Source organism: Cervus elaphus, chromosome 5 (genome assembly GCF_910594005.1).
Source record: "Cervus elaphus chromosome 5, mCerEla1.1, whole genome shotgun sequence".
NCBI classification, from domain to species: domain Eukaryota; kingdom Metazoa; phylum Chordata; class Mammalia; order Artiodactyla; family Cervidae; genus Cervus; species Cervus elaphus.
The window spans coordinates 96,736,594-96,808,682 of NC_057819.1; the positions used below are offsets into that span (position 1 = coordinate 96,736,594).

At 42.0% G+C, this 72,089-nt stretch overlaps 6 protein-coding genes and 1 pseudogene across 6 annotated transcripts; 2 read left to right on the forward strand and 5 right to left on the reverse strand.

Annotated features, from left to right (window-relative positions):
- Window positions 1–5,395: 5,395 nt before the first annotated feature.
- On the forward strand, window positions 5,396–6,355 carry LOC122693415 (olfactory receptor 139). Its single transcript, XM_043900913.1, has one exon. The coding sequence runs from the start codon at window positions 5,408–5,410 to the stop codon at window positions 6,353–6,355; it is 948 nt and encodes a 315-aa protein (XP_043756848.1). The 5' UTR covers window positions 5,396–5,407.
- Window positions 6,356–21,040: 14,685 nt separating this feature from the next.
- LOC122693213 lies at window positions 21,041–22,069 on the reverse strand (annotated as a pseudogene).
- Window positions 22,070–32,751: 10,682 nt separating this feature from the next.
- Window positions 32,752–33,732, forward strand: LOC122693214 (olfactory receptor 1L6-like). Its single transcript, XM_043900771.1, has one exon. It carries the CDS (start codon window positions 32,752–32,754, stop codon window positions 33,730–33,732), a length of 981 nt encoding a protein of 326 aa, XP_043756706.1.
- A 2,836-nt stretch (window positions 33,733–36,568) lies between these two features.
- Window positions 36,569–37,531, reverse strand: LOC122693215 (olfactory receptor-like protein DTMT). The gene has a single exon (XM_043900773.1). The coding sequence runs from the start codon at window positions 37,529–37,531 to the stop codon at window positions 36,569–36,571; it is 963 nt and encodes a 320-aa protein (XP_043756708.1).
- Window positions 37,532–47,006: 9,475 nt separating this feature from the next.
- On the reverse strand, window positions 47,007–47,951 carry LOC122693416 (olfactory receptor-like protein DTMT). Its single transcript, XM_043900914.1, has one exon. It carries the CDS (start codon window positions 47,949–47,951, stop codon window positions 47,007–47,009), a length of 945 nt encoding a protein of 314 aa, XP_043756849.1.
- Window positions 47,952–54,402: 6,451 nt separating this feature from the next.
- On the reverse strand, window positions 54,403–55,347 carry LOC122693417 (olfactory receptor 1E2-like). The gene has a single exon (XM_043900915.1). The coding sequence runs from the start codon at window positions 55,345–55,347 to the stop codon at window positions 54,403–54,405; it is 945 nt and encodes a 314-aa protein (XP_043756850.1).
- A 9,355-nt stretch (window positions 55,348–64,702) lies between these two features.
- Window positions 64,703–65,647, reverse strand: LOC122693418 (olfactory receptor-like protein DTMT). The gene has a single exon (XM_043900916.1). It carries the CDS (start codon window positions 65,645–65,647, stop codon window positions 64,703–64,705), a length of 945 nt encoding a protein of 314 aa, XP_043756851.1.
- Between the last annotated feature and the right edge of the window lie 6,442 nt (window positions 65,648–72,089).

Here is a 72,089-nt window from a genome sequence, read left to right on the forward strand (position 1 = left end):
TTTAAAAAATCTGTTTGTAAATTTCTACTAACGGAGTGTCAATGTATAAATTTAGGAAGAACTGACACCTTTGTATTACTGATTTTCCCAACGTGGAATAAGGTATATCGCTTTAATTACTAAAGTCTTATTTTATAGCTTAAAAGTTTTGCTTTGTTTTTAAAAATAGAATTGTGTGAAACAGAAAGCTAAATTTCCCTTGCCAGGAGGCAGATTTATCCAGAGTGATTCAGGAGGCCAAGAAGGCATGTCCCACAGATAGGGGTTAGTGAGTATACGCTCAAATTGCTGCAGCTGGCTCTGGAGAATCTCTGATACTTAAACACACCACTTGGAACCTTGGGAAAAAGATTCTGTGTGAATTTATTATTCTGATAGTCAGGAATATTTACACTTAGAAAAGCAATGGAAAGGAAACATTTTTGTGTGCTTTATCGAGTTCACCGGTTTTTAGACCCCCAGGTGTACCTGGAGCTCAGACATGTAGTTTATGAGACTTAAAAGTAATCAGGAGGCTTCCCTGGTGGCTCAGCAGTAAAGAAGCTGCATGCAATAAGGGAGACCTGGATTCAATCCCTGGTTGGGAAGATCCCCTGGAGGAGGGCATAGCAACCCACTCCTGTATTCTTGCCTGGAGAATCCCAAGGACAGAGGAGCCTGGCGGGTACGGTCCATGGGGTCACAGAGAGTCGGACACGACTGAGCAACCAAGCACACGTGGTTTTCAGCTCTTATAGAATGAAATCTGTCAACAGTGGACCCACATCCTTGTCAGCAGTCATCTAGGACTAAATTTCTACAGACCTCATTAGAGAGGGCCACTACTCTCCAATTTGCCAGCTTCCAACTCCCCACACCATTTGCCTTGCCCTTGGAGGCACTGTAGTTTGTTATCCCTGATCCAGACCTTTGATGTTCTAGCTTTCGTCACTGTTGAAAAAGTTTTGATCTGTAATGTATGTGTGTTTCCTAGAATTTTCTGATTCTTTCTGAACCCTCAACTTATAGGAAATTCTACTAGCACATAAGGCACTCAAGTAATATCAATAGGATGAATTATTGTCTAATTTTGGGGGTTCCCAGGTGGCTCAGTGGTAAAGAATCTGCCTGACAATGCAGGAGACACAAAAGAAGTGGATTCGATCTCTGGGTTGGGAAGATCCCCTGAAGAAGGAAATGGCAACCCACTCCAGTACTCCTGCCTGAAAAATCCCATAGACAGAGGAGCCTGATGGGCTACACTACAGTCCACGGGGTCACAAAGAGCCAGACATGACTGAACAACTGAGTACACACACACACACACACACACACACACTGTCTTATTTTAAGGAAGATGGTCTCAACAGTTAGGCACTATCTAGGGAGAAGAAAAGAAGTACAGAGTTGTCACTAAATGGACCTGGCACTAAACAAAACCTGACCTCTGTCCATAAAAGTATAATTTTGTTAAAGTATTAATTGATTCCAAAAACTTTCATTGAGCACCTAAAATTTAGCAGGAAAAACATTACCTGCCAATCTGGAGTGGTCTGCCTCTGTCTCTCCTTGCCTTCTCTGTGTGGGGCCAGTTTGCAAACCAACCCAAAAATTCCTTAGATACAAGTCATGAATCATAAAAGAAAAAAATGGTGAATTGGATATCATCAAAAATGTAAACGTCAGTTATTCAAAGGACACGGTTTATGAAAATATAAGTCACAGACTGGGGAACTATTTGCAAAACATGGATTAAAGGCTAGTATCCTTTATATTTAATAACATATTTTTAAAAATAATTCAATAAGAAGTAGAAAAACAACTAATTTTTTATTGAGGGGGAGCAAATTATTTAAATAAATAATCAATGACATACAGATGGTAAATAAGCACATGAAAAGATGCTCAATATCATTAAGGAAATACAAAGTTAAACCACAATGAGTTACTATTGCATACCTAATCAAGAGGACTAATATTAAAAAAGACTGATGATATTAAGTGTTGATGAACAACTGGCAATCTCATTCATTGCTGGGAAGAATTCAAAGTGGTACAGCCACTTTGGAAAACAGTTTGACAGTTTCTTTTAAAATTAAACATCCACTTACATATGTTTCAGCAGTTATACTGCAAGGTATTTTCCAAGGAGAAATGAAAACATGTCTCCACACAAATAATTGTCTGAACATATTTATATCTTTATTTGTAATGGCTAAAATCTGGAAACAATCCAACTGTTCATTAACTGATAAATAGTGTAGCAAATTGCAGTACATGGAATATGACTTGGTGGAATGCACTACTACTGCTACCAACATGCAAGAATCTCCAAAGGATCATGCTAATAGAATGAATCCAGTCATTTAAAAAGTCTACATAATGTGTGATTCCATTTATGTGACAGTATGAAAAAAGCAAACCCAAAGGGAAAGAAATCAGATCAGAGGTTGCCATGGCTATGGTCTGAAGAGGGGACTGCCTGCAAAGGTGCAGAAGGGAAGTTTTTGGAGCAGTTGAAGTGTTCCATATATTGATGGAGGTGGTAGATACATGACTATATATTTGATCAAAGCTCATCAAACTTCACAATTAAAGTCATACCTTAGTTAACTTTTATTTTTTTCAGCTCTGTAATTTTGCAATTGCTTTTTTATGCTTGCGTTACTTTTTTAACTTTTGACTTTATGTTGGAATATAGCCGATTAAAAATGCTGTGATAGTTTAGGTGCACAGCAAAGTGACCCAGCCATGTATCCATCCTCTCTCAGACTCCCCTCCCATCTAGCCTGCCACAGGGCATTGACCAGAGTTCCTTGTGTTGTTACAGCAGGTCCTTGTTGGTTATCTATTTTAAATAAGCAGTGTGTACATGTTGATCCCAAACTTTTAAAAGCATGCCTTAAAAAACCCAGTGTAGAAAATAAACGAAAGAAACAGTACCAGAGTCAGTGAATCTGGAATCCAGCCTGAGCTCTACTAGGGACACCCTCTCTGGCTTTGCCAAGTCAACTAAGCCCTCTGGTTCTTCTTGTTTAATATGGAAACTGTATCCTTTCTCAGGAGCATTAGGAGCCTGGAATGAAGTTGTGACTCTAATATTCCTTTAATAAAATCCAAAAATACTAGGCAGATGAGAGAAACCCTTAAGGACTGAAGGACTGAGGTTATTTGTCTGCCTCTGGCCTCTTGTGCAATCCCTGGGGAGTGTATCATTTTTAGGGCCCCTAAGGCCTTGTTAGCTCCCAAATACAGAGACAGCACCAAGACACACTCTGTCAGCCCCTGCATCACTTCCTTTATAAGGCTTCTGGAGATGGGCCACTTTGGGTCAGCTTAGCACTCACTCCCCTCTCTACAAGAACTGCCATCTGGGAACTCGGAGTAGAAAGGTAAGTGCCTCTGCTCCAGGACTGCTAATTTCCTTCCTTCTTGAGTAAGTGTGGATGAAGATCCCACATGATCTTCAGGTAGCTTTACCCTTGGTGCTAGAGAATAAAGGACTGAGCGATCATCGGATTCAGGGAGTGGCAGTGAAATAACACAGTGATGTTCTCTACTCTTAGTGACAAGAAAAATAAAGGTCAGAACTGGCAAGTAGAGGAAGTCAGAAGGGTAGAGATTAGGGTCAAGAGTGGGGAAGTGAAAAGTCTGGGGAGAGCCAAGGGTGGGTATTTAGGTTGATCAGGGCAGAGAAATTAGTATTTATAGCATCTTACAGTGAATTAAAAAGCAGAAACATCACTTTGCCAGCAAAAGTCTGTCTAGTCAAAGCTATGGTTTTTCCAGTACTCATGTACGAATGTGAAAGCTGGACCATTAAGAAGGCTGAGCGCCAAAGAATTGATGGTTTCAAATTGTGATGCTGGAGAGGACTCTTAAGAATCCTTTGGACAGCAAGGAGATCAAACCAGTCAATCCTAACAGAAATCAATCCTGCATTGGAAGGACTGATGCTGAAGCTGAAGCTCCAATACTTTGGCCACCTGATGACAAGAGCCAACTCATTAAGAAAGACCTTGATCCTGGGAAAGATCAAAGGCAGGAGGAGAAGGGGGCAACAGAGGATGAGATGGTTGGATGGCATCACTGATTCAATGGACATGAGTTTGACCAAACTCTGGGAGATAGTGAAGGACAGAGAAGCCTGGCCTACTGCAGTTCATGAGGTCACAAAGAGTTGGACATGGCTTAGCAACTGAACAACAAATACCTCTAAGTAAACCTAGACATAATACAATACAGCCTTTCATATTGCAGAAGGGAAAAATGGATGGACGGACAGACAGACGATAGATACTGAGATATTGGCAAAGGGCTTGGCAAAAACAAAAGCACAAAATACAAGTTCTCCAGAACAAACTCTTACATATGTGAACTTAAAACAGGATATCATTTTTGAGCTTCCCTTTTCTCATTTTAAAATGATCACCTAAAAAAAAAAAAAAAAAAAAAGATCACCTATCTTCAAGAATTTCTGTGAAATTTAAATGGAGTAAAATATTTGACAAAAAGTTTATATTAATAAATGTTGGCTTCCTATTTTTTCCTCCCTTCTTTCTCTCCTTCCTCCCTTCCTTTTATCTTTTTTCCCCTTCTGTTATCCTTTCTCCAAAGTCCTGATGCGAGTTAGTAGTAGAAGCTTGTTTATAACACAAGCATTTGGACTCTTAACTCCACAGCTCTTTCCTCTGTGATGGGTTGTCCTTATATACCAGGAGAAATAAAGAGAGAGAGAGAGAGACAGAGGGACGGGGGACAGGAAGGGAGGGAGGGAGAAAGAGAGAGGGACTGTGAACGTCTTTGTGTAGAGAAAGAACTACTTACGGCAAACTGGACCACAGGACCCGAGGCACACCGAACCTTGCATGGACAGGCAGGGTGGGGATGACTGGAGAAGTGGGAGTAGACAGATGCATTCAGAAGAGAGATGAACCTCTGCTCAGAGCAAGGCTGAACTCTTGTCACTGTGTCATGAGACACTGTACTGTGTCACTGCTATTGATTCATACCCAGATTGGGCGTGCCTTAATGTTAACTTCGGAAAATCCTCCTGTGATGACATTTCCTAAGGTCAGGCACTCTACACTGATACAACCTTCATAGTTGTTAGAATAGTGAAACCCTTCCATCCCATTTTGATCATTAGCCACAGTCCTGGGTCCTCAGAGCAGTTTCCTCTGTCCCAGCCCCTTTCCTGGGATCCTCTGGATCTCAACCTGAGCTGGAAAGTCAAGAGTTAATGTCTAGCACTGTAAGGGCCATGGGGATCCTGCACAAGCTCTAATCCAGTATCCATTCCATTGATAAACGTACATGCCCCATTATCCCCAGCATCCAGCAGACACAGATTAGGTGCCTCTGTGTACCTCTCTCCCTCTTTCAGCAGGTCCACATTTTCTTGCTCTCCATCTCTCAGCAGTGGCCTATGGAGCCAGGTGCCTGGGGCAACAAGACTGTGGTCACTGAATTCATCCTTCTTGGCCTAACAGAGAACATAGAACTGGAACCCATCCTTTTTGCCATCTTCCTCTTTGCCTATGTGATCACAGTTGGGGGCAACTTGAGTATCCTGGCCGCCATCTTTGTGGAGCCCAAACTCCACACCCCCATGTACTACTTCCTGGGGAACCTTTCTCTGCTGGACATTGGGTGCATCACTGTCACCGTTCCTCGCATGCTGGCCTGTCTCCTGACCCGCCAATGCCGAGTTCCCTATGCAGCCTGTGTCTCACAGGTCTTCTTTTTCTACCTCCTGGCTGGTGTGGACTGTCACCTCCTGACAGCCATGGCATATGACCGCTACCTGGCCATTTGCCAGCCCCTCACCTACAGTGTCCGCATGAGCCGTGACGTCCAGGGAGCCCTGATGGCCGTCTGCTGTTCCATCTCCTTCATCAATGCTCTGACCCACACGGTGGCTGTGTCCGAGCTGGACTTCTGCGGCCCTAACGTGGTCAACCACTTCTATTGTGACCTCAAGCCCCTTTTCCAGCTCTCCTGCTCCAGCATCCACCTCAATGGGCAGCTTCTTTTTGTGGGGGCCACCTTCATGGGGGTGGTTCCCATGATCTTCATCTCGGCGTCCTACGCCCACGTGGCAGCCGCAGTCCTACGGATCCGCTCGGCGGAGGGCAGGAAGAAAGCCTTCTTCACATGTGGCTCCCACCTCACCGTGGTCTGCATCTTTTATGGAACCGGCTTCTTCAGCTACATGCGCCTGGGCTCCGTGTCCGCCTCGGACAAGGACAGGGGCATTGGCATCCTCATCACTATCGTCAGCCCCATGCTGAACCCACTCATCTACAGCCTCCGGAACCCCGATGTGCAGGGTGCACTGAAGAGGTTGCTGACGGGGAGGCGGCCCCCCGAGTGAGAAGGCAGGGCTGTCAAGATGCCCCTCCCTCCTTGAGCAACCCCCCGCTTTCTTGTGCTGAAGGCTTAGTTGTGGGCAGGAGGATATTCAAGGATGGACTAAGAAGGAAAGTAGATAACTCAGGCCAGGGTAGAATGTGGTTTGCCTTGGACTGGGGAGAAAGGCTAAAGCTTAGAGAAGAGAGTAAGTATCTAAATAACTGATGAAAGATGGATTAGAGACAGATAGGAGAAGGGACTTTCCTGGTGGTCCCAGTGGCTAAGACTCCATGTTCCCAGTGCAAGAGGCCTGAGTTCAATCCCTGGTCAGGGAACTAGATCCCACATGCCACAAATAAGAGTTCACAAGCCCCAACTAAAGATCCTGCCTGCCGCAATGAAGATCAAAGATCCTGCAGCTAAGAGCCAGCACACCCAAATAAACATATCAATATTTTTTTAAAGGACAAATGGGAGAAAATTATACTATGGGTCAGGAAGTGGGACACAAATAAATTATGTTGTATTTTTAAAATTCAATGACTTTTCAGTTGAAATACATTAAAAATATTAATTAAAATGTTTGCCCTCACCCTTTTAAGATAAGATATGTTTGTATCTTAGGGCTCCCCTAGTGTCTCAGATGGTAAAGAATCTGGCTGCAATGCAGGAGACCCAGGTTCAATTCCTGGGTTGGGAAGATCCCCTGGAGAAGGAAATGGCAACCCACTCCAGTATTCTTGTCTGGAAAATTCCATGGACAGAGGAACCTGGTGGGCTATAGTCTATGCGCTCTCAAAGAGTCAGACACAATTGAGCGACTAACATATTTGTATCAGAGTATTGGGTCTGGGGACTTCCCTGATGGCTCAGCAGTAAAGAATCCACCTGCAATGCAGGAGATGGAGGAGACTTGGGTTTGATCCCTGGGTTGGGAAGATCCTCTGGAGGAGGGGATGGCAGCCCACTCCAGTATTCTTGCCTGGAGAATCCCATGGACAGAGGAACCTGGCGGGCTACAGTCCATGGGGTCACAAAGAGTTGGACACGACTAAAGCAACTGAGTACACACTCATGCATGTAGTCTGTTTTTTTTAAAAGATTCTTCTTCAGGAAATAGAGTCATGATTGTGGAATTAAGGTTTGGCATAGCCTGGGAGCAGGATGTGGGGACCTGTCAGAGTACCTTCCAGCATCTTCTTCAGAGCAACACTATCAAATACCTCTTCCTAAAACCAGGGTCCCCATCCCGACTAACCGTGAGTGGGAACAACACATTTTCACGTCACTGCATGAACTTGCTCCCCCAACCTCTCCACTGAAAACTCGAGAGTGGGTCATCATTAATTTCCTGAGAAGAAGCATTCAGAAAAGTTAGTTTAGCTTTTATTTTTCATGGCAAAGTACCCCGATTTATAAAAGGGCATTCTATCTAATATGTATAGAGAATCAGTAAAGGTGAAAAATGAAGGGAAATAGAAGTTTGCAGTTTACCACTGAATGAGTACTGGAAACCAAGATTTTACCAAAAGAGCGAAACTAAGGGAACCCATGGAAGAACAGTGACTAGAATGAGAGTTGATTTCACATGCAGTTGTGACTGTTTCTAGAATTTTTTTCCGTGAACCTTTCAGACACTTCCCTGGTCCACAAGTTGGAAGTCTGAGAAGAGGGACCTTACCTAACATTCTTATTAATTGATGAGGAGGGCAGCTTGGCCCCCTCAAGGTGTCTGAGAATATTCCGAGTCAAATGAACGTTCCCACCATCTTTCTCTCTCTATTTTTCCTGAAGAACGCTGTCTCCCACTTCAGGTCCACTGCCCCTCTGGGGCGGGCCCTGCAACAGCCTCTGGGCCTGGGCCCCTCCGGCACTCCGGCCACCCACGATGCCTGGTTAAGCCCCTGGGGCAGTGTCTGTCCCACTTAACGCCACCTGATTTCTTTCTGATGACCACTGTATCACATCCAGACCTTCACCGGGGATGTCATGTCCCTCTGTCACTCATTTCTTCCCAGCCTCTCCCATCAGTCTTTCTCAGCCACAGCCTCTAGCTCAGCGAGGGCTTTTCTTTATCAGGAGACTCTTGCATCTCTTCACTTTTATTGCATGTTCGTAATCTCCTCCAAAAGAGTGTGCCCTGCTCAGCAAGAAAGACATCATCATCATTTCTGTATTCCTCTCAGCTTCTTTTTGGCTCTCCCTGACTAGACTGTAAGCTCCGTAACGACAAGGACCATGTTTTCTATTATTCATGTCTTCAAACTCACAGCACAGTGCTGAGTGCATAAAGCCATCTCATGGATCCATCAACTGCTACTAGGAACTGATAACCATCAACTGGTATTCCTGACCTGTGACAGGAAATGTGTGTTCTCCGTGGGAGGTCAGTGAACCAGCCAGATGTTTTCTAAATGCCCTAAATCCAAGATCTTAAGATATGAAGGGAAAAGAAAAGAAGAAAGAGAAGCTTTCTTCTGAGGACATAGTCAGTCACTGAGCTTGACATAACAGGAAGAAGCTTTCTGGATTTCATGTGTGAACTGCATGTCATTTCTCTCCCAGAACTAAGAGAAACTGCCTGAAGTTAGAGCCAGAAAAGTGTCTTCCTCTTGCAAAGGAATGTAAGAGAACATTTAATTAGCAAAAGCTAATTGGAGCTTGGAGCCCCAGGGTTCTGAAATCCTGCAACATCCAAGACTGGGCTCCATTCAACTTGGAGCACGTTAAGCAGGTGGGATGATAATAATAAATGAGTGCTAATCAGTATGACAAAGTGTTTGTCTTTCTTTAAATGATGTCCTTAAGTGAATAGTTTTTAACTCTGCTCTGAAAATATGAGCAATTCATATGTAGTATAAATAATTTTAATGAAAAGTATATTTTTGTTTAAAAAGAAGAATGAATATATTGACATGAAAAGATGTACAGCACATATTGCTGAATTTAGAAAGTGGTGATGATGTGACATGTAATGTGTATCGGGCAAAAAAGTGCTGTGGAACAACCCCCAAGTTTTAGGTGGTGATTTCCACTGCAGAGGAGAATTGGACTGGGCAGAGGGGTGGGAAATGCAGGACTTTCAGTTTCTACTCCATTTACTCTTTTTTTTCATATTGTTTATTATTTTACTTGCAATCCCATAGAATGACCTACTGGATGAATGAGGATTTTTTTTGGGGGGGGGGAGGCGAGTGTTCCAGGGATTGAACAACGCCCCCAGAAGTAGAAGCCTAGAGTCTTAACCACTGGACCACCAGGAACGTCCCTCCATTTACTCTTATTTGAAGTTTCTCACTGAATTCTGTGGCTTGCCAGGTGGCTCAGTGGTAAAAAATCCACTTGCCAATGGAATCGCTGCAGGAGACTTGGGTTTCATCCCTGGGTCGAGACTATCTGCTGGAGGACGAAATGGCAACCCACTCCAGTATCCTTGCCAGGAAAATTCCATGGACAGAGGAGTCTGGCTGGCCGCAGTCCACAGGGTCACAAAGAGCCAGACATTACTGAGAGACTGAACACACATTCACTGAATTCTGCAATATAAAAAACAATTTTTTAAGTAAATGCTATTGGTGGATATGGGGGTGGGAGGAGTAAAATAAATTGATTGCAGTATTTTCTCTCCAGCCTTCAAAGTGTCCTCTGTCATCCTCATCTTCGAGGAGAAAAAAAATAGTAAACTGTTTGTCCATCCAATATAAGGCCACTGGCTTCACTTTATCTAGACTCACAGGCTCCAGAGAGACATAAAGTAGTTATTGGTCATCTTATCCATGCTGCCTCTTCTGAGATGAGAGCCAAACCCAAGCATCTCTAGCCTAGGAAAATACTCCTGGGGGATCTTTCTCCTCGTCCCAACTCCTGGCCCTGAAAAGTCAAATTTCACCCTCCATTCCACACAAATGCCTACCTTACACCAACACCAGCACACCTCCTCCCCGAAAAACCCTTGCACTGCTGCCTAGTTTTGAATCTTTTTATGTAATTCCAGTCAAAGGTAGTGACTCATCTTGGTGGGGACTCATGTAGATTTTCGTGATTCCTTGTGCCACAGATATAGGGTCATGGCCTCTGGGAGCTTAAAGAAACCTCTAGAGATATTTTGGTCCAGCCACCCTGACTTCAGAAAACTCACATCCAGAGAAACTTGTTCCAAATGTTCTTGGCCTTCAACACAAATGTGAGCTTATTGAGGACAGCCAGGATCCATCTGCTAAGCTCAGCTAATGTCATTTTATAAACCATAAGCATCTATAACACATATGCCTACTTGGACAAGTTCTCAGAAACATTTTCACATTGCTTCTTTCTCCCACACCCATGTCACTATCTAGAGGCCCACCATATGTGTCACAAAGAGAAAGGCACTGTTAGAACCCAAGAAAACTATGAAAGTAGTATGATTCCTCATTAAACTACTGGCACATAACAATATTCACAGAGCACTTTGAAATCTGTGTTCTCATTTGAATTTTGCATCTGCACAGTTGAGTATCACTTTGAAATCTGTGTTCTCATTTGAATTTTGCATCTGCACAGTTGAGTATCATCCACAATGAGGATCAGGATTAGAAAATACAAATAAGAGGGCCAGTTTTTATTATCTTCACTTTGCAAATTAAAAAAAAAAACAAAAACAGAAGCTAAGTGATTTCCGAAGGCCATGGGGTTAGTAAGGCTTCCTAGATGGTCCAGTGGTAAAGAATCTTCCTGTCAATGCAGGAGACACAAGAGACACCAGTTCAATCCCTGGATGGGGATGATCCCCTGGAGAAGGAAATGGCAACCCACTCCAGTATTCTTGCCTGGGAAATCCCATGGACAGAGGAGCCTGGCTGGCTACAGTCCATGGGGGTCACAAAGAGTCAGATGGACTGAGTGACCAAACGCTCATGCATATAGGGTTAGTTCGTAGGGCAGCCTGCAAGTGCTGACTCACAGCCCAGTGTTTTTGCCTTCCTCCATGATTGCCTCCAATAAATCACCAAAGGCTTCTGAACTAAGCAGAGTGATGCTGACTCTCAGCATAACGAGTCTCGGAAATGGGAAAGGTACGACAGTTGAGAGAAGAGAGCCTTAGGACATCCAGAGACTTGCTTTCTAACCCAGCCTCTTCTACTTAAGGCCACATGAGCTTTTGAAGCCATTCCTTCCTTCCATATATCTTGCACCTTTTTTCATTCACTTATTCTGTGATAAATACTCAGACCCCCTCCTCCCACAGGACACCAAAAGCTACGGGGAAAAACGGGGCCTTAGGTAATTAAATTAAATGGACAAGTGATAAGATTGAGAGCAGGAGGATATGCCCAGGAATAATTCATGCACAGTGGAGCTCTGATGAATTAAGGCTGGTTCTTGGGCTGTGGCAACTGGAGAGATGCCCAGACTGGAGACGGTGGCAGTGGGCCAGGCAGAGATGTGACAGCCCGAGAGGCAGTGGTCACTGAAACTGAAAGAAGTGAACTTGGGGAGGAATCTTGGAACATCAGCCAGAAAATATCTAGCCTTGTTTTCAGAGTTTATGTTTGTAGGATCTGAAGAGATTAGGATATTAAGGCCCTAAAAGATTTCAGACCATTATTTGGTATTTACAAATAGTTGCCCAGGCCAGGATATATGGAGAAGCAAATATGAATCAAGTTTCCTTCATGTGCCGGGCAGCAAACTGAGCAACCCATGCTCCTTGTTGCATTAAACTAGCTGTGATAAAAAAAAAAAAAAAAAAAAAAAACTAGCTGTGATCAAGCGAAGTCAGCATTGGACCCAGAAGTTGGGAGACCTGGCTTCTGGGCAGACACTGCTATTTGTTAGCTATGTGGCACTGAACAGGTCAGTTACCCTCCGTGGGCCCCAGTTTCTCATTTATGAAACGGGAATCATAGCACACAATTCAAATGATTATTCTGAGAATTAAATGAATTGAAATACAGAATTAGTGTTGGTAAGTATAATGTTCCCTGGTGCCTCTTTCCTGGTGGCCCTCCCCTGGTGGCTTACTCGGTAAAGAATCTACTTGCAATGCAGGAGACCCAGGCTCAATCCTTGGGTTGGGAAGATTCCCTGGAGAAGGAAATGGCAACCCACTCCAGTTTTGTTGCCTGGAGAATCCCATGGACAGAGGAGCCTGGTGGGCTACAGTCCATGGGGTCACAAGAGTTGGACGTGACTCAGAGGCTAAACCAGCACCGCAAGTATAATGTAGAAGGTGTTAAAAATCCACTGAGTTTTTTTTTTTTTTCAAAATAGACTTTTTTTTTTTTTTTTTAATTTTTTATTAGTTGGAGGCTAATTACTTCACAACATTTCGGTGGGTTTTGTCATACATTGATATGAATCAGCCATAGATTTACACGTATTCCCCATCCCGATCCCCCCTCCCACCTCCCTCTCCACCAGATTCCTCTGGGTCTTCCCAGTGCACCAGGCTTGAGCACTTGTCTCATGTATCCCACCTGGGCTGGGGATCTGTTTCACCATAGATAGTATACATGCTGTTCTTTTGAAACATCCCACCCTCACACTCTCCCACATAGTTCAATAGTCTGTTCTGTATTTCTGTGTCTCTTTTTCTGTTTTGCATATAGGGTTATCATTACCATCTTTCTAAATTCCATATATATACATTAGTATGCTGTAATGTTCTTTATCTTTCTGGCTTACTTCACTCTGTATAAGGGGCTCCAGTTTCATCCATCTCATTAGGACTGGTTCAAATGAATTCTTTTTAATGGCTGAGTAATATTCCATGGTGTAAATGTACCACAGCTTCCTTATCCATTCATCTGCTGATGGGCATCTAGGTTGCTTCCATGTCCTGGCTATTATAAACAGTGCTGCAATGAACATTGGGGTGCATGTGTCTCTTTCAGATCTGGTTTCCTCAGTGTGTATGCCCAGAAGTGGGATTGCTGGGTCATATGGCAGTTCTATTTCCAGTTTTTTAAGAAATCTCCACACTGTTTTCCATAGCGGCTGTACTAGCTTGCATTCCCACCAACAGTGTAAGAGGGTTCCCTTTTCTCCACACCCTCTCCAGCATTTATTGCTTGTAGACTTTTGGATAGCAGCCATCCTGACTGGCGTGTAATGGTACCTCATTGTGGTTTTGATTTGCATTTCTCTAATAATGAGTGATGTTGAGCATCTTTTCATGTGTTTGTTAGCCATCTGTATGTCTTCTTTGGAGAAATGTCTGTTTAGTTCTTTGGCCCATTTTTGAATTGGGTCATTTATTTTTCTGGAATTGAGCTTCAGGAGTTGCTTGTATATTTTTGAGATTAATCCTTTGTCTGTTTCTTCATTTGCTATTATTTTCTCCCAATCTGAGGGCTGTCTTTTCACCTTACTTATAGTTTCCTTTGTAGTGCAAAAGCTTTTAAGTTTCATTAGGTCCCATTTGTTTAGTTTTGCTTTTATTTCCAATATTCTGGGAGGTGGGTCATAGAGGATCTTGCTGTGATTTATGTCGGAGAGTGTTTTGCCTATGTTCTCCTCTAGGAGTTTTATAGTTTCTGGTCTTACATTTAGATCTTTGATCCATTTTGAGTTTATTTTTGTGTATGGTGTTAGAAAGTGTTCTAGTTTCATTCTTTTACAAGTGGTTGACCAGTTTTCCCAGCACCACTTGTTAAAGAGGTTGTCTTTTTTCCATTGTATATCTGTATATCCTTGCCTCCTTTGTCAAAGATAAGGTGTCCATAGGTTCTTGGATTTATCTCTGGGCTTTCTATTCTGTTCCATTGATCTATATTTCTGTCTTTGTGCCAGTACCATACTGTCTTGATGACTGTGGCTTTGTAGTAGAGTCTGAAGTCAGGCAGGTTGATTCCTCCAGTTCCATTTTTCTTTCTCAGGATTACTTTGGCTATTCGAGGTTTTTTGTATTTCCATACAAATTGTGAAATTATTTGTTCTAGTTCTGTGAAAAATACCATTGGTAGCTTGATAGGGATTGCATTGAATCTATAGATTGCTTTGGGTAGAATAGCCATTTTGACAATATTGATTCTTCCAATCCATGAACACGGTATGTTTCTCCATCTGTTTGTGTCCTCTTTGATCAGTGTTTTATAGTTTTCTATGTATAGGTCTTTTGTTTCTTTAGGTAGATATACTCCTAAGTATTTTATTCTTTTTGTTGCAATGGTGAATGGTATTGTTTCCTTAATTTCTCTTTCTGTTTTTTTCATTGTTAGTATATAGGAATGCAAGGGATTTCTGTGTGTTAATTTTATATCCTGCAACTTTACTATATTCATTGATTAGCTCTAGTAATTTTCTGGTAGAGTCTTTAGGGTTTTCTATGTAGTAAAAATCCACTGAGTTTTGAGTTGCGTCTTTCTAGAGTTTGTGGCCTCACGCTGGAAAACATCAAAATGGGAACTTACTGCCCCAAACTCCAGCCTTGCCCGGTCAGTGTTAATGTCTTTTGTACCACCATGGCCCTCACTTCTCTTGAATGAACTAGTGAAAGACTCAGAACAATAGAAGCTTCTGCCCTGCCGTGGACACTTGGAAGGGGGCATGATTAATTCCCTGGGTCCCCAAACACTTTGCTGACTTCTCAAGCTCAGCAGAGCCTCAGGAGGTTCATCCATCCATCCATCTTTCTCACAAAGTTTCCCACTGCACAGAGTTTCCCATTGAGACAGTGGTGACGGGAATGGGAATGAAGTCCTCGAATGTTCCACAAACAGAATCCTCTAATTAGCTCCCAAATGAGAGTTCAGGATAACTTGGCTGAGAGCTGGCTGGGGATTTGCTGATTGTCTTCTGCATCTCTGCTAACAAGGCCAGAGGGAAGGGACACCCAGAAAAGATTTTGCTTTTATTTGTGTCCTTTAGAAAGAAATCAGACCTTAGAGAGGAGGGTGGAGGAGGCCAATTAGTGATGGATGGTTTCAGTAGTGTCCTTAATAAGATTCATTAGCAAAGTTGCTAATAGAGGTAAGATGTGTTCAAAACAAGGTTGCCTGGGTGTAAGTCTCAGCCTCTCTGCAAACACTTGCCTCCATTTCTTCACTTTTTTCTGACTTTTGGCATTATGTGCTTCTACCCTCATCACACCCCAAAACTCTCCTGTCCACCCACCCCTCCTCCATCACAGCCTGGTTTTCTTCAATCCCATATTAAATAAATGTGCTTACTCTGTTGTATCTATTGGTTGTATCATTTTATACCTGCATCAGAATTTCCTTAATCAACCCTATATTAACCCTTTAGATTGTTCCCCGTTTTCCATTATTAAATGCAATGTTTTATATGTCTCTGCAGAGCTGTTTCCTTGATCGGACCGTATGCATGTATATATCTTCAACATACTTAAGAATATTGACAAATTATCAACTAGATGCATTGTACCATTTGAATGTTCTGCCAATTCAATGCAAGAGGGCCCCTTTCCAGACCTTAAGCAACTTCAGGTATTATCATTTAAACCAGGGGTCCCCCAACCCCCAGGAACTGGGCCACAGAGCAGGAGGTGAGCAGTGGGCAGGTAAGTGAGTGAAGCTTCATCTAGCACTCCCCATCACTTCCATTGCCACTTGAACTATCCCCACAATTGCTTACATTACCACGTTAACCACTTAACAGTCCCCTTTTCTGTAGAAAAAAACTGTCTTCCATTAAATTGGTCCCTGGTGCCAGAAAGATTGGGGAGCTGAAATCTTTACAATGTGATAATCCCTGTTTCCCATTACTGTTCTACTTTGCATTTATTGTAAAGGTTCTTTTTCTTCTTCTTTGAGTGCAAGTATTAACTCTTAGCTGCAACTATTTTCCTTATTTATATTTGCCTCTCATTAATGCTAATTGTGTTTTTAACATACAAACTTTTGTCTTCTGTAGTCAAGCCTATAAATATTTTACTTTATGACATCTGTCTTTGCTGCCATACTTGAAATTATTTTCCCCATCTCAAGTTTATGTAAATACTCATCTATTTTTCTACTACGTATTTTATAATTTTATTTTTAACATTTTCCATTTTTCCATCCAAAATTTTAGTACATGATTTGACATAGAGATAAAATGCTATGTTTTTTTTAACTCTATAGCCTGTGTTCCCAAGACAGTTCCCAATAACTTGGAGAGTGCTTTTGTCAAATATTAAATGTCAATTAAATGCTTCTGAACAACTTTATATTCTGTTCCACCATTCTGTGCCGTGTTTCAACCACTGTAGCTGTGGAACGGATCCACAGTTCTGAAAATCTCATATTCACATCACATTCTCATTACTCTCTTTCCTCCCAAATATATTAATAGTTGGTTAGTATCACATGTTCTCTCTTCCAGTTTAGCTATAGAATCATTTTTCTCACTGGAATCTTCTACCATTGGGTTTTTACTTGGAATGTGTTGAATTTATAATTTGGGGATGGAAGCTTTACAGTATTGGATCTTTCCATGGTATGGTCTATCCATTTATTCAAGTGTTGTTTCTAAAGAAAAGTTTTGAAGGTTTTTAAAAAAAATGAGTCTCTGTGTTTTTATTAAATTTATTTTGAGATATGCAATATTTTTGCTTTCACAAAGTGGATTTTTAATATGAGATATGAATATTTTAAGACTCTTAATCTGTGTTTTTGAACTGTCTAATAACAGAAAGGTGATGCCTTAATCTCCATTTAGAAGTTGTCCATATCCATTTTACCATGTCATCACAAATATTAATTATTTTTAATCATTTCAAATTTGAGAGGCAAAAATATACTAAAAATTTACTTTGCTTTTTCTGTTTCCTAGTGAAGCTGAGTATTTTCTTCTGTTAAACATATCATTTTTCTCTTTTGTAAATTGCCTTTTATGTTCTTGGGTTATTTATTCAGTGAGATGTCAGCATTTTCACTTCAATATTTTTATTTTTTAGTTTGTTTCAGATTTCTATTAGATCTTTACAGGTTAAATATACTAACGTTTTCATATTTTCTGCAAATATTTCTCCAAATCTGTTGTTCGTCTTTTAATTTGGGTAATTTTTACCTACATTTAAAATATGGTTGTGTAGTCAGATCTATTGATCTTTTCCTTCATGCCTCCTTCCATTGCTTACATGCCTAGAATGCCTGCTATCATTGACAGTTACATAAACAGTCACTTATTTATTCTCTTGGGCTTTTAAAATTTGGAACTTTGTATTTAACTCTTAAATTCACCCTGCATTTGTTTTGGCACATCGTGTAATGTAATATATACATCTAAGAGGTCTTTATTTTTCAAATGAACAATCAATTGCCTCAACAAGAGGGAGTAATCCATTCCCTGCCCCACCCTCACTGATTTATAATGCTTAATTTATAATGGGAATGCAGGTTGTTGCAACATCTTCGAAGAGCAGCTTGTCAGTATCTAGTAAGGATGAAAATGTACAAGCCCTGTAACCCAGCAGCGTCACTCCTAGGTTTATACTCAGACAAGAGCACCAACCGGCACACACGTAAGAATGCCCACCAAAGCATTATTCGTAACGGTCCATTGAAAACCCAAATGTCCATCATCAATATAATAGAAAAATATTCTGTCGTGTATTAATACAATAGGGTGTAATACAGTCATGAACATGAACTTGTTAAAAACTTATAAGCAGAAAACTCATCTATTGATAGAGTTGGGAGACCAGAAGGGGGCGCTCTCGAGCCCTGTGTGGATAGCCGACCCCAACAGAAATAAGAGAACTCACGTTCTTTCACTCAGCCAACGAAAAGCAATGAATTCCTTGTTTGTTACAGCACTCCCGACTTCCTTTAGCCCCCAAGATATTATTCTCCTTCCCTTGCCGTATTGGGACTTGCACTTGGCTCTCCGTGGTTGCAGACTCTGAACTGCAATTCTCTGCTGATCCCAAATTAACCCATCTTTGCTGGAGAAATGTCTGGCAGTCTATTTGTTTAAGGTCAACAAATTAAATCCATATCTGAATACTTGGAAGAATCTTGGAAGCATATGAAGGAAAAGAGAATATGTATTATATGAATTGTATATATACATAGATAGATAGGCAGGCTTCCCAAGTGGTGCTAGTGGTAAAGAACCCGCCTGCCAATGCAGGAGACATAAGAGATGCAGGTTTGATCCCTGGTTCGGGAAGAGCACCTGGAGGGGGGCAGGGAAACCCACTCCAGTATTCTTGCCTGGAGAATCCCAGGGACAGAGGAGCCTGGTGGGCTACAGTCCATGGGGTCACAAAGAGTCAGATATGACTGAAGTGATTTAGCATGCATGCACATACATATATGTGTGTGTATGTGTATGTATATATATACACACACCCCAGAAAAGTGTGTTCGACTGGTCTGTCTTGGATCATAAACCCATTACTTAAGCCAGGGAAGAATCTTTAGTCAGGTTCTATCCACATGGAAGAAAGAAAAATGACACTACAGGAAACAGGGCAGATAATTAAGAGAGAATGAGTGCTATTAGAAAAATAAATATCTATTATAGCCTTTTCCTTATCTTTTAATTCATCATTTCTAATTTTTTTCTCTTCATTTTTCTGTATAACCCTTTCTGTAATTCCTCTAGACTTTTCTACTCAAAGTGTGGTCTGCTACCCAGCAGCATCTGTGTTATGTGAAAGTTTGTTGGAAATTCAGAATCACAGGCCTTCCTCAAACCTTCTACATCAAAATCTGCATTTAAACAAGACATCCATATAATATATATGCGTAGTGTGGAAGGAAAATCAAAATGGAGTTATATAGCTAAGAGAGCTCTCTCAAATGGAGCCAGGAGGCCATTGAAGAAGTGTGACGATGAATGTCGCAACCCAGATGGAGTCTGAACTTTGACCATTTATAGTAAGTCCCCTACATACACACCTTCACGCTTTGGACTTTCAAAGATGCAAACGTATGTTCCATCCTGTCGGGCGTGAGTGAAACTGTATCTTGCCTTCTGTTTCCTCCTGCCTGTCCACTCGATTCCAGCCCCTGAAGCCAGCTATTGTACTACCATACTTTTCAAGGTATTATATTGTAAGATTAAAAAGGTTTTCTTTATTTTTGTGTTTGTTTTTTATGTATTGTGTGAAAAGTATTATAAACCTATTACAGGACAGTCTATACAGCCTATTGTGTTAGTTGGGTCCCTAGGCTAACTTTGTTGGACTTATGAACAAATTGGACTTACAAACACACTCTCTGAATGGATCTCAGACAAAAAATTTGTCTTACTGCAGACAACCAGAAGATTTGCCCAATATTTCAGAAACTCACAGTACTTATTGGACCTGTGCCTAAATAACTCCTAACAAACTCTCTCTTACAGACAAATACTTTCTTGCATTGGTGCGTGCTTAGTCACTTCAGTCGTGTCCACCTCTTCTTGACCCCATGGCTGTAGCCTGCCAGGCTCCTCTGTCCATGGGATTATCCAGGCAAGAATACGGGAGTGGGTTGCCATTTCCTTCTCCAGGGGATCTTCCCTACCCAGGGATCGAACTTGGGTGTCCCGCATTGTGGGAAGATTCTTTATCGACTGAACTACATCCAAGTTAATCCTAATTCTTGCCAGACAACTTTAACAACATTGTGTCTTTTGCCTTTCTAATTCCCCTGCCCCTTTCTCTTCCCTGAAACACTCATTTTACCCAAATCTGTGTCTCCAGAATTTCAGCTCCTAAGACCTCAACTAAACTCTTTCTTATTTGCAGCCTTCTCTATTTCTTGGTCATCAGTGGTAAAGTTAAAAATGGTAAAGTTCTTGAAGTTGGTTCTAGAGTCTTAATTCAGTTTTCTGCTGTGATAACCCTAATTCTTTATTTTAAAAATCGAGGAGGATGGGACTTCCATGGTGGTCCAGTGGTTAAGAATCTGTTTTCCAATACAGGAGACATGGGTTCAATCCCTGGTCAGGGAACTAAGATCCCACATGCCATGGCGCAACTAAGCCCATGCTCAGCTAGAGAGCCTACCCGCCGTAAATACTGAGCCCGCATGCTCTGGAGTCCATGTTCTGCAAAAAGAGAAGCCACGGGTTGCCACTAAACAAAGCCCACACACTGTAACGAAGATCCAGCATGGCCCAAAAAAGTTTTCTTCGAGGAGATGATTTTCCCAAGAACTTTTCTACTGAACCCCTTTGCAGGCTTTTCTTGGTTTAACAAGATCTTTCAGGATCACTGAGACCATGCCTTAGAGCTTTTAAGCATTCTCTTGTGTCCTCCATTAAGTCTGCCCCAATAAGAACCAGGTATTCAGATTATTCAGCTTGGCTCTCCCTCCTAGCTGCCTACTAACCTTCCTTTGTTGATCCTTGCCTGCAGGAGTCCAGATTTAGAGCACTGGGAGCAAATATGAATTCCTTAAGCTTCTGTGCTGGTCCAGCTTCATAGAGTCCTGGGTGGAGTGGGGTGGTGGTGAGATGTCAACTAATGGACTGACAGTGCCTCCAAAGAGCAATGTGGGAAAGCCCTCTGTGTTCTCTGGGTTATCATCAGGTCCAAACCTCAACTCTGGGCTTCCCAGGTGGCGCTAGTGATGAAGAACCTGTCTGCCAATGCAGGAGACCAAAGAGATGAGGGTTCGGTCCCTGGGTCAGGAGGATCCTTTGGAGAAGGGCATGGCATCCCATGGAGAAGGGCATTCCAGTATTCTCGCCTGGAGAATCCCATGGACAGAGGAATCTGGCAGGCTACAGACCATGGGTCGCAAAGAGTCGGACACAACTGAAGTGACTCAGCACACACGGCACAAACCTAAACTCTGTCTGTGGGCTTTGCATAACCCTGGGGAGGGGAGCATGGCTCTTGGGAAAGCATGAGAATGGGAGGGCCTGCTCTATGGTAGCGTCTCTCTCTCTTTCTTTGTCTTTCAAGCTGTGCTTTAAGGGCACTGATCCACAATGGATTTTGGATCTTGTGGAACGCAGCCATGACCATAGACTGTGCATTTTCATCAAAAGCAGTGATCTTCTCCTCCAGTGTATCTGTTCCAACTTCATTGTCTTCAACTACACACTGTATCTGAAGTTTTTAAATTCCATACCCCACTGGAACTAGTTTAGAAAAGGCCCAGACTAAGCCTTCTGCGTGAGTACCTCTGATGCACTTCTCCAGTTTTGCCATACTTGTCTCATCATCCCAAAGGTTCGTGTCTGGTAAGACAGAGACTTGGCAACAAGTGATGGTTGTTTGGCTTTTTTTTGACTCATACTGTGCAAGGGGTTCTTCTCTTAGCCTCTTGGCTTCTTCACTTTCCTCCTCCTCATCAGATCCAAAGGGATCAATATCCTCATCATCTTTATTATCTGTAGCTCCGCTTTCTGTGGTGCCTTCCACATTAGCGGGGCCATACTTGCCCAGAGCCTTCTTCACCCCTGGCAGGCTGGTCTTTTTGTAAGATTGGATGTGATTATACCTTGGGCTTCGCTGGTGGCTCAGACAGTAAAGAACCCACCTGCCAATGCAGGAGACCCAGGTTCAGTCCCTGGATTGGGAAGATCCCTTGGAGAAGGGAATGGCAATCCACTCCAATATTCTTACCTGGAGAATTCCATGGACAGAGGAGCCTGGTGGGCTTCAGTCCATGGAGTTGCAACCGAGTGACTTTCACTTCATATACCAACATATGGCATGACACAAGTCAGGAGGTGGTGGGCCCGAGACGGCTTCAAATTCTGCCATGTTTACTTGTGACGACATAGACCCCTAGATGTAGCTCTTGTCTGCCAAGGAGTCATTCAGCACCCAGAGGTGGGCAGGGCTTTTCAGGTTTTCAAAACCCATGATGACAACTGATGGAGAACTGGGTGGCAGCGGAGGAAAAGAGAAGCACAGGCAGTTGCCGCCGAGCACTAAGAGGAAAAAAAAGGAGTGATAGTGTCTCTGTTTGACATTTCACATGCATTTACACCCACCTTACATCTCTTTTGTAAACCCTATGAGATAGAGTTATTCTTTCAGAGCCTTCTTATTTTCCCTGTCCCACGATTTTAAGCCTTTAACCTTGAATGTTCCCAAGACATCATAGAGGCAGGAACTTCTGGGTCTAGTACAAGTCTCTTGTGGGTGAGTCCATTTTGTGGATGGATATCACTGAGTTCTGCCAACCAGGTTTAAGTTCCCATTAGTGAATTTTGTCACACTAACTGTAAATCTTTTATTGGTCCTACTGGTATCAACCACTTGATAATAGGAACACATACAGTATTCCAAAGTTTCTGCCCTCATCTCATTACATGTCCATGTGAGTGAAAGTTGCTCAGTCATGTCCAACTCTTTGCGACCCTTGGAATAAACAGTGCATAGAATTCTCCAGGCCAGAATACTGGAGTGGGTAGCCTTTCCCTTCTCCAGGGGATCTTCCCAACTCAGGGATTGAACCCAGGTCTCCCACATTCCAGGAAGATTCCTTACCAGCTGAGCCACAAAGGAAGCCAAAGAATACTGGAGTGGGTACCCTATCCCCTCTCCAGCAGATCTTCCCAACCCAGGAATCGAACCAGGGTCTCCTGCATTGCAGGTGAATTTTTTACCAACTGAACTATCAGGGAAGCCCAAACGTCCACAGATTATTTTACCTATTTTTATATATAATAATTAAATATATAATAATGATATTATATATAATAATATATTGTCTATAATAATACATTGTATACAATAATATAAATATATTATTACTATATATCATTTATATATAAATATTAATATAATAAATAATAGATAATATTATATATTATAATAATATACGAATGTAAAATGTCCATAGATTATTTTAATTCTTTAGGTAAAAGCCACTGCAGGAAATAAGGGCTATTATTTTTCAGGAAATTGTTCCATCTGAAGCTGTAGGTTCAGTGTGTCTGTGGGAGGAAAGAGTTCAGGATCTTCCTTCATCACCATCTTGAACCGGAACCAGCTATTATTTTTAAAATACAAAGAAGAAAATACTTATAACACTACTATTGTCATTTTACTATACTACCTTCCATTCTTTTTCCCCAGTGTTATTGAGATATAATTGACCTATACATTTTTTTTATATAATAATTTTAAAAAGTTGCTTGACTCAGATGTCAACTGGAGCCCTCCTGATTTAGAGATCCAGGTACAACTGCCTTGGACTTTCAAAGATCACACCCGGGAAAATTTCAAGTCTGCCACAAGACTTCTGAGGCTTCCTGGAAAACTTGACAAAATCCTGACTTCCGCTGGGGTTCTGCTCACAGAGAGGCAGACTTCCTGCTGCATCCCCTCCACCCAGACCTGAAATAGACGCCTCCTTTGAATTCCACGTTCTCAACTCAGTCACTGCAAAAGTAACTCAAATTATTTCGATTCAGATCTGTTTCATCATTCCTGCAGTTGATGTTCTTATTTTTCCTTCTTCTTATTTTTCTTGTACTTTTTCCTGATCTCCTATTCTTTCCTCTCTCTTCTCCCAAGTATGAGAAAGATCTCACTCCAAGAACATATAGTGGTACAAAGCCTAAGAGCCTCTATAAGTAAAGTCTCAGGGGCACTAGAACGGGGTGTGTGTGATCACGGGCAGAGAGGTGGATGAGGAGCTGGAGTGGTTTCTCAGACAATTCCCAGAGGCAGAACTCAACCTGACTTCTCTGTCTTAGGGTGTTTTTAATCATCTGGTAAACTTTTTCATTGTACTTAACTACTTAAGTTACATATTTGAGGATCCAGTTCACATCTGCTGCTTGTCAACTCCTCTGGGTTGAATGCCACTTTCTTTTAGATATATTCTTTCTGAAGTAATGTTTTCCTTCTCCATTTTATGCCTTTCATGTTTGTGGTTTCAGACCTATGCTGCTTTCTCAGTTCTATATAAAAGAGCATGCCAAAGAGTCCCCCGTCCCGAGTATGTTTATGAGGACCTGACGTTGTTCAGATGTGTGATTTTAAAGTATTCTAGTTCCCATGTTGTCTTCTCCTTCAAATTTTAAATTGTAAAGCAATGTAAGTTCTTAAAACCAAATTTAATCCTACCTGTTTCTTAATATGTCTTTTCCAGGTGACCTGTCATTTTATCCTTTTCTGTAGAATTATATTTTCAAATGTTTTGATTGACAACAAAAATCAACAAGTTGTTTCTGTTAGGAAGACCCTCAGAATTTTTGGGAAACTGGTATTATTTCTGTAGGGTCTGCCTTCCAAGAAGTCTTGATTTCTGTATTGCAAATTTTCTACATCTGATAGTACATTCTGTGTATGTGTTTCAGAGATACTAATACGTGTTCTTTACTGTCATGGGTGACTCAACTCTTACTTAAAATAGCAGTTTTGGAAGCAGGTCTGCATATTCTAAAATGTTGGATTTAACTTATTTAGAATGATGTGAACTAGAAGACATAAAGATTGCCCTCAGAAGGCAGTTCAACACTGATGCAAAATTTTCGCCCAGGGCATGTTTACAAATTATAGCATTCTTATAGCTTAGAACCATAATGCATATTACATTATTCAACAAAGTCTTATAGGTTTATTCATAATAAACTATGTTATTAATTTAGCAATATATTACAATATCCAACCAACACTACTAATTCCATTTTCACTAAAGCACATTCTAAGACAAAAAAATATTCAATATAAATTCTTGTCCTGAAGCATTTACAGTTGCATGTAAACTCCTCAGAACATGAAAGGTCTTTAAAAAGAATCCGCAGAGAAAATTCAACAAACTAAGTCTATGACTCCTGGAAGGTGACTCTGACGTACTTCACAAGTTGGAATCAAATGTCCAGTTATATGGAAAGTCATGACCTGGCATCTGAGGTTTTTCCTCTAGATTCTGAATTTATACTCTTTCTAAACACAATTAAGTTCAGTTTGTTTTCTGATCCTTAATAAAGATCATTTACAATTTCAGCTTCTTTCTATTTACCCAAATAAGATTAACACAAATTAATGTGATATCCTCTTTACAAAATAATAACAATACTAATAATTGTTCATAGAGTATAATTTCTCACTTGGGTGATAAAGTAGAAGGAAATATGAAAAAATATTTATTTTTATAAAATAGAAATATAACATTATATGTATATTATTGTTATAACATAAAAACTAGTATATAAATATTTTAAAACAAAACATTTACATATATTTAGATTGTTAATTATTGCATTAATATTTATTTATTAAATAAATTAACTTCTTTAATAAATTAATATAAATATTTTAAAATGTTATATACATATTTCTTTCTGTGTTCATGTATCATGGTATATATTTGGAAATCAGTACACAAGTCAATTCTAACCAATACAAAACTTAATGATATTCATCTTGTATTTATTCATTTGTCTGAGAATTATAACTAAGAAAAAATGCAAATATTAGATGTCTCTTTTTTAACTTTTTATTTTATATTAGAGTTTAACAGATTAACAATATGGTGATAGTTTCAGGTGCATAGCAAAGGAACTCGGCAATACATATATATGTTTCTAAACTCCCCTCCTGTCCTAGATGTATTGTTGTGCAGCTTATTGCTTTTCAGATACAAGGCCCAAGAGAGGCCAAGACCCTGATTCAGAGTTGGCTCCACTCTACTAGAAACAGGTAAAGCCATGATTACAGCTCATGGATTTAACAGCCAAAGGAAATGAAAACAAAGTTCTGTTTTCCACAGAAGCTAAAATCAAGAAAAGAAAAACTAATACTAAAAATCATAGTAGCATTTCACAGTGGGGAGAAGGCACACTCAGCCACTGGTGATGGCTTGTGTAATTAGTGAAAAAGCTTGCTTGATGAATTTCTTCTCCACATTTGTCAGCAGCAACAGAAAAAATATTCACCTTTTTGACCCTGAATTTTTTTCTCTGGGATCTTAGGAAAGCTTCATGGAAGAAAGTAACACGTAAGTTGACATACCTCCCTTACTTTTTATTCAAAATTACCACAGTGATTAAGTAACTTGTGGCATGTCCACTGCATGAAACATGCAGTCATTAGCATGAAAGTGCTAGTCGCTCAGTGTCTGACTCTTTGCAACCCCTTGGACTGTGGCCCAGCAGTCTCCTCTGTCCATGGGATTCTCCAGGCAAGAATACTGAAGTGGGCAGCCATTCCCTTCTCCAGGGGATCTTCTGGAGCCAGGAATCGAACCCTCATCCCTTGCATCTCTGGCATTGTTGGCAGGCAGGTTCTTTACCCCTGTGCCTAAATCTCTCTCTGACCTGCCTGTTAACCACTCAGGGTGCAACTTCAGAGTGTCCCACCCTCCAACAAGACAGGGAAAGTCAGGCTCTACCAGTTAATTTCTCTCCATTTACCAAAGAGGAAACATGCAGAGAGGAGAAGAGACTCAGTGGGGGCTCCTCACTCACTCCAAGACTTCTCTGACTCTCCTCGGAGCCCAGTAGGGCTGGCACCCTGTGGACCCCAAGCAACGTTTTCAAATGAATGAACAGTCAAGCTAAAGAGGCTCATCCCCTGAGATGTGGCTATCAGTCCCGCAAGTGCTAAAAGGCACACCAGGTGGAGGAAGGGCAGGTGAGACAGAGAGAAAGATAGAGACTGTCCTCGAGAGAAATTGCTCAGCCTGGGAATTAGTTTAGGCCCTCCAGATGCAGGAGGGCCGCTTTGCCAGGCCAGTGAGAAGAACAAGACAGTCAAAGGGCTTTGGAACAAGCAGTAGGAATCATCTTGCCCCAGCACCAGCTGGTCAGGGCTGAGATTCTGGCATCTCTGACCTGGGCTGTGGGCTTACAGAGAGCAGCATCCTTGAAGTCCATCAGGAGCAGCTCCACACGTGTCCCATGGTCTGCTTTCCTGAGGTGAATCTGCCATCACCTCCAGCCCCTCCTGCCTCCCTGGGCTTCCAGGTTAGATGGGACCTCTAGGGCTGCTCCCTGGGGCTTGGGGAAGAGGTTCTGGGGTCCATGCTGGGACACTGGGCATCAGAGTCATCAGCTCCACTTCACCACTCTCCTCACAATGGCATCAGAAGAACTCTTTTCTGAGCAGAGTCACAGTGAGGTGGCAGGTTTAGGGGTGATGGTTGCAGCTCCAGAGAGGAGAGACCAGGGTCTCCTGGCTGTGTAGTTGTCAACAAGCCTTGCCCCTCTCAGTGCCCCCTCAGAGGGAGGCAGAGGAGCAAGAGCATCCTTTGGGGACACGGGGCCAACACAGGTGTTACCACATGGAGCGGTGTCTTCCTAGATCTGGGCTCCCCGACCCTCGCATTCCCTCTCTCCCATTCAGTCTCTCTAGAAGGATAGAAGAGAAGGCACCATGCTGGCTGAGAACAGAGGGTCCTCCTGGGGCCAGTGGGTGCAGAGGCCATAGATCTCCGTGGAGTTGCCTGCGTAACTACTTAGTGACCCCTCTGCTCCCGCCCTGCATGGCCTTAGGCTGTTGAGGTAGCTCTTCCTCTCCAGGGCATACCTGCCTTAACTCCCCGGCTGGAAGCAGAGCAGCATCTGGTATATGGTGTGAAGGGCAGAGCCCACTTGTGTTCACAGGTGAGTGGTCAGGCAGGAGATTTGCTGGCGGAGAGTGGAATAATCAAAGGCAGGAAGGCAAAGTGGGTAAACTAAATGCCTGAGTGACAGAGAAATGAGAAATAGCCTCCAATGCATGGCAGACAGGATGGGAAAGTGCATGAAAACTTAGGTAGGATCCGAACCCTAGATTCACATCCTGGCTTTGTCAGGATTGCTGAATGAAGTCAGACAGTGTTCCCTGGGTCCTGCTTCCTGTTTGTACCATGGGTGTTGGGGGAGATGATATCTAGAATCACTGCCAGTTGGCTGATACAGAGGTAGGAAGGAAGGTGAACTCTTTTTTAAAAAATATATTTATTTATTTGATTGCATTGGGTCTTAGTTGTAGCTTGCAGAATCTTCATTGCATCATGCGGGATCTTTCCTTGTGGTACATGGACTCTCTAGTTGTGGTGTGTGGACTCAGTATTTGTGCCGCTCAGGCTCCAGAGAGAACAGGCTTCAGTAGTTGCAGCAAGCAAGTTTAGTTTCCCCGCGGCATGTGGGATCCTAGTTCCCTGACCAGGGATTGAACCCATGTCCCCTACATTTGCAAGGCAGATTCCTAACCACTGGACCATCAGGGAAATCTCTGAACTCTTTAAGAATGTCTTAGCTCTCAATGCTCACTGGCTGGCATAGAGTAGATAACAGCAGGTAAGACTGCCGTGTAAATTATTAAAGAAGAGTGAATGAGAAGTTGGCGAGGAAGCCAGAGGAGGAGAGGAAGCCCTTGGAATAGAAAGGGTTCGTGTTGTTGGGCTTGATTGTTCAACTCTTTGCAATCCTGTGGACTGCAGCCCACCAGGCTCCTCTGTCCATGGGATTCTCCAGACAAGAATACTGGAGTGGGTTGCCATTTTCTCCTCCAGGGGATCTTCCTGGCTCAGGGACTGAAACTGCATCTCCTGTAGCTCCTGAATTGGCAGGCAGATTGTTTACCCCTGAGCCACCTGGGAAGCCCTAGAAAGAGTTCATCTTGGGTTAAAACAGGAGTTGCAGAGAAAGCTAGTCAGGACGCCATCAAAAGAAGAATCTGGGTTGACCAGCAAGAGACCAGGGTCAAGGAATTGGATAGACACTCCCCAAACTGAGAGACCTAGGGCCCACTGACCACTCCCTACTCTGTTAAGGCAGATGGAGACCTGAGACAAGAGAAAGGAAGGAAGACGATGTTGGTTTTGTTAGTGCAGATTCCTGCATGGGTCTCAGTGTGCCCAGGAAGATCCACGGAGTTCTCTTTGTGTCTCTGGCATTGGTGGGAGTTGGAGGAGGTATGTGTCTGGGTCTGAGTCTTCAGGTGTATGTGGCATGTACATCTACGGATGGGTGCGTGTGTGCATCTGTGTGTGTCTGTCCTACCTGTAAACACTTGTATGTGAGTGTTCACATGTCTTAGTAGGGGTGAGTGTGTCTCTGGCATGTCTGTGTGTCTGGATTCATCAAACTTACATTCCCTTGTGCTTCTGTGTCTTGGTGCATCTGAGTATTTCCTACAAACGTGACCTTTTCTGTATAAGGTTTAGGGCTGCAAGCTGCCTGGGAAATGGCATTCCTGGTCTTAGATCTTCAATATCTCTGCCTCTTTTGATGAACACTTGTCTGTCCTACTCAAATGCCACCTCCTCACTGTAGCCTTCCCTGACTCTCAGGACAGTTCAAACAAGTTCTCTGAGGGCAGATATTTATTTATCTGTTCCTATAAGGCCTAGCAGACAACTAAACATCTGTCCTCAGAGAACTTGCCATCTAGTGGGAAGATGAGCATCACAGCAGCAAAAGTCACTGTAATATCAGCAAATGAGGGCTGAGTTCCAACTGAGGGTTACAAGAGATGGAGGAGAGAGAAATTCATGTGGGCTGAAGAAGTCAAGAAAGGAGGTGGGAACTGAGAGTAGCACTGACATATACACACCACCACGTGTAAAACAGACGGCTAATGGGAGGTTTCTCTACAGCACAGGGGGCTCAGCTTGGTACTCTGTGATGACCTGGAGGGGTAGGATGCGGGTGGTGGGAGGGAGGCCAAGAAGGAGGAGATATATGTGAATACATATAGCTGATTCACATTGCTGTACAGCAGAAATTAAAACATTGTAAAGCAATTATACTTCAAAAAGAAATAAATACATATTTTTAAAAAAGAAAGGAAGCAGGGCTTCCTGGAGGAGGTGAAGCTGGGGTTGGGTATTGGGATGGGGTAGGAAGAGCACTTGGAGAAGGCAATGGCAAGCCACTCCAGTACTCTTGCCTGGAGAATCCCATGGACAGAGGAGCCTGGTAGGCTGCAGTCCATGGGGTCGCTACAAGTCAGACACGACTGAGCGACTTCACTTTCACTTTTCACTTTCACACCTTGGAGAAGGAAATGGCAACCCACTCCAGTGTTCTTGCCTGGAGAATCCCACAGACAGGGGAGCCTGGTGGGCTGCCGTCTGTGGGGTCGCAGAGAGTCAGACACGACTGAAGTAACTTAGCAGCAGCAGCAGCAGGAAGAGCACTGCAGGTAGGGAGCCATGTGCAGGAAAGGCATGCGAGAAAGGTGTAAGCAAGAGACAGCAACAAGGGCTTCCCTGGTGGTTCAGTGGTAGAGAATTCACCTGCCAATGCAGGAGCCGCGGGTTCGATCCCTAATTTGGGAAGATCCCACGTGCTGTGGGGCAACTAAGCCCATGAGCCACAACTACTGAGCCTGTGCTCCACAACAAGAGAAGCCACTGCAATGAGAAGCCCATGCACTGCCACAACTACAGAAAAATCCATGCAGCTACAAAGATCCAGCACAGCCAAAAATAAATAAATAATTTTTTAAATGATGGAAGTGGCAAATATATTTTGTAAAAAAAAATGAAAAAGAAAGAGACAGTGACAAGACCATCCTGGCTAGGGTTGGGAAAGGGAATAATGTGGAAGCAACCAGAGCTGAAGTTGGAGAGGAATCCTGGGAGCCAAGCTGGAAGGCTTTGGGTGCCAGGCTGAGTGGTTCACACCATATCCAGTGGGCAATGGGGAGACTGGCAGGACAGCAGAGCTGGGTGGAAACAGTATGCCCAGGAATTCCTGGGGCCCTTATAGGTCTGGCTTTCTCTCTCTCTCTCTAAGGCTGCTGTTCCAGCCCACAGGAAACACACTGAAGTCTCTGGGCAGAGATGGGTAACAGTGTGTCTGTCTCTAAGACCAGGGACCTCTGGCCAGGAGGGGCACCAGCCCAGAGACTCTGCAGACAGCCCTGAGACGTGGCACGCTGCCCTCCAGGTGACAAACCCAACACTCCTCTGCTGTCTTCTCACCTTGGGTTCTATTTTCCTCCCCACCCGACTCCACTCTGCCTTCCAGGGAAGAAGAAGCCACATGTTCAGGTTCCCCCTTTCCTGAAATTCTCTTCCTATTCCCAAGTCTCTGACTGGTGATCTCCTACTCATTCTCCCAACCCCAGTTCAACCCTTCACTTTGGAATCTTCCTTGAATCAGCCAAGCAGAGGGAATCATTCCTACTTTGTTCATAGTTAGTACTGCTTCTTACATTATGTATGTCTGGAGGCCAAGGACAAAGACTGACCTACCTTCATAGTCCGAGAGACCAACAAACACCTGACCCAAAGCAAGCACTTGATAAACTCACATGAGGTGGACTGTTGAACTGTTTAGTACCCCCACACAGCCCAAGTCCAGCTAGAGCACTGTGTCCAAAAACACTGACAATACAGAGGGTAACCAGAATGGAAAAAGACCTGGAAACTGAGTCCTATAAGAAAGGATTTAGGGCACCAGGGTGTTTGGATTGGAGAAAAGAAGACTCAGTGGACCTCGAACAGATTTCTTCTAACACAATGTGAAAAGCTGTAGAGAAAGCAGATTTGGTGTGTGGCCCCCAGCGGCCAAAACTGGGGCCACTTGTGGAAGTTACAGGGAAGCAGGTTTCAGATGAGATTAAGAAAAAACATACTTAAATAACTAGAGCCTCCCCGAGCTGCCAAATAATATGTGGTGAATACATGAAAGGCAAATATAGTAAGGTGTCTTGCGAGAAAACTTCAACTGATATTCAGATGGACTTGGTCTCAATTCTGCCCCCAACTACTGGTTTGACTAAGCAAATGATGAGGATGTCATTGAAGATATAGATAGATAGATTGTTGTTGTTGTTGTGTTGTTGTTTAGTCACTAATTCATGTCCGACCCTTTTGTGACCCCATGGACTGTATGTGGTCTGCCACGCCCCTCTGTCCAAGGGATTTCCCAGGCAAGAATACTAGAGTGGATTGCCAATTTCCTTCTCCAAGGGACCTCCCGACCCAGGGACAGAATCCACATCTTCTGCATTGGCAGGCGGGTTCTTTACCACTGAGCCACCTGGGAAGCCTGGATAGATAGTTGGTAGATAGATGGATACTTGATAGACAGATGATAGATGACAGTCTTTAATGCCTATTATGTGCTGGGCACTGTGCCAAGTATTTTAGATTTATTATCCACCCTATCCTCACAACTGTGGAGAAGGAAATGGCAACCCACTCCAGTATTATTCTCTGGAAAATTCCTTGGACAGAGGAGCCTGGCGGGCTACAGTCCATGGGGCTGACAAAATGGGACACGACCGAGTGACTAAGCACATCCTCACAACTGTAGGAGCAGCAGCTAGTTTTTTTTTTTTTTAATCACTTAAAGAAGAAGAAACCGAGGCTCGGAGAGCCCTGAATGATAGATCCAGGACTCAAAATCAGGTCAGATCTACTCCAAAGCTTGAGACACCCCAGTATCCAGAACAGCCTTCTGAGACTCAGTTTCTTTATAAAACTAGGATTATTCGATGAGCAGTGTGGTCCCTACACCATTTTAGCAAGCAAAAGTTTTAAAAATACTTCATAGTTTACAATATGCAGAAATCTGCCTAGAGGTGCCAGAATTTACGTCGGGCTGTCTCCTCTCTCCCCTCAGCGCCCCCACCGTGGCGGCCACTCCATGGCCCTGGCCAACCTCACCTCCCGCCCAGCGTTCCTCCTCCTCGGCCTGACGGACGGCACAGACGTCCACCCGCTGTTGTTCCTCCTCTTCCTTGGCGTCTACCTGGTCAATGCCCTGGGCAACCTGAGCATGGTGGTGCTGGTGAGGTCAGACGGGGCCCTCCGCTCCCCCATGTATTACTTCTTGGGTCACCTGAGCCTCGTGGACATCGGCTTCACCACCGTCACGGTCCCCAGGCTGCTGGCCGGCCTGCTCCACCCGGGCCAGGCTGTGTCCTTCCAGGGCTGCTTTGCCCAGATGTACTTCTTCGTGGCTCTGGGCATCACCGAGAGCTACCTGCTGGCCGCCATGTCCTACGACCGCGCGGCTGCCGTGTGCCGGCCCCTGCACTACGTGGCGGTCATGACGCCCGCGCGCTGCTCGGCGCTGGTGGCGGCGTCCTGGGCCGTGGCGCACCTGCACTCGCTGCTGCACACGCTGCTCATCTCCGAGCTCTCCTACCCGCACGCCGCCCGCGTGCGTCACTTCTTCTGCGACATGACGGTGATGCTGAGCGTGGCCACCTCGGACACGTCGGCGGCGCAGACGGCCATCTTCTCCGAGGGCCTGGCCGTGGTGCTGACGCCGCTGCTCCTGGTGGCCCTGTCCTACGCGCGCATCCTCATCGCGGTGCTGGGGGTGCGGTCGGCGGGGGGCCGGCGCCGCGTCTTCTCCACCTGCGGGGCCCACCTGGTGGCGGTGTCGCTTTTCTTCGGCTCCATCCTCTCCGTCTACTTCCGGCCCTCGTCTGCCTACTCGGCCCGCTACGACCGCCTGGCCAGTGTGGTCTATGCGGTGGTTACCCCGACCCTGAACCCTTTCATCTACAGCCTGCGTAACAAAGAAGTCAAGGGCGCCCTAAAAAGGGGGCTCCGATGGAGGACTGCACCCCCAAGATGTGTGAGAGCAGGTGTGGACTCACTGCCATCTCAAGAATAATGATTACAGAAGAATGCCAGTCTCCCCTCCCTCTCCTTTTTATAGCTTTCCAAAACACCAGCAACTTTTAATCCCGCAGTGTCTTATTTCTTGCTAAATTAAAAATTAGATCTGAAGCCAATGGGACAAGATGTTTATTCACAGGGATGGGGACAGAGCAATAAGCCAGATTTGTTTCTGTATTGCCCGAATGTCTGATATAGAGTCTACTATTCAGTTTTGGATAAATGGAAGGGGAACAAGCAGGGGAGGAGGAAATGAATCTTGTGGGGAGAGAGAGAGGGGAGAGAGTGTGAGCAGTAGCAACCCCGTGGGTAGAGAGGAAGCTGGAGAAACAGAGCAGGTCTGAGGTTTTTAGGTGGTTTTTAAAGATGCCTTGCAATGTAGTCCACATCCCTACAGACTCCTTTTCTAGAAACTTTGGGAAAGACCCAGTTATTTAAAGAGATAAATATTCTGAGGGGCTTCCCTTGTGGCTCAGCTGGTAAAGAAGCTGCCTGCAATGTGGGAGACCTGGGTTTGATCCCTGCTTTGGGAAGATCCCCTGGAGAAGGGAAAGGCCACCCACTTCAGTATTCTGGCCTGGAGAATCCCATGGACAGTCCATGGGGTTGCAAAGAGTCAGACACGACTGAGCAACAGAATAACAACAAATATTCTGAAAGCAAAATACTCAGCATTGAGAATATTGTAAAGCAATGACCACTCTTGTTTAATTTTGGAAGTTTACTTGAGAAGAATTCCTTGGAGGCGGTTTGGCAGTTTCCATCCAATTATAAATGTTCCTATCCTGTGACTGAGTATACCCATTTCTGAAAATATGTCCACAGAAACATAGCATAAGTCTACAAAAAGCATATGAACCAGTAAATAAAATCAAAGCATTATTCAAAATAATAAAAAAACTGAAAACAACCCAAATGTCCAAGAAAAGATTATTTAAATAAATTATGGTAAATAGCATCCATTTAACAAAACATTACATAGCTTCTAGAAGACTTACATGTCTTTACGCGAAATGATGAATTCAGGAAATACTTTAAGTGATAATGAGAAAATGGCAGCTACAATTTAGTCCTATTTATTTATAATATATAAAGTTAGTCTATGCATAGAAAATATCTGGAAGAGTACGCCCCAGCTTTTAACTGCCATCATGGAGGGGGTGAAGAACAATGGAGGACCCACATATTCCACTTTATTACTTATTTCTTCATTGTTTGACTATTTCTTGGTGAGAATGTATTATTTTCAAAATCAATAAAAATTTTTAAGAAGAAAAGTAAAAGTCGGCATTATTAGGAGGACTTTTTTAAAGGTGAGATCTTTTAAGACATAAATTCATTTCAAATAACACATCAGAATGCATTCAAATCAAATCAATAGGTATTTGTTCTCTATATCTAGCAGATTCAAGGCACTGAGTTAGGCACCATAGAGAGGGCACCTGTCTTTGAGATCAAGACAATTGTAATATACTTGGTAAGAAAAGAAGTAAACAAAGAAAGCACCAGATAATTTCAGCATAATATTCTAGAGGAAAAAAATCTATCTCAGAGTCATAAATAGACTTTAGTCTTTCTGTCTCTATTTGTGTTACCTTGGGCAATAGGTGAGCCACCATTTTAATGTCTATAAATTAAACAATTCATAACAGAACCCTGTGGTTCAATCCGTATGGTTTTAATTCAAAAGACGAATTGTCATCTAAAACATAGATGCTACCTTGGACTTCCCTGATAGTCCAGTGGTTAAGACTTTGCCTTCCAATGCAGGGAGTATGGGTTCAATTCCTGGTCAGGGAGCTAACGTCCCACATGACTCATTGGCCGGAAAAAAAAAAAAAAAACCAAAACATAAAAAAAGAAGCATCATTGAAACAAATTCAATAAAGACCCTAAAATTTTTTTTAAATTTTTTTAATTAAAAATAAAAATATAGATACCGCCAAAAGAAGTAGGGCTTCCCCGGTGGCACCAGTGGTAAAGAACCCACCTGCCAATGCAGGAGATGTGAGAAACTCGGGTTTGATCCCTGGGTTGGGAAGATGCCTTGGAGAAGGGCATGGTTGCAAGATCCACTCCAGTATTTTTGCCCCAAGAATCCTTTGGACAGAGCAGCCTGGAGGGCCACAGTCCCTGGTGCAGCAAAGAGTGGGAGATGACTGAAGCAGCTTAGCACATCACACATCAGGAGGCATTAACTTGCCATCAGCTGACAAATTGTTGGTACAGTTAAAGGAAACAGAAATAATTCTAGAATGTGATCATTAAATGGATGAATCAATCAACACCCGAAAATAAAATTAAAAACTGAATAGATTAGCAAGGGGAAAAATGATGCTCCTGGAGAATAAAGTTACAAGAGTAATACATAATAAATTGGAAGATATTCTTCATGGAATAGACATGTTTGGCAGAAGCAAAGTGCAGAAGTGTCTGAGAAATCTGAATTTATTTCTTAGAGAATTAGGAACTATACTGGACAGAGGAGCCTGGTGGGCTACAGACCACAGGGTTGCAAAGAGTCAGATACAGCTTAACAACTAAACAACAACAATACATTCCTTGAGTACAATAAATACCAAAATACAGTGGTATTTATTCAAAATAGAATAATAGTCATTGAGTGTCCTCTACATATCATGGTGTATCACAACCAAGATTCAGTGATAAACCCAAGAGGCACAATGTAACCTGGCTCTAATGACATTTGGGGGAAACTCTTCCTGGGAGTGCTATGCTGGCTGCATTAGCAGCACCAAGCTTGGGTGCTATCTAGGCTGTTTAGCATACTACTCACTGTCAGTACTACACCTACTGTTTGAAAACATCCTTTAATCTTTAAAGTCACTGGCTGAAAAAAAGCTAATTGTCCATTTTGAAAAGATTCTTCTCAGGGCTCCGTTTATGTCTCTGTTCCTCAGGCTGTAGATGAAAGGGTTCAGCATGGGGGTCACCACAGTGTACATCACAGCCATGACAGTCTCCTTAATAGTAGAGTTGTTAGCTGAAGGGCAAAGGTAGAGGCCAATGATTGTCCCGTAGAAGAGAGACACCACAGAGAGGTGGGAGCCACAGGTGGAGAAAGCTTTGCGGATACCCCTGGCAGAGCGGACCTTGAGGATGGAGGACACAATTCGTGCATAGGATGAAAATATCAACAGGAATGGAACAATAATGACAAGCCCTCCCAAGATAAAAATCATTGTTTCATTTATCTGAATGTCAGAGCAGGCCAACTTTAGCAGAGCTGACATGTCACAGAAGAAGTGGGAGATCACGTTATCAGCACAGAAAGACAGCCGAGCCATGAGCAGGGTGTGCAACAAAGAAATGAAGGTGGTCAGCACCCAGGACAGCACCAGCAGGGCGAGACAGAGCCTGGGGCTCATGACGGTGGTGTAGTGCAGGGGGAAGCAGATAGCCACATAGCGGTCATAGGCCATGGCCACAAGGAGGAAGCTCTCCAGGTCTGCAAAAAGCAGGAAGAAGTACATTTGTGCCAGGCAGCCAGCATAAGAAATGGATGAGATGTGGCTCTGCATGTCCTGTAACAATTTGGGCATTGTGACAGAGGAGAAGCAGAGGTCAGAGAAAGACAGGTTACTGAGAAACAAATACATGGGTGTGTGGAGGTGGGGGTCCAGTCGAATCAGGAACATTATGAGGAGGTTCCCCAGGACGGTGGTAACATACATGGCCAGGAACAGAGCATAGAACAAGTCTTGCTGATCAGGTCCAATGGGCAGGCCCAGGAGGAGGAATTCTGAGACGACTGTTTGGTTTCCCATTTTCATGCTGCTTTTGTTTTACCTTTTGAAAATTAAGAATAATCTGTATGAAAGTATTAGCTTAAATATGTATATATATGTTGCAGAACTTTCAAAAATATTTTCATTAAATGCCCATAACTCATAGCAGTTTAATACTTTATTTGAAATCTCCCCAAGTATGTAAATAAATATTTATGTAAAGGAAACCACAAACACCTAAGAAATTATGGGTCAAATCTGATCAAATTCCAAAATTCTCTATGAATGTTCCATAACAGAACCGTGGATGGAGTCAGATCAACATGATCTGAAAGTAGACGGGAAGTAGGCTAAGTCTGTATGCCTCTTGCTTAGGGATACAAACAGTATAATATCAACCAGAAAGCTAGTCACCATCCTTTCCACTCAGGAATGATGCTGATGGTAAGATGATGGTGCTTGTGGTGGTGATGACAACGGTGATAATGATGATGAGATGATGACTAACGACAGTGGTAATAAGAGCATGAAAACATTTGTCAGCGCTTGCTCTTGCTAAACACTGGGATAAAAGCATGATATGCATTGACTCATTTACTCTTCACAGCAACCCTATGAGATAGGTACTGTGTGTGTTAGTCGCTCAGTCATGTCCAGTTCTTTGCGACTTCATGGACTGCAGCCCACCAGTCTCCTCTGTCCATGTAATTCTCCAGGCAAGAATACTGGAGTGGGTTGCCATTCCCTTCTCCAGGGGATCTTCCTGACCCAGGGTTCAAACCTGGGTCTCCTGCATTGAAAGCAGATTCTTTACTTGTCTGAGCTCCCAGGGAAGCCCATCAGATAGGTACTACTACCTTCATTTTTTAGATAGAAAATAAATAACTTGCCCAAGGTCACACACCTATTAAGCAACAGATCTGGGACTTAAATCCAACAGTCTAACTTCAGAGCCTAACTTTTAGCCAGGAGGGTTTTCAGAACTGGTTACACATTGCAGATGAGTATATATGACTGAGAAAAAGTCTTCACAGAAGAGAGCACAGGAGGAATGAGTTCTGCGAGTAAATTATTCTGCAAGAGGGAGTGGGAAATGTGTGGGCTTTTGTTGTAGTTGTATTTTAGCAGTGCTGGGAAGCTTGTGGGATCTTAGTTCCCTGACCAGGAATCAAACCCTGACCCTAGGCAGTGAAAGCATAGAGTCCTAACCCCTGGACAGCCAGGGAATTCGGGATATGTTCTTTATTCATATATCTGAACATTAAGGAGAGATACTTCTGGTCAACTTCAGAGTACCCATAAATACAACCGCCTTTTCCTTTGGGTCAGAGAACAGAGCAGAAGGGCAAACAAAATGCCTGCCTTGGTGGACACGAACAAAAGCATCAGAAACCAGGAAAAATGAGAGGCAAATCAACCAATTCAAAGAGTGGGTAATTAAATAATCCTTGAACTCTCTCAGTCTGTGAATATCTCAAGAGAAATTGTGTCTGGAATAATTTTGAGGCATTAATCTTTGAAAGATTAATTTCCTTGCATCTCACATTCACTTCCCTCCATTCAGGTAGGTCATCAGGTCTGTATTCATTGCCTTAGGATAGAGACGTGGGAGGAAAGTAGAAAGAGCCCATATGTTTTCTGGGCTTTTATTTCCAAAAGCCTGAGCCCCAGAATGAGGACAGAATTTTCTGGCAAAAGAAAAAATGACTTGGCCAGAATTAGGAGGTGAAGTGAAGTTTTGCCCCAGCAAATCAGAAAGAGATTGCCTTGAGCTTGGGGCAGAGGAAGAGTGGGAGGATGTTCAGTGGACCCAAAGAACAGGGCACATCTGGTAGCCCAGAAAGTGAGAATTTCCTCTCAACTTATGAACTGAATTTATCCCGAGTTAAAGATATTAATATCAGGGCAGTTTGATGGAGGGTGAGGAAGACTGGCTTCATGGAAAGGGGCTACCAAGATGGTCTCCTTCTGTTTGACTCACCCACAAGCAAAATATTCCGGAGCCTAGAGGAGTCAGATTCCATCATTTACTGACCCAGGTGGTTCAGTGGTAAAGAATCTTCCTGCCAGGCAAGAGATGAAGGTTTAATCCCTGGGTCAGGAAGGTCCCCTGGGGAAGGAAATAGCAACCCACTCCAGTATTCTTGCCTGGTAAATCCCATGGACAGGGAAGCCTACAGTTTGTGGGGTCACAAAAGAGTCAGACACGACTTAGAGACTAAACAGCAAAAAATATCAGCAGTTGATCTTGGCAAAATGCTGAACTTTTCCAACCTTATGCTCCACCACCAGTGAGTCTTATACACCCTAAAGAACTGTGGGTTTAGAGTAATAGGTGTGTGCGAAGTATAGCATACTCTGCAAATATATAGCTTATTAGTTCCTAATAACAGGTTTGGTGATTCTCAACTACATTTGGAGGTGGGAATCACTATTGAGGGTGGAAAACAATGAGAATGATGACTTCTAAATCATCCAGCAGGAGCTGGACTATAGAATTATGGTGTCCTGTTACCTGTTAAAGGGGATTTTAGAATAACTACCTTCCCTGCACTCCCGGCTTACGCAACTTGTCTGAATGTGGCTCCAGAGCCTGCTTCCTGTCTGCTCCTTCCACGTCGTACATTTCCAGCCAGAGGCTCTGCCATTGTCTTCTGATTCCTCTCTCCTATGATGCCCTGACCCCTGGGATCCCTGGGTCCCAAAGAAACTCATTAACAGCAAACCTAGTACTTGATCCCTCTTACTAAACCATAGTTCTGAGCCACATTGCTGAGTAAGTCATGTCCAGGGAAAGAAATCTGGGTTCACCCCAAGTCTGAGCTTCTCAAAGAAGCATTCCTTGATCGTCACAGCCCACAATAATATCTTCCTTCTCTATCTTCTGCGGTGTCTGGGCTCCTACAACAGGTATCTGAGTCAAGTACTATAGCACTTCATCACCACTATTTTATGTCATCCAGTGATTGCTTCCAAATATACCAATCTTCTCTCCTCCAGTGGACTTTAAGCTCTATGATGGCAAGTCATGTGTAGATAGATTCACCCAGGAGATAATCTATTAAATCATTAATGCATTCCTTCAAGAAATATTTACTGGGTAACTGCCATCCACCAAACACTGAGCCATGTGATATAGGGAAAACAGTGACCAAGGAAGACATGGTCCCTGCCCTCTGGAACCTTATTGTCTAGCTGGCAGATGTCACAACAAAACAAGCCACTATTGAGTGTTACAAATGTTATCATGGGGGGATACAGGATGTGATAAGTGTATATAGCAAGGCACCTAACCTTAACCAGTGGGTCAGAGAAGACATTTTTTTGTGTGTGAAGTTTAAGTGGTAGCTGAGGAGTCTTCCAGGAGAAGGAGATGAAAGTATCCAGAGAGAGAAAATGGTAAATGGAAAAACCCAGGGGTGAGAGAATCTGGAGCTTCTGACAAAACAAAGGAGTTTCATTGTGACTGAAATACAGTGTGTGGGTTTGAAGGAGAACAGAGGATGGGGGTCACTGGGAGAGGGTAAATGTGAGTGATGTAATTTGGAAATTCCTCAAAAAGTCATATATAGAATTACTGAATGACCCAGACATTCCACTCCTGGGTATATACCTGAAAAAAATTGAAATGCAAATATTTGTATATGAATGGTCATCCTGGCACTATTAATAGCCCCCAAGTGGAAACAAGCATGCACTGATAGCTAGGTAAATAAATGTGGTGTATCCATATAATGGGATATTATTCAGCAATAAAAAATACATGAAGTACTGATAAACAGCACAAGATGGATGAACCTTGTAAACATTATGCCAGTCACAAAAGTCACATATGGTATAATTCTATTAATATGAAATATCAGAATAAGAAAATCAATAGAGAAATAAAGGAGATTGGCAATTGCTAAGGGAAAATGGGTGGTGATTGTTAGCGGTCATGGGATTTCTTTGGGGGTAAAAAAAATGTTCTAAAATTGTGGTGATGGTTGCACAACTCTGAATATACAAAAATATTTAATTTTGTACTTTAAATGAGTGGATGCTATGGTATATAAGTGGGTTTGCTCAGTGGCTCAGCGCTAAAGTGTCTGCCTGCAGTGCAGGAGACATGGATTTGATCCCTGGGTTGGGAAGATGCTCTGGAGAAGGAAATGGAAACCCATTGCAGTATTCTTGCCTGAAAAATTCCATGGACAAAGGAACCTGGTGGACTATAGTCCATGGGGTCACAAAAGAGTTGGACATGACTCTGGGACTAAAACAAAAAATGGTATATAATTAATACAATTAATTATGTTAACAAATCTCAAAGAACAAGCCTTTATCATTGGGGGAATTTGTATACAGATTGTATATTAAATATATATGTATTAATGTTAAATTTCTTAGATGTGATTATAGTATTACAGTCATATATGAGACTGCTCTTGTTTCTAGGAGCTCCTGAATGCTGAATTCTGTGGTTAAATGCCCTGATGTTTGAAAATTATTTCAAGCACTATAATATATGAAAAATGAAAAAGGAGAAAAGAAAGAAATAGAGAATAACCAATACAGGGAGGAAAGGAGGAGAGATTGGCATGTGATATAAATATAAACAAACGACATTGTATTTAATTTTTTAAATCCATGAGCTCAATAATATAACTTGCTTTTGTAGTGATAATATTTATAGAATCATAATATTGCAAATTGTTTTTTTCTTAATTTGTAGAAAATAAAAGTCACCATTTTTGCCTACATTGTATGAATTTCAATTCTGCTGCTACCAAAAAAAAAATTGATCTTACTAAAGTAGGGAGGGGGAAAAGGAACAACAATAATGTTCCAAAATGTAATAGTAAAAGACTCTCTTGAAATGAAGAAAGAGGCAGACTCACAAATCAAAAGGGACTTGTTGTGTTATGAAAAAAAAATTGTAGCAGAAGTCATCTAATACAAAAACAATCTGATGAAATTTAAGTTTAGATAAATAATCCCATGAGCTTCAGTGGGGGAGAAGACGGTCATATGAGGGGTGGAGGGAAGAGGAGAAGTCAGCCTTACCTCAGATTTCTCCAGAGCAATTTTGAAAAATGGGAGAACAAATGTCCACAAAATTCTATACCTAACCAAGTTATCCTTCAGATATAAGCATACACACAAAAGGAAAATCTGAAATACATGAGAATTCAATAAAATAACATTCATGTACCATTTTTTAACTTTTAAAATGACTAGAGTATGTAATCCAACCAATCAAGGAATTAATTAAAATAAACAGCTCAAAAATTTAAAAGCCATAATATTAAAATCATATTATGGGAAGAATTCTGTTTAACTTTACTGACAATAAAATAAGAAAAGTATGTTATGATAATAAATGCAAACAACACGGTTTATCTTTTAACAGCAAAGTTGAATTTAAGGCAAATTACATTAAACAGACCAAAATTTATTGCTATAATAAAGAAGATAAAAAGTTCCATTTGGAATCAGTTCAGGTTAGAAGAGATGCTGTAGATAGGAGAATACATTATGGAAAAATGAGGTAAGAGATAAAATGATGTGAGTATGTGAGTAAAGACAGATAAGTAAAAGGTACATAGATCAACAGAAGAGAATAGAGTCCAGAAATAGACTCACCCATACCAAGTCAATTGACTTCATACACAGGTGACCCGGTAATTCAGTGGGGAAAGGGACAGTGTCCTTCAACAATTCAAAAACTGGGTACAATGAAAATGTCCATCAAAAGGTGAATGAATGAACAAACTGTGCCATATTTATACAGTGGAATACTATTCCATAATAAAAAGAAACTAGTGATGCATAGAATTATATAGCTAAATCTACAAAACATTGTGTAGTGCTAAATATACGATAGAAAAGAGTACATAAAAATGATTCCATTTCTATGAACTTCAAAATCAGGCAAGCCTAATCAATAACTATAGAGATAAAATAAATAGAAATCAGATTGGTGGTCAGGGATGGGAGTTTGATTTTAAAGGGGCACAGCAAATTTTGAATTGGTGGAATTATTAAAGATTTGGATTGGGATACAGGCTATATGAATGCTTAGAATTATCAAAGTTCATTGAGCTGTACATTTTACATGGGTACATTGTCTTGTATGTAAACTATACATCAAGAAAACAAATACACATGTGTGTGTGCTCTTGTTTCTGTATCCTTGTTCTTATCATAGAAGGTCAATCATTTATAAATTTATCAATTATCAGTTCAGTTCAGTTCAGTTCAGTGGCTCAGTCGTGTCTTGACTCTTTGCGACCCCATGGAAAGCAGCACACCAGGCTTCCCTGTCCATCACCAACTCCCGGAGTTTACTCAAACTCATGTCCATTGAGTCAGTGATGCCATCCAACCATCTCATCCTCTGTCGTCCCCTTCTCCTGCCTTCAATCTTTCCCAGCATCAGGGTCTTCAGGGTTTTTTGCATCAGGTGGCCAAATATTGAAGTTTCAGCTTCATCATCAGTCCTTCCAATGAATATTCAGGACTGATTTCCTTTAGGATTGACTGGTTCGATCACCTTGCAGTCCAAGGGACTCTCAAGAGTCTTCTCCAACACCACAGTTCAAAAGCATCAATTCTTCAGCACTCAGCTTTCTTTACAGTCCAGCTCTCACATCCATACATGACTATCAGAAAAACCATAGCTTTGACTAGATGGACCTTTGTTGGCAAAGTAATGTCTCTGCTTTTTAATATGCTGTCTAGGTTGATTATAGCTTTTCTTCCAAGGAGCAAGCATCTTTTAATTTCATGGCTGCAGTCACCATCTGCAGTGATTTTGGAGCCCAAGAAAATAAAGTTTGTCATTATTTCCACTGTTTCCCCATCCATGTGCCATGAAGTGATGGACCAGATGTCATGATCTTAGTTTTCTGAATGTTGAGTTTTAAGCCACCTTTTTCACTCTCCTCTTTCACTTTCATCAAGAGGCTCTTTAATTCTTCTTCACTTTCTGCTATAAGGGTGGTGTCATCTGCATATCTGAGGTTATTGATATTTCTCCCAGCAATCTTGATTCCAGCTTGTGCTTCATCCAGTCCAGCATTTCTCATGATGTACTCTGCATAGAAGTTAAATAAGCATGGTGACAATATACAGCCTTGACAAACTCCTTTCCCGATTTGGAACCAGTCTGTTGTTCCATGTCCGGTTCTAACTGTTGCTTCTTGACCTGCATCCAGGTTTCTCAGGAGGCAGGTCAGGTGGTCTGGTATTCCCATCTCTTTCAGAATTTTCCACAGTTTTGTGATCCACACAGTCAAAGGCTTGAGCATAGTAAATACAGCAGAAGTAGATGTTTTTCTGGAACTCTCTTGCTTTTTCTATGATCCAGCAGATGTTGGCAATTTGATCTCTGGTTCCTCTGCCTTTTCTAAAACCAGCTTGAACATCTGGAAGTTCATGGTTCACATACTGTTGAAACCTGGCTTGGAGAATTTTGAGCATTACTTTGTTAGTGTGTGAGATGAGTGCAATTGTGTGGTAGTTTGAGCATTCTTCTGCATTGCCTTTCTTTGGGATTGGAATGAAAACTGACCTTCTCCAGTCCTGTGAGCACTGCTGAGTTTTCCAAATTTTCTTAAATTGTCAATTGTGTGGTCATTCAATTACCATTTCATGTTTTTTCCATTTGCTTTTCCTGGGTTAACATTGACTTGAGCATCTTTTCATATTGTTTATTCTTTATGAATTTTCTCTTAATGTTCTTTATACATTTTTTCTGTTCAGCTGTCATTTTACTCTAATGTTATTTGTAGGAGCTCTCTGGATATTTTGAATTTTAACCTTGTGTCTGTTAGACATGTTATAGTCTGTCATTTCTCTTTATTTTTTCTTACTATTTTCATGTTTATGTAGTCAAATATGTCAAATTTTTCTACATCAAAATAAGTTTGTTGGTTTCCAAAAAATAATTCCATTGAGAATTTGATTTGATTGCATTGAATGTATCTGAGGAAAACCAATATTAAAATTTGAGATTTCAAAGCTTGTCAAAATGAACTTGTCAAATGGATTGATTTTACTATATAAAATTGACTCTTCAAAAGTAAATAAAAAATACAATAAGGGATCATCTCACTGTAGCTAGAACGGCCATCAAAAAGTCTATAAATAATAAATGCTGGAGAGGGTGTGGAGAAACAGGAACCCCTCCTACACTGTTGGTGGGAATGTAAATTGGTGCAGCACTATGGAAAACAGTATGGGGTTTCCTTAAACTAAAAACAGAGTTACCATATAACCCTGCAGTCCCACTCCTAGGCATATACCTGGAAAAAATGAAAACTGTAATTTTAAAAGATACATACTTCACAATGCTCACAGCAGCACTATTTATAATAGCCAAGACATGGAAGCAGCCTAAACGTCCATCAGCAGATGGATAGATAAGATGTGATACACACACATGCACACGCACACACAAACACAATAGAATATTACTTGGCCATGAAAAGGAATGAAATACATGGATGAACCTAGAGATTATCCTTCTAAGTGCAATAAGTCAGACAGAGAAAGACAAATATCATATGATATCACTTACATGTAGAATCTAAAAAATGATAAAAATGAAATTATTTACAAAATAGAAACAGACTCATAGGCACAAAAAACAAACTGAAGGTTACCAAAGGGGTCAGAAGGAGAGGGATGCCATAGGAATCTGGAATGAACAGATATGATGACCTGGATGGGTTGGAACCAGGTGGTTGATGATATTGACTCTTGGTTACCTCATCACCAACAAATCAGAAAACTGTCCATGAGCGATCATGGACCCCATAACTCTGTCCCCAGCAAGTAATCCATTCTTCTTTTCCTGATATAATCTCTGAGCGAGACCTGGCAAGTGGGAGTTGGTTCTTTGGGACATGACTTCACATTCTCCCCAGAATTGCCAACTTCCTCAATAAAGGAAGCTTTCCTTTTACCCAACACTTGTCTCTCAGCATTGGATTCTTGAGCAATGAGGAGCTGAACTTGAGTTTGGTAACAAGGTCAGGAAAGCAGAAGGTAGACACAAAAATAAATCAGAGGGAGAAAAAAGCTAAGATACAAAATGATGTAAAAAATGTGCATGGAAAAGTGAATAGGACACATTTAGGGGAGGCTGGGAGGTTGTGAAGTTTGGATCTTATTTAGCACTGATCTAAGAGTATAATTATTTTAAAATAATACCAGATTCTAAGAAAAGTTCTAACTTAAAAAAAATCTCCTCGTTAAATTAGTGTAAGCATGCAAGGCATGAAGATCATTTAAAAAACTGACCTTACAATGTGCTTTTAGAGGGTCCTGTAGGGAAGAAAAAGAGGAAGACCTTGCTACAAGATCATCAAGACCTCCTTCCCTAGTTCAACTATGAAACTACACTTTAACTATTGAGTGATTATGTTCTATGTCATTTTAACAAAAGTTTACATGGTGACCAAAAAATCTGATATAATATTTCAATATTAATATATCTACTAGATAAAATTGTGTAGAAATACCAACCTTACCATCAAAGAGAGAAGTGAATTTTCTTTCTACAAAAGACTCTTCTCAGAGCTCCCTTCATGTCTCTGTTCCTCAGGCTGTAGATGAAGGGGTTCAGCATGGGGGTCACCACAGTGTACATCATTGACATGACAGTATCCTTAACAGTGGAATTATTAGCTGATGGGCATAAGTAGAGACCAATGATTGTCCCGTAAAACAGGGACACCACAGTGAGGTGGGAGCCACAGGTGGAGAAGGCTTTGCAGATGCCCTTGGCAGAAGGGACCTTGAGGATGGAGGACACGATTCGTGCATAAGACATGATGATGAGTAGGAATGGGATGACGATAATGAGCCCTCCGACAAAAAATATCACCAGCTCATTAACTCGAGTGTCAGAGCAGGACAGCTTCAGCAGAGCAGACAAATCACAGAAAAAGTGGGGGATCACATTGTCTGCACAAAAGTGCAGCCTGGCCATGAGCAGGGTGTGTAACATGGCATGGAATGTGGTCAGTATCCAGGGCAGCACCACCAGGAAGAGACAGAGTCTGGGGCTCATGACGGTGGTGTAGTGCAGAGGGAAGCAGATGGCCACGTAGCGGTCATAGGCCATGGCCACAAGGAGGAAGTCCTCCAGGTCTGCAAAGAACAGGAAGAAGTACATTTGTGTCAGGCAGCCAGCATAGGGGATGGACAGGTTTTGGCTCTGCATATTCTGCAGAAATTTAGGCATTGTAACAGAGCAGAAGCAGAGGTCAGAGAAAGACAGGTTACTGAGAAACAAATACATGGGTGTGTGGAGGTGGGGGTCCAGGCAAATGAGGACGATGATGAGAAGGTTCCCCAGGATGGTGGTAACGTACATGGCCAGGAACAGGGCGTAGAACAGGTTCTGATACTCTGACTTGATGGGCAGTCCCAGCAGGAGGAACTCTAACACAAGAGTTTGATTCCTTCCTGTCATGTTCTGTCTCCAGTATCTTTAGGAAGAAATAATAGTGTCCTTGAAAACCTGAATTTCAGAATGAACTTATTTCTATGATAAACTGGCTCTTAGACGCTTTGCAAAACTATTTTATATATTTCTCATCACAATAATTACAATCTTTACAGGACCCCAGTTCTCTGTAATCAGAATCTCTATTGTTGGAAATGACTTATTTTCTTCATTTCTCTTTAACATGAAACAATATTCCAACTTTCCTAAAACATTCTTATCCCTTAGCTTCTGAGACACATAATCCAATGGTTTTTCCCTTACTTGCCTGGTCAGACATCCTCAATACTCTACTGGCTTCTGTTTTGTCTCTATCTTCAACTTGATTGATGTTCCAAAGTTTTTTTCCTAAACACTGTTCTTTTAGAATTTTATATGCCATAAGAAAAGGGCTTCCCAGGTGGTGCTAGTGGTAAAGAACCTGCCTGCCAACACAGTCAGTGGAGCCTCGAGGGTTACAGTCCATGGGCTTTCAGAGCTGGACACGACTGAAGCGACTTAGCACACACGCACCAAGAAAAACTCATCTGCTTCAATGGCTTGATTACCATTTAAACTTCGGTTGTAGATGTCTCTCTAAACCATAAAAGAAGATACTCAATTGCTTGAGTAATATCTCTACTTGGATGTATCACACACATCTTCAGTTAAAAAGATTTCAAAAGAAACATACGATCTCCCTTTGTGCCTCTCCCAATTCCCTCCTCCTCTAAACTTCCATATCCCAGAAAAAGACTTCCAGGTCCAGATTAAAACATGAGAGTCTTCTTTCATTTCCTCCTTTCTGTTGTCAATACCCAACATCTGTCAACAAGACCTATAAATTCTTTCTCCTTCATTCACTCCTTATCCACACTGTCACCACCTTAAATCAGCCTGACATTACATCTTGTTTGTATTATTGGAAAAATCTGTCTGTAAAAAAAGATGTTATTGGAATATAGTTGATTTACAATATCGTATTAGTTTCAGGTGTACATCAAAGTGAATCAGACGTGTGTGTGTGTGTACATGCTCAATCATGTCCAACTCTGCAACTCCATGGACTGTAGCCCAGGAGACTCCTTTGTCCATGGACTTTCCTAAGCAAGAATACTGGAGCGGGTCCCCATTTCCTACTCCTGGGGATCTTCCCAATCCAGGGATCAAACCTGTGTCATCTCTTGTGTCTCCTGCATTGGCAGGTGGAATAAGTTATATATATATATATATATATATATATATATATATATATATATGCTACTGCTAAGTCACTTCAGTTGTGTCCGACTCTGTGCGACCCGGTAGACGGCAGCCCACCAGGCTCCCCAGTCCCTGGGGTTCTCCAGGCAAGAACACTGGAGTGGGTTGCCATTTCCTTCTCCAATGCATGAAAGTGAAAAGTGAAAGTAAAGTTGTTCAGTTGTGTCCGACTCTTAGCGACCCCATGGACTGCAGCCTACCAGGCTCCTCCATCCATGGGATTTTCCAGGCAAGAGTACTGGAGTGGGGTATCATTGCCTTCTGATATATATATATATATATATCTCCACTCTTTTTTAGACTCTTTTCCCATATAGGCCATTACAGAGCATGGAGTATATTTTCCTGTGCTATACATTAGGTTCTAACTAGTTATCTATTTTATATATAGTAGGGTGTGTATGTCAACCTCAATCTTTGGAACAACCTCTTAATATATCTCCCTGCTTCCATACTTGAAGCCCTCTACATCAGTATCTTTCATCATAGTAAGCATTCTAAGATGAAAAGTGGATAATTGTTCTCCATAAAGTCTTCATGGGTTCTCATTGCTCTTAACATAAAGGCAAACTTCCTTCATAAGGTGACTCATAACCTGACCCTTACCTACCTCCGCAGCTTCATCTGGCCCGACGACTGTACTCACATTTCACTCTCCAGCAAAGCTGGACTTAAACACAACAGTCTTGCCCCAGCACTCTGCACTCACTGTTCCTCTTCCCTAGTATTCTCCCCCTTCTGCTCCCTCTTCCCATGGCTTCCCATATATTTCACGTCATTTGCCCTGCAAACCTTCCCTATCTCCCCCAGACCAGAGGAGAATGCACTGCTGTTTCCAAGCGTCCTTCTTGTTCCCACAGCACTCCATGACAATGCGATTATTTCTTTATAGCTGCCTTCCTACCAGATTGTGAAGTCCGCGTAGTAAAGAGTCATGCATGTCTGCCTTCGCGGCTGCCACAGAGCCAGCACCTGGCCCAGTGCCTGGATGCAGGTGGTGTTTCATAAATATCCATTGGTTGTGCTCGAGGTTGAGTTGTGCATTCCTCCAACTTTAAAGCCAGCAAAACTCCCTTTAAGTTAGAAACACTACTCTTACTAACTCCTCCAGGACAGAAACTCACTACCCTTAACCATTGAGCACTAAAATTGACCCTGTATTACAACATGTATGGAGCAATGTTGTCCCCATGGTACTTATTGTTGTACCTCAGATACATTATATGCACGCTCAGTCCCTTGTTCATCTCCAGCTCTTTGCGATCCCACAGACTGCAGCTCGCCGGACTCCTCTGCCCATGGAATTTCCCAATCAAGAATACTGGAGCGAGATGCCATTTCCTTCTCCAGGGGAATCTTCCCGACCCAGGGATCAAACCCACGTCTCCTGCGTCCCCTGCACTGGCAGGCAGATTCTTTACCCCTGAGCCCCTGAGAAGACCTTTCAAACACACTACTATTACACTGATATAGATAATAGAGAAATATGCACTTATATGGATAGATATAAATAAAATTCTCTATTGGATCTGTTTCTCTGGAAAAGCCTAACACTCCATAGTGCACCTCAAAGTGGACAAAAAAGCAGAGGAGAAACATCATTAGATGTGGGAAGCTCTTTCATTGAAGACATAACTGAATCCAACAGCTGGGATTTCACCCCTTGATGCTGGCTGATCCAGCCACGTCAGTAGGTTTTCACATGGATATTACATAGAGGCATGAGACACCTGGTTTCTCAGAGTTTTGTCTCCCTGGCAAATGAGCAGGACGCCGTTTGTGTGACTGGGGATCACCCTTGTATTAAGAGTATGGCTGGGGATCACAAACCAGAGACAGGACTTGGGGATGTCGTCACTGATGGTGCCATGAGCCTCACATTCTCTTCTTTACCCATTAAATCAGTAGTTTTCAGCCAGAACTGCACTTAGGGAAATCTAGGGTAATGCTTTTTAAATTAAATATCCCTGAAAAATCCCCTGGGAGTGCTAGTAAAACACTGATTTTGATATAGTAGGCCTGCTTCTGCATTTTAATCAGCACCCAGGTAATGCCCATGCTGTAGTCCCTGGGCTTCACAATGAATAGCAAGAATACACGGCACCGTTAAAAATAAAGATCTCTGGACCCCTCAGATAAATATAATCACAATCTTTGAGAGGAAGCCCATACAGAGTTTTCTTAAAGCTCCAAGGTAATTCTAAAATAAAATAAGGGTTCAGAAGTATGGCATTAATGCTTACCTCAAGAGTTGTCAGTACACTGAAATTATACAATGTTCCGGGAATAAATGACGTGGTAAGAGATACTTAAGAATGCTGTCATTAATAAAAATTAGAATTATAATGTGTGAACCTTAATAAAAACTTCTCAAATATAGTGAACTTTTGGGAAGCAGAGAGGTGGAAAAGGAAAGCATTACCATACTTGAAAAACTCTCGTGGAGAACACCGCACAGCATGAAAAATCAAGACTCTCAGGTCGGAAGAACCCTAAGGGACCAGCTTATTTACCCTCTGCCAGCTTACCCAGTGTGAGAGGACTGTGACCCAAGATCCCACTCCCCTTTATTCACTAAGGCATGTGAGATAACAGCTTCTGAATTCATCTCTGGTGTCTGCAAAATCCTATCCACATCTCCCATTCTGCACGTCCTTGGGCCAAACGGGCCCTGGATCCCAGAGGAGTCTGGGTCCTAGAGGAACTCATTAAAGGCAAAGTAATTACTCAAGGCCTCTCTAGGACACCACCTCCCATGGTGGCTCAGATGGTAAAGAATCAGTTTGCAATGCAGGAGACCCAGGTTCAATTCCTGAGTCAGGAAGATCCTCTGGAGGAGGGAATGGCAATGCACTCTAGTATTCTTGCCTGGAAAATCCCATGGACAGAGGAGCCTGGTGGGCCACAGTCCACGGGGTTACAAAGAATCAGGCATGACTGAGCGATTGACACTTTCACTTTCTCTAGGACAAATGCTCTCAGGGTCCTGGAGCAATGACGGATTACAATCACTGATCACACCTGACGATACTTTGGGGGAAACTGTGGATGGAGAGACGCTCATACATGAAAGCTTAATCACTGACTGTTCAGGGAATGGACAGTAGACACTTGTGGTTGGAGCCTACATTTCCAGTGGTAAAAGAGGATGGTTCGTGAAATCATAAAACAAGCAGGAACCGTACGGTAGTATCCTAAAAATTCTGAGGAGTGTAACAGGCTGCTTTCTGTGGGCAACAAGAAAGCTTCAGTGATTTCAGTAAAGTGCCAAGAAAGACATTTGATTTTTTGGGTTTTCTGTTTTGTTTTCTGACCGTTCTGGGCAGCATGTGGATTCTTAGTTCCCTGATCAGGGATCAAAGCAGCACTCCCTGAAGGGGAAACTCAGTGTCTTAACCGCTGGACTGTCAGGGAAGTCCCAAGACACGTATTTTGGAAAGATTCTCAAGGTGGAAGAATCTCTCAGTAAAGCACCATTTCCCATAAATGACCTGTAACTAACAAGGAGTAGTTACCTACACGACACAACTGTATGCAGATATATAGGAAGTACTAGAATAAGAGACAAGAGGAACTCTCCGTGATCATATTCCATTCTTCCTCAAGGCAAGATAGAAAAGAAAACCCAGTGTGAATCCCACTGAAGTACTTCTGCCTTCTCACCTCTGTGGGAAAACATACTGGCACCTGATACTTCCATCGTCTCTAATACTCCCCAAATGTGTCAGAATACCTCCTAGACTCCAGCTCTTCCTTATGCTGCAGTTATCTATGGCCACAACGCCATAATTAACTTTTTTTTTTTGGCTGTGCTGGGTCTTCATCGCTGTGCATGGGCTTTTCTGTAGTTGCCACGAACAGGGGCTCCTCTGTAGTTGGGGTGTGTGGGCTTCTCGTTGCAGTGGCCTCTCTTGTTGCAGAGCACAGGCTCTTGGTGCACAAGCCTAAGCCAAAGCACATGGGCTTTGTTGCCCTACGGCATGGCAGAGGAGCCTAGTGAGCTAAAGTCCACGGGGTCAAAAAAGAGTAAACACGACTTAGCAACTAAACAACTACAACAACAGCCATGAACTAAACTACTGAAGCAAAGGAGATAGAAAGTTCACTTGAGGTTCAGGGCAGGTCAAGAAGACACTGAAGACATGAAAATAAATCAGAAGAGACAAGGTTAAGAGACAGAATAATGCAAACCCTTGCTCAAGAAGAGATAAATAAACATCTATATTCAACAATTAAAAGTCCAGTTTAGCAGAGGTAAGCAGGGGAGAATTTTGCATTTTAAACAGTATTGACCTCGAGGACACAGTATTATATAACACATGTTTTGTTTTGGTTTTTTTACTTTTTTAAAAAACGTGATAAATTAATTGTTTAAAAAAGGGACACAGAGACTGAAGAAAAGGCTCTCCTCTCTGCCTTTAGTGTGGCAGACCTGGGTTCTAAGTGGCCTTCCTAGGAGCATGGCATGGCCTGGATGGCAGCCTCACACATCCAAAAGGGCCAGGTTTAGAAAAGGACCATTGGCCCAAGAATTTGCTGCCATAGAGGCACGCAGTGGTCAAGGAGGCAGCATATCCCAAATTAATGCTATTTTTTAAGCTATCATAGCTCTGCTGTTTCTTTTAGTCTCCTCCATATTTTCAAATGGAAGGATGATAAAAGTAACTACGTTGTGAGTTGTCTGATTCAGTAAATATTAGCCTACTGTGGGCCCAGGTTCTGCAGTTTCTATCTCTTCATTCATGGAAGGTCTGTCCAAGGTGGTGGGTCAAGGGCAGAGGGGAGAGGGTGTGTCAACAAGTAAATGAGTAAACGCTCAATAAACAACAGTGTTTATTTCAGCAGTAAATAAAACATTGAAAATGGTAATGAAAAAATAAGTTGGAGGGAGGGCACAAAGATTAATTGGAAATTTAAAAATGAAGCTTCTTTGAGTAACCTGGAGAGAAAAATGAGAAACATCCTGCTAGGAGGTCACGGACATCCCCTTTCCAAGTCCTACTACATACCTCCACTGTATCTCTTTTACTTATTGGACAATATCCTACTAAGTCATTATAAAAAAAAGGATAATTGAAAACAGAAATCTGGGTTAACATCCCAATATTGATATCAATATACCTACTAAATACAATTGTGTAGAAATCCCAAGTTTATCATCATCCCAACTTTACAGTCATAGAGAGACGGGATTTTTCTTTTTGCAAAAGACTCTTCTCAGAGCTCCTTTCATGTCTCTGTTCCTCAGGCTGTAGATGAAAGGGTTCAGCATGGGGGCCACCACAGTGTACATCATTGACATGACAGTATCCTTAACAGTGGAATTATTAGCTGATGGGCATAAGTAGAGACCAATAATTGTCCCATAAAACAGGGACACCACAGTGAGGTGGGAGCCACAGGTGGAGAAGGCTTTGCAGATGCCCTTGGCAGAAGGGACCTTGAGGATGGAGGACACGATTCGTGCATAAGACATGATGATGAGTAGGAATGGGATGATGATAATGAGCCCTCCGACGAAAAATATCACCAGCTCATTAACTCGAGTGTCAGAGCAGGACAGCTTCAGCAAAGCAGATGAATCACAGAAAAAGTGGGGGATCACATTGTCTGCACAAAAGTGCAGCCTGGCCATGAGCAGGGTGTGTAACATGGCATGGAATGTGGTCAGTATCCAGGGCAGCACCACCAGGAAGAGACAGAGTCTGGGGCTCATGACGGTGGTGTAGTGCAGAGGGAAGCAGATGGCCACGTAGCGGTCATAGGCCATGGCCACAAGGAGGAAGTCCTCCAGGTCTGCAAAGAACAGGAAGAAGTACATTTGTGTCAGGCAGCCAGCATAGGGGATGGACAGGTCTTGGCTCTGCATATTCTGCAGAAATTTAGGCATTGTGACAGAGGAGAAGCAGAGGTCAGAGAAAGACAGGTTACTGAGAAACAAATACATGGGTGTGTGGAGGTGGGGGTCCAGGCAAATGAGGACGATGATGAGAAGGTTCCCCAGGACGGTGGTAACGTACATGGCCAAGAACAGGGCGTAGAACAGGTTCTGATACTCTGACTTGATGGGCAGTCCCAGCAGGAGGAACTCTGAGACAGTAGTTTGATTCCTTCCTGTCATGTTCTGTTTCCAGTATCTTTAGGAAGAAGTAATAGTGTCCTTGAAAACCTGAATTTCAGAATGAACTTATTTCTATGATAAACTGGCTCTTAGATGCTTTGCAAAACTATTTTATATATTTCTCATCACAATAATTACAATCTTTACAGGACACCAATTCTCTATAATCAGAATCTCTATCATTGGAAATGTCTTATTTTCTTCATTTCTCTTTAATACAAAACAATATTCAAACTTTCCTAAAGCATTTTTATCCCTTGGATTCTGAGACACATAATACATTGGTTTTTCCCATACTTGCCTGGTCAGACATCCTCAATACTCTACTGGCTTCTGTTTTGTCTCTATCTTCAACTTGATCGATGTTCCAGGGCTTTTTCCTAAACATTGTTCTCTTATAATTTTATTATACCATAAGAAAAGGGCTTCCCAGGTGGTGCTAGTGGTAAAGAACCTGACTGCCAATGCAGAGACAGTGGAGCCTGGAGAGTTACAGTCCAGGGGCTTTCAAAGTTGGACACGATTGAAGAGACTTAGCACACATGCACCAAGAAAAACTCATCTATTTCAATGGCTTGATTACCATTTAAACTTCAGTTGTAGATGTCTTTATAACTCATAGAGGAAGATACTCAATTGCTTGAGTAATATCTCTCCTTGGATGTATCACAGGTAACTTCAGTTAAACAGATTCCAAAAGAAACACACGATATCCCTTTGTGCCTCTCCCGATTCCTTCCTCCTCTAAAAGTCCATATCCCAGAAAAAGACTTCCAGATTATCCAGATTAAAACATGAGTCTTCTTTCATTTCCTCTTTTCTGTTCTCAATACCCAACATCTGTCAACAAGATCTAGAAATTCTTTCTCCTTCATTCACTCCTTATCCATACTGTCACCACCTTAGATCAGCTTGATCTCATTTATACTATTTGAACCATCTTAAAAAAATGTTATTGAAATATAGTTGATTTACATTGTTGTACTAGTTTCAGATGTACAGCACAGTGAATCAGTTGTGTGTGTGTGTGTGTGTCCAACTCTTTGCAACCCCATGGGCTGCAACCTGGCAGACTCCTCTGACCATGGAATTTTCCAAGCAAGAATACTGGAGCGGGTTGCCATTTCCTACTCCTGGGGATCTTCCTGACCCAGGGATCAAACCTGCGTATCTTGCATCCCCTGCACTGGCAGGCAGAATCAGTTCTATCTGTACATACATCCACTCTTTTTTTGATTCTTTTCCCATATAAGCCATTACAGAGTATTGAGTATAGTTCCCTGGGCTTTACAGTAGATTCTTATTAGTTATCTATTTTACATATAGTAGGGTGTATATGTCAATCTCAATATTTGGAACAACCTCTTAATTCATCTCCCTGCTTCCATACTTGAAACACATCAGTATCTTTCATCACAGTAGGCATTTGAGGATGAAGAACAGATAACCATTCTCCATGAAGTCTTTGTGGATTCCCATTGCTCTTAACATAAAGGCAAATTCCCTTCAAAAGGTGACTCAGATTTTTGAGATTAATCCTTTGTCTGTTGCTTCGTTTGCTATTATTTTCTCCCAATCTGAGGGCTGTCTTTTCACCTTGCTTATAGTTTCCTTTGTTGTGCAAAAGCTTTTAAGTTTAATTAACTCCTGCAGCTCAATTCCAGAAAAATAAATGACCCAATCAAAAAATGGGCCAAAGAACTAAACAGACATTTCTCCAAAGAAGACATACAGATGGCTAACAAACACACGAAAAGATGCTCAACATCACTCATTATCAGAGAAATGCAAATCAAAACCACAATGAGGTACCATTACAAGACAGTCAGGATGGCTGCTATCCAAAAGTCTACAAGCAATAAATGCTGGAGAGGGTGTGGAGAAAAGGGAACCCTCTTATACTGTTGGTGGGAATGCAAACTAGTACAGCCGCTATGGAGAACGGTGTGGAGATTCCTTAAAAAACTGGAAATAGAACTGTCATATGACCCAGCAATCCCACTTCTGGGCATACATACTGAGGAAACCAGATCTGAAAGAGACACATGCACCCCAATGTTCATCGCAGCACTGTTTATAATAGTCAGGACATGGAATGTCCTAGATGCCCATCAGCAGATGAATGGATAAGGAAGCTGTGGTACATATACACCATGGAATATTACTCAGCCATTAAAAAGAATTCATTTGAATCAGTTCTAATGAGATGGATGAAACTAGAGCCCATTATACAGAGTGAAGTAAGCCAGAAAGATAAAGACCAATACAGTATACTAATGCATATATATGGAATTTAGAAAGATGGTAACGATAACCCTATATACAAAACAGAAAAAGAGACACAGATGTACAGAACAGAATTTTGGACTCTGTGGGAGAAGGCAAGGGTGGGATATTTCCAGACAACAGCATCAAAACATGTATATTATCAAGGGTGAAACAGATCACCAGCCCAGGCTGGAAGCACAAGACAAGTGCTCAGGGCTGGTGCACTGGGAAGATCCAGAGGGATCGGGTGGAGAGGGAGGTGGGAGGGGGGATCGGGATGGGGAATACATGTAAATCCATGGCTGATTCATGTCAATGTATGGCAAAAACCACTACAATATTGTCAAGTAATTAGCCTCCAACTGATAAAAATAAATGGAAAAAAAAAAAAAGGTGACTCATGACCTGACCTTTGCCTAATTCTGCAGCTTCATCTGGCCCCACAACTGTACTCACATTTCACTCTCCAGCAAAGCTGGACTTAAACACAACAGTCTTGCCCCAGTGCTTTGCATTCACTGTTCCTCTTCCCTAGTGTTCTCTCCCTTCTGCTCCCTCTTCCCATGGCTTCCCATATATTTCATGTCATTTGTCCTGCAAACCTTCCCTATCTCCCCCAGACCAGAGGAGAATGCACTGCTGTTTCCAAGCGTCCTTCTTGTCCCCACAGCACTCCATGACAACGGGGTTATTTCTATAGAGCTGCCTTCTTCACCGGATTATAATCTCCACGTAGGAAAGGGTCATGTCTGCCTTCACAGCTGCCACAGAGCCAGCACCTGGCCCAGTGCCTGGATACAGGTGGTGTTTCATAAATATCCATTGGTTGTGCTTCAGATCGCGACGTGCATTGCTCCAACTTTAAAGCCAGCAAAACTCCTTTTGAGTTAGAATCACTACTCTTACTAACTCCTCCCAGGACAGAAACTCACTACCCTCAACCATTTAGCACTAAATTTGACCCTGTATTACAAAATGTATGGAGCAATGTTGTCCCCATGGTATTTGTTCTCATACCTCAAACACACGGCACGCTCAGTCCCTTGGTTGTATCCAATTCTTTGTGATCCCATGGACTGTAGCCCACAAGGCTCCTCTGTCCATGGGATTTCCCAGGCAAGAATACTGGAGCGGGTTGCCATTTCCTTCTCCTGGGGAATCTTCCCGACCCAGGGATTGAACCCATATCTCCTGTGTCTCCTGTGCTGGCAGGCAGATTCTTTACCACTGAGCTACCTGAGAAGCCCTTCAAACACACTACTATTACACTAATATAGATGATATAGGTAATAGAGATATATGCACATATATGGATAGATATAGATAAAATTCTCTATTGGATCTGTTTCTCTGGAGAAGCCCAACATTCCTCAGTGCACCTCAAGGTAGAGAAAAAGACACCAATTAGAAGTGGGAAGCTCCTTCATTAAAAACATAACTGAATCCAACAGCTGGGATTTCACCCCTTGATGCTGGCTGATCGGCCATGTCAATAGGTTTTACACACGGATATTACATAAAGACATAACACTTGGAAGAAACATTTGGTTTCTCAGAATTTTGTTTCCCTGGCAAATGAGCAGGACCTCATTTGTGTGACTAGGGTTCACATCTGTATTAAGAGTGTGACTAGCGATCACAAACCAGAGACAGGACTTGGGGATGCTGTCACTGATGGTGCCATGAGCCTCTCACCTTCTTCACCCATTAAGTCAGTAGTTCTCAACCAGAACTGCACTTAAGTAAATCTAGAGCAATGCTTCTAAAATTTAATAGCCCTGAAAAATCCCCTGGGAGTGCTAGTAAAACACTGATTTTGATATAGTAGGCCTGCTTCTGCATTTTAATCAGCACCCAGGTAATGCCCATGCTGCAGTTCATGGGCTTCACGGTGAGTAGGAAGAATACATGATGCTTTTAAAAACAAAGATCACTGGACCCCTCAGATAAATATAATCACAGTCTTTGAGAGGAAGTCCATACTGAGTTTTTATAAAGCTCCAAGGTGATTCTAAAATAAAACAAGGGTTCAGAAGTATGGCATTAATGCCTACCTTAAGAGTTGTTAGTATACTGAAACTGCACAATGCTGTAGGAATAAATGATATGGTAAGTAATACATAAGAATGCTATCATTAATAAAAATAGATTAAATGAGTGAACATTAGTAAAAAAATTCTCCAATGTAGTGAAATTTGGGGAAGTAGAGAGGTGGAAAAGAAAAGCATCACCATACTTGAAAAACTCTCCTATTGAACACCATTCAACGTGGGAAATCAAGACCATCAGGTTGGAAGAACCCTAAATGACCAGCTCATTCACCTTCTGCCCAACTTACCCAGTGTATGAGGGTGACTCCAGGACCCTGACCTGAGATCCTATTCTACTTTATTCACTAAAGCATGTGAGATATCAGCCTCTGTAGTCATCACCTGTGTCTGAAACCTCCTTTGTCACATCTCCCATTCTGTACATCCTTGGGCCTAAGGGGCCCTGGATCCCAGAGGAGTCTGGATCCTGGAGGAACTCATTAAAGTCAAAGTAATTACCCAAGGCCTCTCTAGGACACCACCTCCCATGGTGGTTCAGATGGTAAAGAATCTGCCTGCAATGCAGTAGACACACGTACAATCCCTGGAGAAGGGAATGGCAGTGCACTCCAGTATTCTTGCCTGGAAAAATCCCATGGACAGAGGAACCTGGTGGGCTACCATCCATGGGGTCACAATGAGTCAGACACAACTTAGCAACTAACACTTTCACTTTCTCTAGGACAAATGCTCTCAGGGTTGTGGAGCAGCGACTAATTACAATCACTGGTCACGCCTGACTATTCTTTGGGGGAAGGTGAAGATGGAGAGAAGCTCATACATGAAAGCTTAATCACTGCCTGTTTAGGGAATGGACATGGGACACTTGTGGTTGGAGCCTACACTTTGGGAGGTAAAAAAGGATGGTTCGTGAAGTCATAAAACAAGCAGAAACCCTACTGTGAGTATCCTAAAATATCTGAGGGGTGTAGCAGATTGTTTTCTGTGGGCAACAAGAAGCCATCAGTGATTAGGGCAAAGTGTCAAAAAAGATGCATATTTTTGAAAGATTCTCAAGGTGGCAGAATCTCTCAATGCAACACCATTTCCCAAGAATCAGCTGCAGCTAACAATAAGTAGATATCTCTGACACACCTATATGCAGATAAATAGAAAGTACTAGAATAAGAAAACAGATAAACTCTCCCTGGCCATGTTCAGTTCTTTCTCAAGCCAAGACATAAAAGAAAATCCAGTTTGAATCCTGTTGAGGTACTTCTGCCTTCTTGCCTCTGTGAGAAAACATTAATGGCACCTGCAAACACCATCATCTCTGCAAGTGTGTGCATGGTCAGTCGCTCAGTCATGTCTGACACTTTGTGACCCCATGAACTATAGTCCACCAGCCTCCTCTGTCTATGGAATCTTCCAGGCAAGAATACTGGAGTGAGTTGCCATTTCCTACTCTAAGGGATCTTCCTGACCCAGGGATTGAACCCACATCTCCTACATTGGCAGGTGGTTTCTTTATCATTGCACCACCAGTATAGCCCACCATCATCTCTAATACTCCCCAAATGTGTCAGAATATCTCCTAGTTTCCAGCTCTTCCTTATGCACCAGTTAACTATGGCCACAAAGCCATAACACCTCTTTCACTACCCATTCACAGCTGTATGGGGTTCTCACATGATCACATAATGCAAATCTTCATTCCTAGTGAATCAGCATCTTCACTGGTCTTGCCTTATCGACTTGTTATAGTTTTATTGATATTTATTTTTAAATAGAAAATACTAAGTGGCACTCAGAGAATTCCCTAGAATTGCAAACATGGTCCTCTCTGACCCAGTTTTGTGGAGATACCCAGTTTCCCCTTTTTAATCTATAGCACTAATCCAGGCTCTGGTAATGTTAATCTTTGCATATGGGTTCACATAAGTGACTTCCCTGGTGGCTCAGACAGTAAAGCGTCTGCCTACAAGGAGGGAGACCTGAGTTCGATCCCTGGGTCAGGAAGATCCCCTGGAGAAGGAAATAGCAACCCACTCCAGTACTCTAGCCTGGAAAATCCCATTGATGGAGGAGCCTGGAAGACTGCAGTCCATGGGGTTGCAAAGAGTCAGACATGACTGAACGACTTCACTTTCTTTCTTTCACATAAGGACCACAAAGTGTCCAGGTGATTTGCTCAACTTCCAATTCAATGAAACCACTGTTATATCCCTTGGTAGAAGCACTCCTCCCTTGGGACCTATGAGACACTTCTTATGCATCTTTTCAATTCTCTCAGCTTCATCTCCTGTTCCACCATGGCTTAGTGACCAGCTCTGCAGTGGCTTCAGCAAGCCTTAGTAGTGCAACCTCATGGCACCTCACCTCCATTCTGTTCCACATGGTTCAAGCTTCCTGCTCTGAGGCTTCTCTGACTCCATGAAACACTGTGTCATGGGAAACTGTCTCAGTATTCATACTAATATTTAGGCAAATAATCCATCAAGAGTGAATTATTTTTGTTAACATGAGGTGTGGATTGAAGTTTGTTTTTTTCACGTGGAAATCCAAGTTCTCCAGCGTCATTGGTCAACAAGACTATTTTCTACTGAATTGTCTTTGCACATTTGTCAGTATCAATGGATGATACATGATTGAATCTAGTTTTTGGATTCTATAAGGTATTCTATACTCTCTATATTGATCCATATTTCTCTAAAGCCACCATTTTTAATCTTTTAGCTATAGTAAATTTACTTTTTTAGTTTCTTTGCCTTTACATGTGTATTTTGTAATTGTATTGTCAATTTATACTACCAAAAAATCCTCTGGAATTTAACTGAAATGTGCTGAATCTCTAGATCGGTTTCAGAAGAGTCAACATCTTAACAATGTCGAGACTTTCATTCCATGAACATGTTGTATCTATCAGTTTCTTTAGTTCTCAATGAGTTCTTACTCAGAGTTTTGTGATTTCAAGATATAGACCTTGTATATATTGTGTATGATTTATATCCAAGCATTTAAAGTTCTGGTGCTATTATACTAATAAGATGGCGCTTTAAAAATACAGTGAGGAAGGACAGTCTCTTCAATAAATGGCAGTGGGGAACTGGAAATGCAAAAGAATTTAACTCAAATGTGTTAATGCTTGAACTAAGACCTAAAACTAAAAAAACTCTTAGAAGAAACACAGGCAGTAAAGTTTTGACATAGGTCTTGGTGACTATTCTTTGAATATAACACCAAAGACATAAGCAACAAAAACAGAAATAAATGGGAACTACATCATACTAAAAAACTTCCGCATAGCAAAGAAAACCACCAACAAAATGCAAAAGCAACACACCTAATGGGAGCAAATATTTGCAAATCATATACCTGATAAAGGGTTAATATCAACAATATTTTTATAAAACTCATATAACTCAAAGCAAAAAAAAATTTCATTAAAAATGGACAGAGGATATGGACAGTTTTGCAAAGAAGACATGCAGATGGCCAACAGGCACATGAAAAGATGTTCAACATTGCTAATTATTAGTGACAAGCAAGTCAAACTGCAATGAGATATCACCTCACACCTATCAGATTGGGCTATCATCAAAAAGAACGCAAATAAAAAGGGTGGAGAAGATGTGGAGAAAGGGAACCCTTTTACACTGTTGGTGGAATGTAAATTGGTGCAGCCACTGTGGAAAACAGTATGGAGGTTCATCAAAAAATAAAAATAGAACTGCCATGTGACCCAGCAATTCCACTCCTGGATATATATCTGGGAAAAAAAACAAAAATACTAATTCAAAAAGATACATACACCCCAGGTTCATAGCAGCACTGTTTACAATAGTCATGATGTGAAAGAAACACAAATGTCCATCAACAGATAAATGAATAAAGAAGCTATGACTATATATGCAATGGAACATTATTCAGCCATTAAAAAGAACAAAATTCTGCCATATGCAACAATTTGGATGGACCTAAAGAATATTATGCCTATTGAAATAAGTCAGACAAAGACCAACACTATATAATGTCACTTACATGTGAAATTCAATATATATACAAAACAGAAACAGACTCACAGATATAGACAACAAACTAGTGGTATATTGATCTGCACTTTTCATATAATGTTCATCTGGTGTAACTATCAGGGCCATTGTGACAGTTCTCCAAAAAAAAAGAACTACCACATGATCCAGAAATACCAATTCTGGGTGTATACCCAAAGGAAATGACATGAGGAATATGAAGAGATACCCACTCTTTAGCATTCACATCAACAATATTCACAATAGCCAAGATATGGAAACAATTCAAATGTCTATTAACCAATAAATGGATAGAGAGAATGTGGTATATGCATATAATGGAATATCACTCAGTCTTTAAAAAAAGAAATATTCGAATTGGCTGACTATGTGGATGAACCTACAGGACATGGCACTAAAAGAAATAACCCACCAAAAGAAGGACGAACACTGAATGATTCCATTTTAGATGTGAGTTATCAAAGTAGTTATATTCATTGAAGAGAGAACAGAATGGCGGTTGTCAAGAGCTAGAATGAGGAGAAAATGGAAAGCTGATTTTTTATGGGTATGAAATTTCTGTTATATAAAATGAGTAAGTAGTAAAATATAAGATAGTACCTACAGTTAACAATATGGTGTTGTACATGCTAAAACACATTCAGAGGAGAGAAGTCATGCTCAATAAAAAGTGCATTAATTTTATCAGTAAATTAAACATTGGAAGCAGTTTAAAAAAGGGGGGGTTGACACAAAGATTAACTGGGAGTTTAAAAAGAATTCTTCTTAGGGTCACCTGAAGAGAAAGAAAGAGGATGACTTGTAGGTCACAGACATCCCCTTTCCGAGTCCAACTACAAACCTCCACTTTATCTCTTTTACTTATTGGACAATATCTTATTATGAAATTGTAACAAAAAGATCATTGAAAAAAAGTCAGGGTTAATATCCCAATATTAATATCAACACATCTACTGGATAAAATTATGTAGACATTTACCATCATAAATTTTACCAACTTCACCATCATAGAAAGAAGTGAAATTTCTTTTTACAAAAGACTCTTCTCAGAGCTCCCTTCATGTCTCTGTTCCTCAGGCTGTAGATGAAGGGGTTCAGCATGGGGGTCACCACAGTGTACATCATAGCCATCACAGTCTCCTTAACAGTAGAATTATTAGCTGATGGACATAAGTAGAGACCAATGATTGTCCCATAAAACAGGGACACCACAGTGAGGTGGGAGCCACAGGTAGAGAAGGCTTTGCAGATGCCCTTGACAGAAGGGACCTTAAGGATAGAGAAAATAATTCGTGCATAAGACATGATGATGAGTAGGAATGGCAGGACAATAATGAGTCCTCCAACGACAAATATCACCATCTCATTAATTTGAGTGTCAGAGCAGGACAGCTTCAGCAGAGCAGACATGTCACAGAAAAAGTGGGGGATCACATTGTCTGCACAAAAACACAGTCTGGCCATGAGCAAGGTGTATAACATGGCAGGGACCGTGGTCAGCACCCAGGACAGCACCACCAGGAAGGAACAGAGCCTGGGGCTCATGATGGTGGTGTAGTGCAGGGGGAAGCAGATGGCCACGTAGCGGTCATAGGCCATGGCCACAAGGAGGAAGTCCTCCAGGTCTGCAAAGAACAGAAAGAAGTACATTTGTGTCAGGCAGCCAGCATAAGAGATGGACAGGTCTTGGCTCTGCATGTCCTGAAGCAATTTGGGCATTGTGACAGAGGAGAAGCAGAGGTCAGAGAAAGACAGGTTACTGAGAAACAAATACATGGGTGTGTGGAGGTGGGGGTCCAGGTAAATGAGGATGATGATGAGAAGGTTCCCCAGGATGGTGGTAACGTACATGGCCAGGAACAGGGTGTAGAACAGGTTTCGATGCTCTGACTCGATGGGTAGTCCCAGCAGAAGGAACTCTGAGACAACATTTTGATTTCTTCCTGTCATGCTCTGTCTCCAGTACCTTTAGGAAGAAATAACAATGCCCATGAAAACTTAAATTTCAAAAAGAACATATTTCTGTGATATATGGGCCACTAGATGCTTTGCAAAAATACTTTCTATCATTCTCATCACAATAATTACAATTTTTACAGGATTCCAGCTTTCTATAATGAGAATCTCCATGATTGAAAATGATTTATTTTCTTCACATTGCTTTAAAATGTAGCAATATTCCAGATTTTTTAAAGCACACTCTTATCCTCTAGATCCTGAGACACACAATGTATAGGTTTTTCTTCATACCCCCACTAACTGTAACTGGCCTCTGTTTTGTCAATGTCTTCAAGATGATTGATGCTCCAGGACTTTTCTTTTTTACCTTTTCCTTTTTTAGGGAAAAGGTAAACTACCTGTAATTCTATACATACCATGAAGAAAAACTCATCTACTCCAACGACTTTGATGATTATTTGAGCTTTAGTTGCGAATGTTTCTTTAACCTATGAAAGAAGATACTCAGTTGCCTAACTGTTATCTTCCCTTGGACACTACACCCTCATCTTCAGCAAAGAAACACATGGTATCTCCTTAAGTCGCTCAGTCATATCCAACTCTTTGCGACCCCATGAACTGCAATCTACTAGACTCCTTCGTCCATGGGATTTTCTAGGCAAGAGTACTGGAGTGGGCTGCCATTTCCTTCTCCAGAGGATCTTCCCAACCCAGGGATTGAACCTGGTTCTCCTGCACTGCAGACAGACACTTTACCACCTGAGCTCTCAGGGAAACCCTTGCCCCGCCTCCAATGTCTCCTTCCCACTACCTCAATTCCCTTCTCCTTTAGCTTCTCATATTTCAGTAAAAGGGAATCCAGGTACTCCACAACCTGGAAGTTTTCTTTCATTCCCTCCTTTGGTCATCATCAGCTTCCTGTGGGCATGTCCTACAGATCCCACCACTTCATTCTCCTACCCTTTCAGACAATCCCATTAGCCACTCTCAATACCCTTAATCTGGCTGACATCATGTCCTTTCTCTACCATTGGAATAGCCTCTTAACTCGTCACCCTGCTTCCATGATTCAACCTTTCTCCATCCTTTGATCACACTGTTTATAGCTTTCTTCCCTACAGAATGGTAAACTACCCGTAGGACAGGCCATGTCTGCCATCATGACTATAGCAGTGCTCGCAACTGGTAGAGTGTTGGTGTGTCATAACACTCATTGTGGTTCCAGCTGAAACATGCATTCTTCCAACTTGGAAGACAGCCAGCTCCTTCTAAATTAGGAGTTTGCTGTCTGCTACTACTGAATCCTCCCAGAACAAGAAGTACTAGACTCAACTACTAGTGCTAGAACTTTGGCAAAATTTGACACTGTATTACTGAATTTATGGATGTAATTTGTCCCCATGGAAAATGTCTCCACACCAGATACACTATTTTTTTTCACCACTACAGAGGATATAAATAGAGATATTTATCTACATAGATAAAATAAATATAGGTATAGATGTACTCTCCAACTGGTTCATTTTCTTTCAAGAATCCTGATTAATCCACCGCAGCATGCCAAAAGGTGGCAAAAAAAAAAAGCAAAGGAGAAGCATCGTTAGATGTGGGAAGCTCCTTCATGAAAGACGTAACTGAATCCAACATCTGAGATTTCACTCCCCGGTGCAGGTTGATCCAGCCAGGTCAACAGGATTTACACATGGATATAGGCACTGGCATCACAGTGGGATGTTGTCACTGATGATGCCATGAGCCTCTCACAATCTACACCTGTTAAGTCACTAGTTTTCAGCCTGGACTTCACATAAGGCAACATGGTGCAGTGATTCTAAAATTTGATAATCCATGAAAGTCTCCTGGGAGTTCTGGTAAACTTTGGTTTTGATATAGTAACTCTGTGCCTGCATTTTTTTGCTAAGTACTAGTAACTTTTTTATGTCATAACACTTCTGCAATTTAATCAGCATCCAGTTAATGCCCATGCCACAGTCCATAGACTACACAGTGGGTAGCAAGGATATCTGACACATTTTAAAAATAAAAATTACTGAAGCCCTCAGATATATTTAACCACAGTTTTTTATTGGAATACCGTTGCTTAAGTCCATGGCATCATGAGGAGTCTGACACGACTTGGCGGCTGAACAATAACACAAGTGCTTCACAATATTGTGTCAGTTTCTGCTACGCAATATCCATACAAAATTATTTAAAGCTCCAAAGTGATTCTAATATAAAATAAGGGTTCAGAACTACGATATTAATGCCTAGAATGAGCTGTCGGTATGCTGAAATTATTCAATATCATGGGAATAAATAATACGTTGAGTAATACACAAGAATGTTGTCATTAATGGAAGCAGATTATAACTGGTGGAATATCAATAAACATTTCTGAAACATAGTAAAATTTAGGAGGGAGAGAGGTGGAAAAGAGGAGCATTACTATACCTGAAAATCTCTCCTGCAGAACATCATACAACCTGGGAAACCAAGACCCTCAAGTTGAAGGTTTCTAAGGGATTAGCTCATTCATCCTCTGCCTAACTTACCCAATGTGTGAGGGTGACTCCAGGACCATGACCCGAGATCCCACTCCCCTTTATTCACTAAAGCATGAAAAATATCACCCTCTGTAGTCATCACCTGTGTATGAAAACTCCCTTCTCTATCTCCCATTCTGCACATCCTCGGGCCTAAGGGGCCCTGGATCCCAGAGGAGTCTGGGTCCTGGAGGGATTTATTAAAGACAAAGCAATTGTCCAGGACCTCTCTAGCACAAATGCTCTCAGGGTCCAGGAGCAATGACTGATTACAATCACTGATCACACCTGACTATACTTTGAGGGAAATTGAGGATGCAGAACTCATGCAGGAAAGCTTAAACGCTGCCTCTTTAGGAGGCCTTTGTGGTTGGAGCCCACAGGTAAAAAGTAAAAGAGGATGATTGGTGAATACTCTAAATACTGTGAATTCACATACTGTGAATATCCTAAAAAATCTGAGGAGTGTAACAGGCTCTTTTCTGTGGTCAACAAGAAGCCTTCAGTGGTTTGAGTAAAGTGTCAAGAAAGAGACACCTTTTTTTTTGCTTTTTGGGCCATGTTGGGCAGCATGTGGGATCTTCGTCCCTTGACCAGCGATCAAACCCATGCCCTGTGATGTGGAAGCAAAGAGTCTTAACCACAGGAACACCAGGAAAGTCCCCAAGACACATATTTTGGAAAGATTCTAAGGGTAGCAACATCTCTCAGTAAAACACCATTTCCCATAAACCACCTGAAGCTAACAAGGAGTCGATATCTATGACACAACTGTATGCAGATATATAGAAATTACAAGAATAAGAGACAAGAGAAACTCTCCCTGATCATATTCCATTCTTCCTCAAGTCAAGATAGAAGAAAAAACTCAGTTTGAATCCCACTGAAATACTTCTGCCTTCTTACCTCTGTGGGAAAACATGACTGACACCTGCCACTTCCATTGTCTCTCAGTTCAGCTCAGTTCAGTCGCTCAGTCGTGTCTGACTCTGTGACCCCATGAATCACAGCATGCCAGGACTCCCTGTCTATCACCAACTCCCAGAGTTTACTCAAACTCATGCCCATCGAGTCAGTGATGCCATCCGGCTATCTCATCCTCTGTCATTCCCTTCTCTTCCTGCCCCCAATCCCTCCCAGCATCAGGGTCTTTTCCAATGAGTCAACTCTTCACATGAGGTGGCCAAAGTATTGGAGTTTCAGCTTCAGCATCAGTCCTTCCAATGAATACCCAGGACTGATCTCCTTTAGGATGGACTAGTTGGATCTCCTTGCAGTCCAAGGGACTCTCAAGAGTCTTCTCCAACACCACAGTTCAAAAGCATCAATTCTTCTGCACTCAGCTTTCTTGACAGTCCAACTCTCACATCCATACATGACCACTGGACAAACCATAGCCTTAACAAGATGGACTTTTGTTGGCAAAGTAATGTCTCTGCTTTTTAATATGCTGTCTAGGTTGGTCATAACTTTCCTTCCAAGAGTAAGCGTCTTTTAATTTCATGGCTGCAATCACCATGTGCAGTGATTTTGGAGCCCAAAACCTAAAGTCTGACACTGTTTCCACTGTTTCCCCATCTATTTGCCATGAAGTGATGGGACCAGATGCTATGATCTTAGTTTTCTGAATGTTGAGCTTTAAGCCAACTTTTTTACTCTCCTCTTTCACTTTCATCAAGAGGCTCTTTAGTTCTTCTTCACTTTCTGCTATAAGGGTGGTGTCATCTGCATATCTGAGGTTATTGATATTCCTCCCAGCAATCTTGATTCCAGCTTGTGCCTCTTCCAGCCCAGTGTTTCTCATGATGTACTCTGCATAGAAAGTAAATAAGCATGGTGACAATATACAGCCTTGACCTACTCCTTTTCCTATTTGGAACCAATCTATTGTTCCATGTCCGGTTCTACCTGTTGCTTCCTGACCTGCATACAGGTTTCTCAAGAGGCAGGTCAGGTGGTCTGGTATTCCCATCTCTTTAAGAATTTTCCACAGTTTGTTGTGATCCACACAGTCAAAGGCTTTGGCATAGTCAATAAAGCAGAAATAGATGTTTTTCTGGAACTCTCTTGCTTTTTCTATGATCCAGCAGATGTTGGCAATTTGATCTCTGGTTCCTCTGCCTTTTCTAAAACCAGCTTGAACATCTGGAAGTTCATGGTTCACATATTGCTGAAGCCTGGCTTGGAGAATTTTGAGCATTACTTTACTAGTGTGTGAGATGAGTGCAATTGTATGGTGGTTTGAGCATTCTTTGGGATTTCCTTTCTTTGGGATTGGAATCAAAATGGACCTTTTCCAGTCCTGTGGCCACTGCTGAGTAGTCCAAATTTGCTGGCATATTGAGTGCAACACTTTCACAGCATCATCTTTCAGGATTTGAAATAGCTCAACTGGAATTCCATCACCTCCACTAGCTTTGTTCATAGTGATGCTTTCTAAGGCCCACTTGACTTCACATTCCAGGATGTCTGGCTCGAGGTGAGTGATCACACCATCGTGATTATCTGGGTCATGAAGATCTTTTTGTACAGTTCTTCTGTGTATTCTTGCCACCTCTTCTTAATATCTTCTGCTTCTGTTAGGTCCATACCATTTCTGTCTTTTATCGAGCCCATCTTTGCATGAAATGTTCCCTTGGTATCTCTAATTTTCTTGAAGAGATCTCTAGTCTTTCCCATTCAATGTTTTCCTCTATTTCTTTGCCTTGATTGCTGAGGAAGGCTTTATTATCTCTCCTTGCTATTCTTTGGAACTCTGCATTCAGATGGGTATACCTTGTCTTTTCTCCTTTGCCTTTAGCTTCTCTTCTATTCACAGGTATTTGTAAGGCCTTCTCAGACAACCATTTTGCCTTTTTGCATTTCTTTTCATTGGGGATGGTCTTGATCCCTGCCTCCTGGTCATGAACCTCCATCCATAGTTCTTCAGGCGCTCTGTCTATCAGATCTAATCCCTTAAATCTATTTCTCACTTCCACTGTATAACTGTAAGGGATTTGATTTCGGTCATACCTGAATGGTCTAGTGGTTTTCCCTACTTTCTTCAATTGAAGTCTGAATTTGGCAATAAGGAGTTCATGATCTGAGCCACAGTCAACTCCTGGTCTTATTTTTGCTGACGGTATAGAGCTTCTCCATCTTTGGCTGCAAAGAATATAATCAATCTGATTTTGGTGTTGACCATCTGATGATGTCCATGTGTAGAGACTTCTCTTGTGCTGTTGGAAGAGGGTGTTTGTTATGACCAGTGTGTTTTCTTGGCAAGACTCTATTAGCCTTTGCCCTGCTTCATTCCGTACTCCAAGGCCAAATTTGCCTGTTACTCCAGGTGTTTCCTGACTCCCTACTTTTGCATCCCAGTCCCCTATAATGAAAAGGACATCTTTTTTGGGTGTTAGTTCTAAAAGGTCTTGTAGGTCTTCATAGAACCATCCAACTTCAGCTTCTTCAGCATTACTGGTTGGGGCATAGGCTTGGATTACCATGATATTGAATGGTCTGCCTTGGAAACGAACAGAGATCATACTGTCGTTTTTGAGATTGTAGCCAAGTACTGCGTTTCAGACTCTTTTGTTGACTGTGTTGGCTACTCCATTTCTTCTAAGGGATTGCTGCTCACAGGAGTAGATATAATGGTCATCTGAGTTAAATTCACCCATTCCAGTCCAGTTTAGTTCGCTGATTGCTAGAATGTTGACATTCAGTCTTGCCATCTCCTGTTTGACCACTTCCAATTTGCCTTGATTCATGGACCTAACATTCCAGGTTCCTATGCAATATTGCTCTTTATAGCATCAGACCTTGCTCCTATCACCAGTCACATCCACAGCTGGGTGTTGTTTTTATTTTGGCTCCATCCCTTCATTCTTTCTGGAGTTATTTCTCCA

Coding starts and splice junctions, on each gene's coding strand:
- LOC122693215 (XM_043900773.1), bottom strand. CDS start 37,531: ATGAAAATGGGAAACCAAACAGTCGTCTCAGAATTCCTCCTCCTGGGC.
- LOC122693418 (XM_043900916.1), bottom strand. CDS start 65,647: ATGACAGGAAGAAATCAAAATGTTGTCTCAGAGTTCCTTCTGCTGGGA.
- LOC122693214 (XM_043900771.1), top strand. CDS start 32,752: ATGGCCCTGGCCAACCTCACCTCCCGCCCAGCGTTCCTCCTCCTCGGC.
- LOC122693416 (XM_043900914.1), bottom strand. CDS start 47,951: ATGACAGGAAGGAATCAAACTCTTGTGTTAGAGTTCCTCCTGCTGGGA.
- LOC122693415 (XM_043900913.1), top strand. CDS start 5,408: ATGGAGCCAGGTGCCTGGGGCAACAAGACTGTGGTCACTGAATTCATC.
- LOC122693417 (XM_043900915.1), bottom strand. CDS start 55,347: ATGACAGGAAGGAATCAAACTACTGTCTCAGAGTTCCTCCTGCTGGGA.